Source organism: Diadema antillarum, unplaced genomic scaffold (assembly GCF_040938485.1).
Source record: "Diadema antillarum isolate AM-2024a unplaced genomic scaffold, OU_Dant_1.0 seq00001702_RagTag, whole genome shotgun sequence".
Taxonomy (NCBI): domain Eukaryota; kingdom Metazoa; phylum Echinodermata; class Echinoidea; order Diadematoida; family Diadematidae; genus Diadema; species Diadema antillarum.
In genome coordinates, this window is record NW_027272392.1 from 488,320 (window position 1) to 539,229 (window position 50,910).

The window sequence follows — 50,910 nt, forward strand, 5'->3', positions numbered from 1 at the left end:
GATCTGCGCTGTGCTGATTTTTGGAAAAATGACAGGAACCCAAACGACCCTCTTTCATCATTCCAGCCAAGAATGGTTTCAACACTCACTATTCCTTGCTTCCTTGGAGGGGCGACGCCCTTCCTATATCTTTGCATCAACCCCCCTCCCCCCCCCCCCCCCATCTCTCTCGATCTCCTCCCCCACCCCCTTCTCTCCTTCTATTGCAAAGAAAGATGTAAAGAGCACGGAGAGGAAATCGGTTTGATGGTTCCGCCAGACATGACGAAACAGCGCAGGCTTCTGGCATGATTCAGACTTGTTTGGGTTCTTTCGTCAGAGCAGTGAAGTAAAATGACCCCCTCCCTCCATCCCCCCACCCCACCTCAAGCACATTGCCAGCATAAAGCTCAATCAGCAACCCCACTGTATGTCGTCGGAGAAGGGTTTCATGTTGGTTTTTCGTCAGAACGTTTGCACATAATGTAAAAATAGCCGGCAATTACCTTTGCCATGAATGTCAGCATAATTATGTGGAAACTTGCACTGCCAGCTCTGGACAATAATTGCTTTAAATGGTCCCATCACTTTCAGTTTAATGATGGATGTAATTATGCCACTAAAAATGCATTACTCACCACGTGTCTAACTGAATTTGATAAATATAGAGCAAAATCTGATGAACAGAATCATAGAAGAACATCAAAATCCGGTGTAAGCAAGTAATTGAATTCTAAAGCTTCATACGTTTTCACCAAATTCTTGCACATTGGAAAAGACAATGATATCATCACTTCCCATTCTCCTATTGGTTTGTGCACACAAGTATTGTTGAAAGGTCATGCTTTTGTGGTCAGTGATTCATCGACTGCAATTTCCTTAAAACAAAAACAAAAACAAGGCATTGATCGTTGCTAGGTACTAGCAGCTAACAGTAATTTGATGTAAAGGATATGAAATCTTCTTATTGATTTTGTGTCAAAAGCAGAAATTCTATGAAGATTTGTACACAGGTCAATGGCCTGAGGCTTATCTATGACATATTCACTGCTGCCAATTTGAACATGCAGTTGCAGCAACATCACTGATTTCCAAATAAGATGTGGGAAACTTTAAGATTCGATAAATTTTCCCCAAATATATATGTGGATTGAGCACCTGCAGCAATATACCGAACACATCAGTGAAAGTTTGAAAAAAATTGGACAATCCGTTGAAAAGTTAAGAATCCGTTGAAAAGTTGAGAATGTGTAGTGTCAGTGCCCAATGTTTAATTTTTTTTATATCGTTGTCCATGCGTGTTGTCACAAAACGTTGCAGTCTTCTTATCCTACACTAAAACTTTAAAAAGATTCATAACTTTTTCTCCCCAGATTCTGCAGTTTTCCTCAAACTTCACTGATGTGCTTAATTGCTGCATTCCCTCAATCCACATATCATATATTTGAGTTTCATGCACTCTCCTTTAAAATGACGCATGAACGTGGTGTGGACTTGCTCTTTAACAAGCTTCTATGCCACTTCCATGTCTGTGGAGCTACTTCCGCAGTCAGTGGAAGTGGCTTTGATTAGAAGCGTCGCTGATTATAATTTACTTCCACCAGATGTTTTGCAAGTGGTTGCGCTTCATTGTGGCCAGTTCCTTCCCACAGGCTCAATTGTTTTTCACCTCTGGGAACAAAAGGGTTACTTTTTTTTTGCCAAGCAGGGTGCAGGGGAAAAAAAGAATTCCCCAAATAACAAACAAAACAAAACAGGAAAGGGAGACTATTAGGAAGTCAGGTATGAGTGTGTGGGGGAGACATGAACGCTGGTTTACTCATCAACCGTGTGCTCTTGTTGCCACGGTGACATTGTTGTTTCTGACATTGTCTGCAAACAAAGCTAGGCAAGCTAAGACTTGAAATATCCTCATTATACTTCACAGTGTGCCATGTCAGATATGTGCACATATCAATATATTCTATCCCTCTCTTTCCTCATTTTTCTATATATGTAGATATATACGTGTATATCTATGCACTTACACATTCAGTTGAATCATATGTGATACAAGAAATTGGAAAAACAAGTAGAGAACATGATGTAATATTCTCAATCTTTGTACATTTCACATTACACACAACAAACACACACATAGTTGCACACTATCATACACTTACGCATACACAGACACTCATCAGTAATTTGCATGGAAAACAAATTACACAAAGAGGTCTAAACTTTGCCATAATGTGATAGAGAAGCCCAAGCTAGGAAAATGGGTCCCTTTTCCTCAAAATTTTGTACGTAGATGACTTGTGCTGCGGGAGTGGGTGTGTGGTGCATTCCAATTTGGAAGTGACAAATTAATGTTTCACTTTCTTTAATTGTTTACAAGGTCCCTCCGCCAGCAGACGAGGAAATCTGCTAATTTCTCACGCTTCCATATGTGTCAACTTATGGCCATGACTAGAATGATGTACGGTGATGTACAGTGCTCCATGATATGTCACATTACATCAAAACTTTTTAATACATTCAAAAATAAAAATCCACCCACCTGTGAAACTGTGATACCTCCCTTTCAAAATCCTAAAATGGAAAGAGTGAATTAATGTCAATGGTTATTGGTCCATCGATCATACAAGATTCTCATCGAAAATTGATGAGAGGTAGACCAAAAATAGGCCCCAGAAAAAGAAAAGAAAAAAAAAAAGAACCCAACAGAAAGTTTCAAATTGATCACATGCTACAGAGTGTGTGGCATTCTTAATTTGCTTCGGGACTACCTACTTAACAAGCTTATCGCATTTTAACAGCAGTACACGCCAATCAATCAATCAACAGAGAAATAAGCAGTAAAAGGCTGTGACAAGCTGGGTCGTAGTATGTGTTGCCAAAGTGAAATAGAATGGTACGCAAGGCAGCTTGGTCTGCACTGTAACTCTCCTTATTCGGTTCAAGCTGTACACTGCTGGATTTTGGCATATTTTTTTTTCTTTTCTGTATACAATGTACAATAAAAAAGAGTCCTGGGGTCTGTTTTGTGAAGTCATCACATAAAAGTCTTTACATAAATCTGAGAATGGCCAAAGTCACTCATATGTAGCGATAGTCATGAGACTTTCAAATCATTTCATGAAGTCTCTCATAAGTGTGTCTTACAAGCAAAGAGTCTCTCATAAGACTTTCATGAAACGGACCCGGCCCTGCTGATCAAATTTAATCGGTAATCATGACAAAAGGCAGAACTGATGTAAATTACTAAAACTGCATGGAAGGTGATTTGTTCCCCCCCCCCCCTCCTTCTTTCATTCTTACATTTGCACAAAGTCACTCAGTGATCTGTCACACGTGAGGGGAAATCCACTGAGGAAGTGAACTGAATTAGCACATCCTTCATGTGTTCATATACCAGCTTTCATTCACGATACTTAACAGCGTTCAACTTCACCCCCCCCCCCCCTCCTTCTCTCTCTCTCTCTCTCTCTCTCCCCCCTTTTTCTTGTAGCAAGCTCATTTGCATAATCTGCAACAAATATGGTCAGAGGTGAGCCCGCAGGTGGCAATCTGGCAAGAGTGACTCGGGATTTTGCTTCGCAACGATGAGACACTAGTTTATAGGGGAGAACATAGCGGTTTGTGAATATATGTGACAATTTAGGTCTCATACTGTGTGACCAATTTTGGACATGGAGGTCATGTGGTAAGCTAGTTGTATCCCGTCTATCAAAGCTGAGTGTAATCATTTGCGTGGGTGCGTATGAGTGTGAGTGTAAGCAGGTATAAGAATCTGTTAATATCAGCTCAACAGTCGCCATGGCGATTTGTGTCCTTCGAAAGAGGAAGTTGTTTACTTCCCCCCACGCTGTATTCCAGTCACCGTGAGGACGAAGAATTTTCTCCAGTAGTCGTATGTCACCTTGCATGTGTGTGTGTGTGTGTGTGTTTGTGTGTGATGTTATATTCATAATTTGTCAACCTAACACATACACTGGCAAAATCCTGCTTTAGTGGAATGGAATACATGGGTGTACTATTTACGCTATAAAGCCCACTGTGTCAAGTTCACTTTCATTATTACTTGTCGTGAATAATGAAATAACTCATCAACAAATGTAACCACTGCAAAAGAAATCAAATAGACATTGAGATCAATTGGCACTCCTTTGCAATACATATCTTATAAAAACGTTCATTACCAGTACACTTTTATGATATGATCTACACGAATCTTCCCTATGTTAATATGGACACATTGTACAGTGAGGGTGTGCGTGTGTGCATGTGGTATGTGTCTGTCTGTCTGTCTGTATGCACTTTTCTACAAATACATATAGTACACAGATATCAACCAAATAAACTCTGCAGTAAGTAAATAATTGAATCATGAAGCATTTTGTAATCAAAGGGTACATACAGCATTTCCAATGATAGCACCATTCTGGTTCAAGATAAAAGTGTGCAATATCTTTCAGCACCTTTTTCCTCAAAACTTTTGATTATAATGTCTTAATATCAAAATGGAGAGGGGAAAAAAATAACAACTCTATGATGTGATACAGAGGGGCGTAACAGTGTAGCAATATCTTCTAAAATCACCCAAAATTCTCTTTAAGCCCTTCTGGCTCTTAACTGACGATACACGTATCTTCAAACATGACCGAATGGATGTGCACCACTATGGCTATTTCCCTTGTAAAGAGTCAATGACCCTTGTTTGTGTTCTAGCATCAAAAGAGGTGGTGGGCAAGCAGATATTTTCTAAAACTTTTCTACAAACAGGTAGAATACATTTTTGCCAAGACCAAACATGCACTTAACAGACTCATCAAATGACAAGGTCTGGTCAGGTCTGAGCAGTGGCGGCACACTAAGATAATCTCAAACACAACTAAACATATCTACACATTTTGGGGGTAATCATCGGTCATTACAGCAATCTTAAACATGTATTACGTCATCAAATGTACCTTTGTCACATCAAGAGCCCAACAAAGTGAAAAGCAACTCTATCCTCAAGTAGACTTCAATACGTACAGTGCACTGTACGGTGAACATGGTTATAACGAAATTCCGGTTACAACGAAGTAAAAATCCAGGCTCTAACATTATCCGCTCTATGTTTTTTTATTGTTTATTTGTTCGGATAAAACGAAGGTTCGATATAACGAAAGAAAACTGCTGGTCCCGAGGACTTCATTATAACGGGAGTCCACTGTACATATAGACTAAAATCAAACAAACAAAAGAGTGACATTTTCATCAGAATTGGATATAAAATATGTAAGCTAGGGGACAATTTCTTTTGCTCTTTGGGTTCCCCCACATACGCACACTGAACAGTAGATTGAAATGAAATCAGACACACTGACCACAAATCACTTGTGCTGACCACTTAAAATTACACACACACTTGGGTAGGCAAATAGAGTGCTTCTACAATCAAAACTCTTTAACATACACAGAAATAACAAGTTCCAAAGAGGCAAACTATAATTGCATTCAAATTGTTTATTTTACAAAGTCAAGCTTGCAGCTTTTTGTGCATCCAAAAATGCATAATACCGCAACACGGATCAAAACATGACAAAATTGCACTTAATAAGAAGTTTTTTAAACAAACTTTACATAAGTAACATATATGCAAGTCACTTGTGAAACACATTCAAAGGCAACAAATGGTAAAACTGAACGGTAATTTCAAGGTGAACAATATTTTTACGACATGGATTAGAAGTTACGGTACATACTGTATGCTGTATATTTCTCGAGGTTTTTATTTTTGTGAATTTGCGAGTCAGGTGCTATTCGCAAATCTAACAACACGCGAAATTACGAACTCTGATCTCAACATCAATGCCATGTGCGCGTGTACATTATTCTCTGTTCAAGATTGTACTCTACAATCGCAAATTTAACCACTCGCAAAGGTGTCAGGAAATCCGATTTGCAAAAAAAAAATAGACTGGCTAAATATATGGCGTATACAGTACTGGACATATCGTACACCAGATAGCAGTGTACAATAGTGTATGAATGAGTTTGCACTGCCATTTTCTGCAGTTTGATACAGCACAGGGTGACACACAGACCAGAAATCTACATCCATACCATGGTCATTGTGAAAACGACAGAAGATACACTGTGTTACTACATGCTGATATACACAAGTAACCTGCAAAATAACATTATTATTTCGTACATGTGGTAATGGTAAAAATATTCCATTCTGCATTGTTTGATACACTATGTCAGCTTCTGTACTCACACTTTTTTACCTTTGCGCAGCCACTGGCAAGTGGGTGCCTTTGTCTGTTGAATTACACAGTACGAGAAATATTCTCAATTAATTCCATTTTGATATGTACATCCAGTACGAAACATTTTGTCATGGAATATGCCTGGGTCATGCAATACCATGACATTACAGCTGGCCATGTATAATTACACATGCACTTGAATTGACTGCTGGATTCTTTGTACATTGATGTGTATAGGCAGCAGTGCTATGCACAATAAACAATATTAATAAACCATCCACTGAGAGGCTCTAGTTTATAGTAAGGATTGTGAGGTGGTAGGAATACGTAGCACTATTTGTTGAGGGGCACAGCCCCAAAGAAGATAGTGCAATATAAGTTACTGAGGAATTCATAATTTCACTAAATACATTTATTGATAGCATGGTATAGTGCACTATACCATGAATGATGTTACAGCATAGTACATTTTTTTTTTCCCGCTGGCATTTTGTTTTCACCTTCATCAACATCATAGCAATACTTATGCTCCGTCACATGTCGCTATGTAGACTAATCACTGAACAGGATTTCATTAATGAGGGATATGAAACCCACTATATTTTCACACATTCAAAGGTACATAAGTCAAGTAAACAAGAAAGCTAATACTAAGTAGGCAATTATTTGGACGTGTACATTGTACTTGGAAGTATTGCTGGGTTGACAAATAGTACCATATCAATCAATCTTTGGAGTGACTCATGAGTTGGAGAATTAAAATGGATTCTAATTTCATTTCAAACTTCCACACTGTTGTAATATTTTCTAATTTTTGTGGTTGATTACACTGCATTAACATACAGTTTGTCTGAAAAAGTCCTATGAATGTCTTAGCACCAATTCAAACATTTTGTGACCAAGTTTCTTTGCATAACCTTAACTGTGACAGAATGCTTTCACTGCTATCAAGAAAGTAATGATACAGGCATTCAAAGTCTCATGACATCCAATCAGTCATGGACCATGTAATTATGTTCATGTATCAGACTATACGTAAATGTGTCAAACTCTGGAACATTAAACTGTCATTGGCATACCAAACTATGTTCAGAATCAAACATTAATTCACAAAAAACTGAAGTCTAAATCAAACAGTACTGGTGTGTCTTGTACTGCACTCAATCTTCACATACGACTTTGGCCCAAACTTTCTCAATGATACTGCAACATTGGCCCTCATTCAGCAAAATGAGCCAGAAATATTCTGTGGTTGATTTCTTTTCACTTTCTTTGCACATCTACGGCATCTACATGCTCGCAAAAGTTTGAAAACTAACAACATTCATAATTTCACTTCACAACATGGAACCTCGTGGCAATCAACCCGTTGAAGACGAGTCCCGAGAATACTCGGGCAGGTGTCTATGAGAAATGCGTGTTATAGCAAAATCAGTGGATCCTCAACAGGTTAAAAGAAAGTAATGGTATGCAAACAAGATGCAATTTTCTATGCTGACAGGAACCCATTCTCCTTTGACAGACTTTCACTAATCATGCTTGGAACTGACTTAGTTTCCTCATCGTTAAGCACCAAAATCAAACTGGGGACACTTTCTCCTAGCATGTAATTATGTTAACAAAGAAACAACATTCTTGGTAAAAGTAAAGGATTTATGTAATTGGAAAAGGACGGAAGGATTGCTAATGTGCAAGATGGTGAGAAAGGCAAGAATAAAAACAAAAATTATGAAGACACGAAGGACACAACCAAAGAAAAGAAGGAACAAGACATGAGAAATAAAGAGGGGGGGGAAATAAATGTGCAGGTGGAAATATTTAAGGGAGTTCTTATCGTCAATGCAGCACCTCACCGAGGAGAAAAATTCAAAAATTAATTGAACTTTGTGTATCAGCCTCATATATGTCACCAGTGTAACTACATGGACATTTACACAGAAAAACAACTTGAATTGCTTAAGAAATCATACGCTTGAACAAAAAAAAAAAAAAAAAAAATGAGCTAAACGGTAGCAGCTGCCAGAATTGCCACAGAATTTCTTCTTACAGCAGCAATAGACGTTGACTTCAACTCGGGATCACAATGTCTCCCAGACTTAAAGGCAAAAATGAAGAAGAAAAATAAATATTACAAAAATTGATTTTCCCTTGTGACTGTCTTCATTGAATGTCTGTTGTGTCTGACAGTAAATTGGAGGTGATTGCTTTTAGACTGTTTCAAGTTGATGTCACATTCCACCGTAGCTCATCTATGAATCTAAAATTGTGAGATGTTCACGAAATATGTCAACATTTAAAGCTATACACTCATATTCCTAATTTGAGGCCCAACACGATATTTTGCAAACATGAGGCAATGCTCCTAGAAATCCTCATCGCTACTCAAGCCAGGAAGGCTTCCCTCTGATCCCTTGAACAAGTCTTCCTCGATCTCACTCTCTTCCTCATCTTCATCACCTCCTCCTTCAAAGTCTTCGGAGTAGTCCGGACTGGGGCTCCGGTCCCTTGAGGAACGTCCTGAACCTCTGGCTGAGTGGTCCGATTCTGTCGGTGATCCCATCCCTTTGGTTGGAGTGGCACTCCCAACCCTTGGACTGTCCCCATCAATGTCCTTGGGTGCCTCTGGAATCCTTGGTGTGGAGCCTGTGCTGTCGGCAAACTGCAGTTCTGTCATCTGCTTGACATTCCCAACATCAAAATCACTGGAGTCTGACACCTTGGGAAGGTCTGGTTCCAGTGCCTGTTCAGGAGCACCGTTTTCAACAGTGTCCAGAAGTGAGTGGTCATTCCTGGCATCAACATCTGCTTCATTTGAACTCTCTCTGGCAATCACAGTCGTGATGGATGTACCACTGCTGGTCTGTCCTGCTCTGGAGTCCGGATGTAAAGCAGCGGTCATCTGAACAGGGGCGGGAGTGAAGACACCCTCAGTGCTGGACGTGGCATTGGAGGGGACGTCTCTGGATGGAGCAGAACGTGACACGAGTGTGGAGTTTACCGGTACGCTGGAGACTCTGCTTGCATGGATACTTGATGCTTGATGTGGTGCAGTACTGATAGAGACTGGGTGGCTTCGGGGAACCTGTGGGGCTGGATGAATCCCAAGGGAAGGTGGCTGGTTGATGAGGGGCGGATTTATGATTACTGCTGGTTGCCCCGTCTGATGTGTGACAGGCACTTGCTGCATGGCACTTACACCTCCAGGAGGTCCTGCTAGTGTGGGACCGATACCTAGCTGGGTTTGCATTGTCTGGTAGTTTGTCGGTGTGTATGCATTTTGCGAGGACGGAATCCCCAGTGGCATGCTGACAGACGGTGGAGGCTGGACGTTTGTGATTCCTGCATAGGGCATCTGATTGGACAACTGCATTCCAGGTGGCATCTGATTGGCTCCCTGCAATCCCGATGCCATGGGGTATGGAATTCCCTGGGAACCAGAGGGAACAGTGAAGGCTGCACCTGTTACGGGGGCTTGGGCTGGCTGACTGGGGTAAACCACATTACCTGGCTGGAAGACAACGGGCGCGGCTGACAGCTCTGCAGCCCCTGTCCTGTTGGATGCGCTGGAAGGCTGGTGATTCTTCAAGATGGATTTGACGAGGGGATGGCCGATGTCCTCCGGGCTCATTCCAACAAGAGTGCACAGCTGCCCCAATCTGGAGAGAAGAAATGGAGCATACTTGATAATTCTACAATTTGATTTCAATGGCATGGTTAAAAAAAAAACAACCTCAAAACTTTGTGTAACACATTCACAGCAATGATCCAGTGTGTAACATAGGTCAAAGTGAATAGATAACATTGGTCAAGAGGAGCTGGTCATGGTATGTTTAATTAAATAGAGTGTAGTGAGAATCATTTTTACAGATGCCTTCATATCCTATGAGTAAGAAATATACTTGTGTTTGAGATTTATCACAGATTTCAAGATCTTAAATCTATATTGTAAACTTCTTTGATACTTACTACTGAATTTCTGTTGTTTAAGCCCCTGTTCCACTATCACGATTTGGACCCCGATCTGTCCCGATCCAGCAGATCGGGAGAGAGCGGCAAAAGCGTACGGGGATCGGAAGCATCGTAGCAGGAGCGTGTGGAGGTCGGGGTTGGAGCGGGCAGTTTTTCAGATCGGGAAGAAATTTTGAACCGGTTCAAAATTTCTTCCCGATCTCCCCGATCAAAATTGACATATTTTTAATCGTACGGCAAGCGGGGAGAGCGTAGTGACAGCGAAAACGCAGCGGGGAGAGCGTAATGACGGCGTAAACGCAGCGGGATGAGCGTAACAATGTCTTTCTGAGCGTAGTAACATCGGAACAAGAACGGTAGTAATTTTAGCTGTAATTTTCGAAGAAGAAGAAGAGATGAAGAAAAAGAAGAGAAGAAAGCAGCGAAGCAGCTACCCAAAAGGCGAAGAAAGAGAGACTGCACGTGATGCTGAAAGAGGAGGAAGAGGACATAGCAGAATTTTGAAGAATATGAAATCATCTACAACTGGAGGAAGACGGACTATAAAAGCAAGGACATCAAGAAAAATCCTTTGAAAATTCAGCACTAACAGCCTAGCTACATCGTTCTAAAGCGTACCGGCAGCGGCAGAGATCGCAATGTCTAATTCCCGATCATCGTAGTAAGAGCGTAGCAAGCACTTGGTAGTCGTAACTGCAGCGTACTTAGAGCGTTCTAACATCGTACTGTGTCCAGATCGGCTCAGGTTTTACCCGATCCTTCCCGACCTGAGAAAATTGTCAAATCGTAGCGAGAACGGCATAGTGGAACGGGGGCTTTACACAAACCATTTGTACAGTCTTGTATGTTTCAAACAAAAGAATATCACCACTACCAATTAACGGATCTATGGCTCTGAACTTCATTTTGCAGTTATACAAAGGCATAACATTCACTTACCGGTAAAAAATACAGAGCGCAAGTACAAAGTATTAAGTGTAACATACAGGAGTTGAATCAATCCACTGCCCTGCTGGTAAGCGAAGGAGAAGCAAGGACTGGATGAAACTCTGCACCTCAAGTACTTCTCCTCACTCACCCTGCATCTCGGAGGAGGTCCAGGAAGGCATGAAACTTCTGGAAGGATTCCTCGATGCTGTCCAGCAGTGCCTCATCCTCACCACTCGCCTCCGCCGCATCATCCTCGCCCCCTGCTGCACCCTTCTTCCGACCCTTCCTGAGGGGCGAGGTGGGTCCCCTCGCCTCCAGGAGCTGGATCTGGTGCTTCAGACGGCTGTTCTCCACCTCCAGTTCCACAATGCGGGCGTAAACCTCATGCTTGATAATGTGCTTGCCAGTAGATATTACGAGAAACGCTACAGGTATCATGTACACAGGTATGTAACTCTGTGTGGAATATGTGCAGCATCTTTTGAAAAGCATATCTGCAAATTTACATTTTTAGAGCAATTTACACAGGAATACTGAAATTTTCCACGGAGAAGATGTACATTAAACCTTGTGTAAGCCAACACGCATGGGAATGCAGAAAATCTATTGACTTTCATGATTAATCGACCTGTGTTATGTCAACCCACACAATGTTATTCTGCAACTAAATAGGTACAATCCTCATAAAGTACTGCATATGCCTAATATTAAAGGTTTCTATTTTTGCGAATTTTGCAAGTTAGGTGCTATTCACAAATTTTAAAATGTGAAAATATCAACTCTGATCCTGCCATGATAACTTCTTCTACCAAGTGACATGGATTTGTGCAAGTCTAACAAGGCCAACGTGAAATTTTTAAATTGACTGGTACAATCATACTGCAGGTTTGAATACACCCCACCATTAAGAACCAAGTGAAGGTAGACAAACCACAGGGTATTACAAAGATCAAGCCTGGCATACCTGGAGGTCCTTCATCTTGCGATTGATTCTGGCCTCAAATGTGGAATCGTCCACCACGGATGCTGACCCCTGCGTGGACAGCGTACCACAGTGTCCTTGACACTGGTGTCCGCCTCGCTAGACGTCAAGGAGCTGCCCACGTGGACATGGACAGAGGAGCCCCCAGGCTTGGAAGGGGTGGAGGATCCCGTGGGGCTCTCCATACCAATGGGGAGCATGCCTTGACTGTCAGGGATTCAGTAATACAAGAAAGGAGAGATTTGGAAATATCACTAAATACAAAGGGTATATAAATATAGAGATAGTCGACTGTAAAACATGATACATTCACGGCATGAAATTTTCGCGAATCGGAGCTGACAGCCTTTTTCGTGGCACGAAATTTTCGTGAAGTGCCACTGGCGTTCAATGCATATAGTGTAAACAAGAACTTTTGCATGCATTTTAATTTCGCGAATCTTGGCGCTCGCGAAATTCACGAAATTAAAGTGCACGCGAAAATTTCTCATTTTACAGTATATGAATACATGAATATATAGATATATAAATATATAAATATGTGAACATAAAAATATATCAATATATAGATATATGAATATATATGAATATAAAGATATATAAAGTTTAATGTACACAAACATAAAAATATATAAATATATACAGAAAGAGAGAGAGAGAGGTAGTGAAAGAGATAGCGACTGAGACAGACATGGAGAGAGAGAGATAAAAAGAGAGGAAGAGAGAGAACAAGCAAGGGTAGAAACCATCATTCCCAGCATGACTGCATTGCTATGTATTACAGGATGTTTGAGTTGTTTTGCTATGTACTGTATATCTACATCATTTTAAGCTAAGTAGACTATCTTTGATGACTCCATGAAGTCACTTTCAACTTCTTGTAAAAAGAAAAACTTCATGGTTTGCATAATGCAATATACTACACTTGTTATACCAGTGTTTTTGTAAGAAAACATTGTAATATTCATATTTGTGGCAGGAAAAGTCAATAGCTTTCCATATGCCAAAATATCAATAAGAGGCAACATCCATCCGAAATCCAAAACACGTGCAAGCACTACCTTTAATGCATCCCTGGCTCAATTTACCAAGGAAAGATCTAGAGCTCCATACCTTCGATGGCAGGCCCTCGCCGCAGTCCTCCATGGGACAAATCCAGGGCCTGGTCTAGTGACAGCCGGCTGGAACTCCCCCTGGGAATTGGAGGTGTGGATGAAGATATTGCTGGTGGATTTGGACCTGGACCGCTGCCCCGCTGCCGCCCGGTCTGAGGATGCAGACTTGCTGGGGCTACCGCTCCTGCTCCGGCCCGCGGACTTCCTGGTCTGGGCCGAGGCGGGCCTCCCTCGCCTCTTGAAGCGCAACTTTGAGGTGGAGTCCTTGGAACTTCTGGATACTGTAAGCTTTGATGTGCATCTTTCTTTTAAATACAAACAGCAGGCACCTTTCTTTCCAAGACAAAAACAGCCTTTACATATTAACAGGGAGCATTTCAATGTCTGGATGTCTAGAGCTAATCAGTTTATTGTTGCGATTTTACCACGGTCAACCATAAGCCACTGTCTCCCCTTATAGCCCTACTGGCAAAAATACACTAGAATTCTACATTTTCTACATGCTAAATGCTCTCAAATAAACTGTGCCAATCTTCCACCCCTCCTTTGCTATCACCAGAGCCATAAACATACACTCAACAAAATCAGGGAGAATTCAAAGACTTTTCAGGGAGATACTGGAGAGTAAAAATTTAATGAATCTCAAGCGATGCAAAAAAAAACTCCCAAATCATGAAGGCTTTCATGTTCTCTTGCCAGGTCATGAGAAAATATGTAATATTTTCAGGGAGACTCCCGAAGCATCAGGGAACCTTGAATGGCTCAGCATCAACCATGGAAGTCTGATGGTATCTACCTCAAGCTCCTGCCCACCGGAGTTGATCATCACCTGCTCAATCACTGCCTTCAGAAGATCTCGATCTGGGGAACACACAGAAAATAGTGCACAAAGAAATGGGTCATCTTGGACACTCTCTAATTTATGAATCTTCTCTAACATTTTTCAAAAAAGTGTAATCATAGCCATCATCTGACCATGATATAGAGCTAGATAAAATAGTAAAGCCTACCTTATGTTTCCCATTGCAGCAACTATCCTCTAATTTGACATCCTCTAATTTGACATGTGTGTGCTACTCATAATATGCTTTCAACACACAAACCCTATTTCGACAACAAATAAATACTCTGCTATTTGCTGTACCAAGATATATTCGTTATAATGAAATCTATAAATGAAAAAACAACTTTCTGCTCTGTGCTTGGAAATATAAATGTTAAGTGTGTCTGAAAGTTCTTCATGCTAAAAAAAGGAGCTTGTTAGTGAAATGAAATATGAAAAATGAAAAATGAATATGAAAATCATGGCAGGGATTTGCCTTTGTTTTGCAAATAGTAATCAAGTTGATTGGAATTGACATACAAAGAAACTGATTTTGTTTTTCAAATGTAACCACATATCCCCCCCCCCCCCCCCCACACCAGTGCACACATCATTCCCCCCTTTTTTTTCATTTCTTTTTTTAATTGGGGAGAGGAGGGTGCAGGTTGCTGTTTTGCCCTAAATGTTTTCAGATTCCAAACAACCATCTGGCAGATATCTTGACAACCTGAAGTCATTTCATGGGGAAAGCAGAAAAAATGACCATTGATACAAATCATTATACTTATTACCAAGTGTAATAAAAATCATCCAGTCAGACTCATCCAGGAAGTGATGTAAGTACCTGGCTAAAGTGGCTATTGGACAAGCAAGACAACAAGTAAACACAGGATATAGTCTGACCCCTTTGTGTTGATGGTACAGTGCTGTACGTTGACACTAAATCCATATATAAATCAAATCGCTGCATTGTCTTAAAATCAAACTGGTCTGTTTGCTTGAGTTTGCTTTGAAATCTTTCAAGCCTGGAGGTTGCTATGGGATTCCTCATTGCAACCACTCTTGGCAGATGGTGCTCTACGACAAAAATTCAAGGAGCATTTTCCCATAGCAGACTTACCAATTAAAGGATTTTTCCTGAGATCCAAGACAACGATGCTGGTGTTTTGATGTAAGGCATCCAAGAAGGCTTTGGCACCCAGGTTGGACAGGCCACAGTGCTGCATATCTAGGGCTATGGAAATATATGAAGGTATTGAGAGATGTTAGCAACCGAGTACTTTCATTTGTCTTCAGATTCACTGATAAACATCATGAGTTATCATGAAACAGGATCAAACTTTGATTCTATCTTCCTGTCTATTGTCAAAATGTATTTGCCACCGATGACTGCATCTGAAAGTCTTCCCATCTTCTTCCATAATGCCATTTAGGAAGACAATGTAATAATGTACCGCGAAGGCAGTAATGATATGAATTCGTCAGCTGTTGAGTATGATATTTCTATTAAGTGTGACTGCTTTGATAACGCTTAGAAATATGATAACAAGCACCATATCAATGTCATACATTATTACCATTATCATTACCATCACATGCATTGCATGAGGCTGACCTCAGTACATCAGACCTTATCATCATTATTACCATCATCATCATCATCATCATCATCATCATCATCATCATTCCAATTAATTCTTGTCTGAGTTGTTTTTAGTGCGACTGACTGATAAATTGCATGCCCGTATGTAAGCCCATGATTCTTTATCATGGCTACTACAAAAACACTGGAAATCAGTGCTCATTTACATCAATGAAGGGCAATTAGTCAATCACATACAATAAAAACAACTTGATGCAAGAATTAATTGATTTGAATAAATATGCAGTACCTGCTGGTATAAGGGATAAGAACCAGCACTGGCTGTCAGGCATAACGTTGGTAGTCTAGTGGAAACGACGCCTGTCTAATAATCTGGAGATCGTTGGTTCAAGTCCAACCTGAGTACTTATGCCCATAATTTTTTATTATGGCTATTACTCAAACCTTACTAATCGATGTTTATTATCGTTGATGAAGGGCAGTTTGTCAATCAGCTGCAAATCATCTTTATCATGCCTACTATCATCCTTCTATCATGATGTTAATTGGGAAAGCAATCAGCCAAAATGTCCCGTCTGATTAAAAGCACGGTAAAAAATCACCTTTCAACCACAGATCATCCTTGAGCGCCTCCGCCAGGACCAGTGCTCCCCTGTCGTTGATCAGGGAGTTGTTGTTGACTGTGATGCGACGAATGCCAGGCATCCTGTCCAGGTCGGGTCTGCGGTATCGTAGACTATCCTTCCAGGCCTCTGTGTGTCTTCTTGTGGCTTGGTGCTATGGAGTGTGAGGTTGATATCGCTGAAAATGAGTACCTGTTATTTACTTTCTCTACTACCCCGATTGCAAAATATACAGTCAAATATGTCTGCACCCGCTCAAAAGAAACAAAAAATGTGGTTATCATGGACAAGTGATCCTTGTAGTGAGATTTGATGCAGTAGCCATCGTGAGAGACATTTCCAATATGTCCCATATGATTACATGCCCACCATGATACAACTACAGTTATATAATATTACACGGTTGCACACTAACCCGTTTTTCTACTGGTCCAACCTGTCTGTCGGACAAGTAGGTACCCAGTTTTTCCTGTTTTTTTGACTGGTCCATTCCAGAAAAAGCTATAGGTCCGACAGTGATTTTTACCAGTCTGGACCATTGGACCAGTGCCAGGGTGCAGCGTTGACTACTATATACTACTGTATACTATATATATACAGTCAAACCTGCCATACTGGCCACCTGTCGAATATAGCCACTAAAAAAAAAATCTCTCTGAGAGAAAAGCCATATCAAAGACCCTGTCTACAATGGCCTCCCTGTCCGTTTCCCTTGGGTGGCTGCTACAGACAGGTTTGACTGTACCCTGTATAAAGTAATTTTGTTAGCTAATGTCACTGCCCCTTCAACTGATCACTCTTGCTTTCGCCATAAACAAGTTTCAGCAGCATTTGTTTGATGCAACAGCTTTAAACGTAAAGCAAGCAGGTCGGCATTTGGCGGGTGTTCGCTGTATGCAGTTTCTTAGTTATGTCTTTAGTGGGGGGGGGGGGGGGGGCTGGGGGTGGTGAAGATTTCCATACAATGTTTGGTCGCTATGGACAAGTGGTGGTTTTAGACATGTGGTCACTAGAGCAGATTTGAGAGTATAAGAAGTACTTGTTACTTTTTGGGATGATATTGCAGTGCATGCTAATCTTCAACATCTCACAAAACGATGGGAAATACCTTGATTAGCTTTGCTAAGAGTTCAGCACTCTTCCACGTGAGGCCGGTGGCCGTGAGGTTCAGGGAGACCAGCGTGGGAGCGTTGCGGATGCACTGGTAGAGGCTCTCTACCCCAGCATCACCGATACGACAGGATTCCAGGGACAGATGCTGCAGGCATCTTGTCTTGGCTAGACCCTGTTACCAGTCACAGGAATGAAGACACCTGTTATTACTTTTGTTTCTTGTTTATACATTACAGTAGGTATGATTTATTTCAATACTGATATGGCAGTTGCTGCTAGACAAGGTTTGCCATGCCATTACAACATTTGCGGCATGAACCAGTGAACTCTACGACAATGAAAAACAAAGACAGAAAGAAGCTATCATTCTGGAAGAGGATTTCATAAATTAATGAAGATTTCAGTGCAAAATTCTAAAGATGATTTCATTGGAAAAGGAAAGATTCTGTATTTCAGAGAATATTTCACCAGAAAATACATGCTCAATCACTTGACACTTCCTCGCAGAGTTCCCAGTCCCAGAGTCTGGGTCTTTGTAGATGGTGACATTCCTGCATTTCCCATGTATGTGCTACAAAGCTTCAATGGAATTCTGAGGCATCAGAAGTAACCATCAACTAGAGTGCAATGTGGAGTCAAAATACACCATCTCTCAATGCATTTTCTCTCAACACTGTCAGAGGCGAGAACTACATTTTATCCAGGGATTCCATCCCTGTAAACAGCATTGCAGCATTTTGAGGGTTGAAAAGTGTATTTTGGTGGAAAAGCAGTATCTTTTTGTATCTTGCTATAGACACTGAGTAGTAATACAATTTGAGACTAGATATATCGCTATGGCTACTGATATGCCTCCGCCATAATGCATGGTTCTACTAATAGGTCTATAGTACAATGTCTTGACAATGTGTGATGACAGTTTCACACAATTGGCAAAATATTAAAATGACAGGTTTGACACAAATGAGCTGAATGTTCACTTTCCCAGAACTAGGTTCAATTGGATGAATGATTAAAATGTCAGAGTGCAGGTATTTGGGGAACTGATGATTTTTACTTGACTTTTGACCCTTTTATAAGTTTATGCATTGAGTAATTTTCAAGGTATTGAGAAAAAGTATAATTTCAGTATCAAATGGGAAAATAGCATTATCTAAACCTGGCCTTTGACCTTTGACCTCACAGTTCCAAAGAGAATCACTGTTAGGTTGAACATGCATAAATATGTAAGTTTCAAGATGATACCTTGAGTTACTTTAGAGATATGGAGGAAAAAGTGCAATTTAGCACTTTCACTTGACCTTTTACCTTTTGACCTTTGACCTTTTGGCAAGAAACTTCCCCAAAAATATATATTGGGTAATACATGCCATACATCAAGTTAAAAAAAAAACACCTTAGGCATATTGCATTTTAAGGAAAGTAGTGGTATTTTGAAGAGTTGACCTTGACCTTTGACCCCCTGACCTTTGACCCATGACCCCCAACTTCCCTAGATAATCACTGCCCATCGGTACAAGCATATACACTAAGTTCCATGAAGATACCTTGAACCATTTGCGAGATATGGAGAAAAACATGAAAAATTTCAATTTTTTTTTTCACAAAATAACCTGTGACCTTTGACCTTTGACCCTGTGACCCTAAAATCCACACAAAGTATTATCCCCCAAGGATATACCCTCATACCAAGTTTGATGTAAAACCACCACACGGTTCTTGAGATATCGACAAAAACAAAACGGGACGGACGGACGTACGGACGGACGGACGGACGGACGGACGGACGGACGACCCGAAAACATAATGCCTCCGGCCACTTCGTTGCGGAGGCATAAAAACAGTATTTTCCAAGAAACCTGAAGTACTTTCTGGCATAAAACACTATAAATTACTGCAAAAAAAAGTAACAGTTGGCATCTCTGCTTAATATCATGTAACTCAGGCAGGCTTCTGTGAATGGGGCACTTAGGGTAGATTGGTGCTATCTACTCCATGGACAATGGTGCAACACCTTAAAGGGATGGTATGGTATTGCGAGATACTAAGAGACCACTCATGGAATATTACAAAGCATACAATTCTAAGAGGAATTCAAAGTTTATTTGATAAAAACCAGTCTTGACATGACTGAGATATTCAAAATCAAAGTAAAACAAAGTGATCCTAATAAATTGTGGGTCCCACCTTTTATCAGGATCCCTTTGTTTTGGATTATCAGCCATTTCAAAATCAAGTTACATCAAATAAACTTTGAATCCCTCTTAGAATTACATGCTCTTTCATATTTCATAAGAGGTTTCACATTATCTCACAAAAAAAAAAAGCTGGAAACCTGAAGCTCCATCTCAACCAAAGCTATACCATCCCTTTAAGTTGCCAATCTTCCATTTCTTACTTTACATAGCGCAGCAATGTTCTTCTCACGGAGTAGGAGCCCCTGTAGCTCAACGTGTTGCAGCTGCTCGCTGGAAGAGATACACTCCCTCAGGGCCAGGCTCAGTCGATGGGTCACATCCCTGGAGCGAATCGGCGGAGGGCGCTTGAGCTGGGGCTGATGCGACCTGCCTCTCACGTCGACTCCTGCTCAGAGAGACGATAACTAAGTGTCAGCATACACAAAGGAGATGATACACATTAATTTTCATCATCTTGGGACAAGAAATGGTTAAATAGGAAGTCCACCCTTAAAATAAGTTTGTTTGGAAGGTGATCTATCACTTGGTCTACTCCCACTTTGTCTAATAGCCATTTAGTCTCAACCCACATGTTGTCATCCCGTTTCGTCTACAACCAGTTCTTCTAATGACCATTTAGTCTGATTGCCACTTAGCCTCATTACCAGGTGGTCTACTTCCAGATGGGCTATGCCCATTTCGTCTAATACCCACAGTTTATTAGACATAATGGGAAAAAAAATCCAAGGAGACAAAATTGCAATTTGACCATCTGGTCATTAGACGAAAAGATAATTAGCCAAACTGGGCATTAGACAAAGTGAGGATTAGACCAAACGGGCATCAGATGAAATTTATAGTAGACCAAATGAGTTGGCCGTAGTGTTGTTAGACGAACTGGGAAGTAGGCCACCTGATATTAGACCAAGTGGCAATAAACCTTTTGGAACAGAACCGGTGAAAAACATGAGAGGAACAGGATTGTGAATCAGTTTTGTGAAAAAATTTTGATTGAAGATAAGAAAATGACATTTTGAAGGCGTGACCAATCAAACTAGAAATTGATAGACTCCTCACCTTCCATTTGCCTTGTGCACAAAACTCCATAAAATCTCTCTTTTTTTCATTAACTGATGACTGAACATTTCTTTCCATGCAGGGGTTACATAGTAAAATATGATTGTCTGAATACATAAAGATAGCCTGCTTTTGAGGATTTTTTTTCTGACACTACACAGAGATGTGAATCTTTTATATAAATCTTGAGAAAGATCCCCCTACTGACCATCTAGTTTGCCACTCTGTTGGTAGAAGCTTCGGATCCCAATGAACTGCAGGCTCCTGTTGATGCGTAGGGCATTCAGGATCGGCATCCAGTCGTGCTGCCGGATCCTGTCTGCGTTGAGGTCCAGCACGCCGTCCGCCAGGTGGGCCCGCACCGCAGAGAGCGGGCACGAGTCCTGCAGGGCACACAGCTGGCTGTAGTAGCCCTCAAAGTCCTGGGCGCCTCGTCTCCGGGCTTTCACACTCTCTATCATGCTCCTGCAATGCAACAAGATCATATTACAGGCCACCGACTCTCCCTGACAAAGAGACACGAAAGGCATCACAGGAAGAAGCTACTGTAAAAGCTGTTATTTTAACGAAGGTATTCTGTTCAAAAATTTCGTGATCACTGTTGGGCTGCAAATCTAAAAGGGGAATTCCGGACAATTTTTTGAATTTAACATCATGCAGAACATAAATCAATAGTGCCATGTATATAAATTTGTGTAATTCTATTGTGGTCCTTGAGCAGATAAACCATTACTCTGAAAACCCAACAATTTACACTGAACATGGATGATGCCATACATTATTTGTGGGAGACTCACATATTTGAGTAGCTCAATGTAATCCCATTACAGCAGACCTCCCAACCTTTCTGACTGAAAAATAGGGATGATATGGCTCAAAAGTAGGAAAGAAAAAACAGTTCCCATAGAAGTGTGCAGTAAAATTTTCCAGAAAAATAGGAAATTCCTCTTGAAGCAAGAGCTACGAATGGTCAAAATTCAGATTCTTTCCTCCAAATTCAGTATGGTTGGGAGGTCTGATTGCAGTACCACTTGCTTAAGAACTTCACCTAGTAAAATTTATGCAGGCTTTCTCCTTTTGTTCTGCTTCATGAGCACCCAATCCTGCATTCTTATGTGAAGCTGCTGTCATCATCCTTGTTCATCGTGATTTGTTATGACATTCTTATTCCTTTTCCCAATCATAAACTCTGTATCTCTGTACATCCAGTATAATCAATTTATAGATGTTCAAATGCCAAAAGTCTGTAAATCATCCGGAGTTCTCTTTTAACAACACGCAAAAATAGTGCTGCCTGATCTTAATGGTATAAAGTGATGGAGCAAAAGGACAGGCATTAGTGCACTTACAATAGCCTCCGTGTCAAATTGCAAAAACATCTTGCAAAAATGTCTGTGATCTCCTCATTCACGAACACATTCAAAGATTAGATTAATACAATTTGGAAATAAGATTTGGACTCTACCACTTGTATACAGAACCTTGCAGTCAAACTTGTCTACACTGACTGTTCAAGGGAAACATGAAATGTAGTCAATGTGGCAGGTTCAATGTGGTAGCCATGGTACTAATAACTGATATTTTCAGTTGCCCATATAACTCCATGTACACCCCCTAGACTACATAATGTATACACTTAATGTTAAATAAAATCAGTAAGGCCTACCCTGGGTATATGAACAAAATTACATGAACACAAAGATATCTCAAAATGATCGCTTTACTTTCTGTAGTTATCATTTAAGATATCATATTACATATACAGCTGAACCGGGAATAGTGCTTTATTTGCCATAGATTTTTGTAACAGATAACCACTGACACACATATTGTAGACATTTCATTTGCTCTGTCATCATCCTTTCACTTTCGTTTCATTCATTTGTGTGTGTGTGTGTGTGTGTGTGTTGTTGTTTTTTTCACACACAAATGAATTTTTAAATTGTACCAGCTGCCAAGCAAACAAACTGCACATAGCTAAAGTTTCTGTGCTACTTAGGCCTAGAAAGTCTACATTCTATTAATTTCTACACTATGCAGCACAGTAATAACAGTTACTTGGGATCTAGTACCTACCTACAGCCTATGGTCAATGTAAACCAGTACGTTACAAATCTAATTAACGAGTTACTCTCCTCACATGAAACTCACATATCGGCACCTGCACAAAGGTTTAACAGTGTGCAAAAGGGTATAGGTTTCTACATGTAGCAGGTGATCGAATTTTGGATGGCATTGTAGTCGAATCATATGGGTGACTAGCGACCCTTGCATGGCTGACAGATCAAGGAAAATGACGGGTTAACAGCAGTTATGTTGTGATGTAACTACACGCAGCCGCTGTCACTTCGCGACAGCGGCTGCACGTCTACTCCTTCGCAGACATTATTTTTCAGCGGTGGGTGTACGTTTCCTTCATGAATATCTTTATTAATCGTGGAAAACTAAAATATAAGGAATCCCCGTAATCTATGATAATCATTCACTAATCGGTATGCATATTTTTTTTTTAATTACGTCAAAAACCCACCGAAATCCGTCCTTGAAATCAGGTCTGTAAGCGTCCGTATTGCTTCACTCCTCATCTTCTGCGTGTTATTGAATGGCAATCACTCTCCTATACTACAACGTAGCGAGTCGGAGCGGAAGTGATGAGCTAGTCGGAGCGGAAGTGACCCATGTAAAGGTCAAATCATGAGAGCAGCACGCGCGGAAATACATGTACGTAGAAGACGACAAGCTTTACGTAACACACGAAACGCACGGGCGTATGTAAAATGCTACCACGATACCTCGGATTGAGCGTTTGTGGTAGTTCGTTGATTTTGTGAATCATCGCACAATCTACTCCGAAAAATTCAACAATAAGGTTTGGATACCAACAAAACACCAAATTCAACTCAACCATCAGCAAAATACGATATAGGTGGGTGGTATTACTGTTAAAATCAAACAAAATAAAAGACATTTTTTGTGGTCTTGCCGTCAAAAGCGACGGTCGTTTACAACGTTTAAACACTAGTACATGTCAGACTGCTGTGCTTTGCACAGCGGTCTGGTCAGGCTAGTTGTGATGATGATGTGTAAAATTAATTTATTGAGTCTACTAGTTCTACAGGTAGGTAGCACTATCACACTACAACTCTACAAGTTACAGTGACATTTGTATGCAGGGTAATAACCACAGTATGATACAACTACAAGACGACAACCTTGAAGTGGTGGCCAACAATCACAATAAAAAGCAGGTCATGTCATGTCACACTCACACTCATCACAGATGTAGAAACAGTCAGTTATTGAAATTCGGTTAGCTAGATAGAATTAAAAAAGAGTGAAACTACACTCATTCAGCTCATCCTGTAAACAAAAAGTTTTATAGACCCCCTGGCTGGGCTGGGCCTCTGCTATGACTACACTAGTTCAATAACAACGACCGAGAGATGTCATGACTAGAGACTAGAGTTGACCGAAAGATCGGTCTGTATCTGTCCGTCGGGGAATGTTCCGCACTGCGTCTGGCTTCACGGACCGGAGGACAGCGTTAATGGCAAAATATAAAAGAGTCCTCCGGACAGACGGATCTTTCTGTCTAGACTAGAGTAGAGACATGATCATGATGATGTTGGCATTGTTGCTGTGCTGTGATAAAAAGGTGATCGTCACTATCATGTCTGTGACTGTGTGGGACTAATCAGTCATCAAACAACCCACGCACAACCACGATCGATCAGTCATCAATCATTCCGACAGACGACAGTCCGAATATTTAGTACTATAATACGAATGTATACCACCCTCCCTTGAAATTAATTGATACTCACGCCATTTAGCTTCTCCGATGTATTGACATGTGTCATGCGTAAGAAATAAACTTCAAGTTAGCCATCTATTTGCGCGGCTCTTGTTTTGAACTGGACGTCATTTTGTTTATCCCTTAGTAAACCGTAGATGGCGCTGCTATTAGACCAGTCACAGTGCCGTATATCACACACAATCACTGGCAGTTGACTGGGGAAAATCTCGTTGCGTTTCCCATTAGTCAAAAATCTCCGTGCATTCAACGTGTTCAATCAGGGAGGACCGATGAGTCTCACCTCCCTGAATGAAACCCTGATTCAATTGAGCTTTCAGAGTGATTAGACCAAATCACTGCAAATGGATGGATGGGCACGGAAGCAGTTGCGCAATCTCTTTGGCTACAAACTGAGCGACATAACACTGTTAGTGTACTATTATGATTTTAGCGTCTAAAGTTTTACCACCATTTCCTTGCTATTTCAATTCAATTCAATTCAATTCAATTCAATTCAAGTTTATTTCAATTCGACATGAACCATCAAACAATTCATACAATGAAACACATACTAGTAGATACACTTTACCAAAAGAAATACACACACATGCACATACACAAAACAACAACATGAACAAAAACCGATGCGTAAATTGACGTGAATGGGGGGTCAGCAGAGAAGAGCAATAAGCCTTGTAAGATCGCTGACCCCTAGAAAACATATATACTGTGTACAATATATCGGGAGTACAGAAAAGAACTAAAAGAGGAAAAGAAAAAGACAGAACAAAAAACAAATCAAAAGACATATCTAGGTGCAATTAAAATAATCATTCTAAATGAGAATATGAATTCAGGAGTAAAAATTATAGTTCCATGACGATTTCGTTACTTTCTGTACAATTAATGTACAGAAAGTAACGAAATCGTCATTGAATAGTTTTAAAAGGAATTATAATTTTTACTCCTGAATTCATATTCTCAAGCTAATTGTTCAGTCACAGCTATTTTATTCATTTCAAGAACATCGTATGACCTAAAAATGACATCTGCATGCCGATCGGCTGTTGATTTGATGGGCGCGCCACAAGGATAATCAGTGGCGGATCCAGGGGAAGCTAACCGGCCGCGGGGGCCCCTTTATTTATTTGCCGAAACAAAAGAAATAAAAAGAAAAAATGGGGGGGGGGGAGGGGGCGCGTGCGCCCCCTTTAATTTCGTAAAGGCCCCCCTCTTTATCATGGAATTCCTGGATCCGCCCCTGATAATGGTCTGAAAAAAACTTATTTCGGTACTTGTAATAAAAACGAAATTGTGTTAAATATCACAGTTAATTCAGGAACGGCGCAGTGTTTTCAAAAGTGTGGAGGCCCACTTCCGGGTTTCATGAGCTAACAAAGTGATGACACCTTATGTATTCCTTTGTATGGTGCACAAAAAGTGTGGGGGCCCGAGCCCCCACGGCCCCCACGGCTGCGCCGGCCCTGAATTCATGCCTTGTAATGAACTTGAAAAAAAAAATCAACAGACATTGACCTTTTAGGAGACTCTGGCAAGCGCAAGGACTATAATATACACTTGTATACAATGATTAACTGACGAATGTTTATACTTGACGTGAGCTAAATGGCAGACACAAGCGGCAGACATGTTACTTTTATCCACAAAATGTGGAATAACATCTTCTTCTTTTTTTGCGGTAAACCTTAAGGTACTGGGTGGATGGACTGTGCTAAATATATCACACTACAAGATAAGATAAGATAAGATAAGATAAGATAAGATAAGATAAGATAAGATAAGATAAGATAAGATAAGATAAGATAAGATAAGATGAGACAAGATGTTTAGTAAGTGTGGCTGTTCAATAATCTGTCATAGATGTGTTCGCGGAAATTCGCAATATTGACGGTCATAGAAATCAAGTCGTATATATCTACAAGATGCATGGATACAGATGGATGGAAAGATTATGATCACAGAAGGAGTAGAACAAACTGCATGAATATTTTGTCATGAGAATATGAATGATAGTCAATATTTAGCCATCAAAAACCTCAAATAACTTTTGTCACAAATCTGAAATGATACAAACAAAATGACTATCTAAAAATAAGTAGAAGTATATGTTTCGTGCAAGTACGGGCCCAAAGAAAAATAATGCATTGTCTCTGCTAAATAACACAAACTATGATTTAGCACAGATTACACTGATGACAATATATTGTGATTTAATGATTCTGCATAATGGTATATATCCCCGGCATGATCAAAATAATGAGTCAGTCGAATACTCAACTCTCGATCAATCTGCCCATCTTTTGGTCTGCTATATATAACATAATAAAGTAGAATATATCATAAATAAATGAGGTAGATAATTGTGTTTCAAAATTCAGGACACAAACGATAACAAACACGCGAAGAGGGAGAAAGATAAAGAGTGAGATAGGTAAATAAATAGACAGAGATAGACAGATAAATAGATAGATACAGATAGATATAGACAGACAGATAGATAGATAGATAGATAGATAGATAGATAGATAGATAGATAGATAGATAGATATAGAGACAGATAGATAAAGACAGACAGACAGATAGATAGATAGATAGATAGATAGATAGATAGATAGATAGATAGATAGATAGATATAGGTAGGTAGATAGATATAGACAGACAGATAGATAGATAGATAGATAGATAGATAGATAGATAGATAGATAGATAGATAGATAGATAGATACCAATATAGATAGGCAGAAGTAGATTATCCACATAGGTAAAGATAGAGAGAAAGGTATACAAAAACGGAGGCATGAGACTGCTCAGAGTTTTCTCGGGGTCAAACCAGAGCGAACCCTTCTGAGTACACTGTTCCTCTTGAAGAATAGATCATCGATTGTTCCTAGTTTCCCTTTGCATTGTTCTCGAGTACCTTGCTCGCAGAGCTTGAGCTCACCACAACTAAAGCCATCTCAACTCGCAGAACACAAACGCCATCTTTATTCTCGTTGGTTGAAAAAAGAATCCTCTAATGCCACCATCACATGAATAGCCTTGTTCTCTGAGTGACAATAGTTAAGATCCCCTCTCTTTCTTGCCAAATTGGTTCCTGAGAGACCTTTCTACAAAACTTGAGGCCCGATCACTCTCAGGGGCAAAAAAAAAATACGTGACAATTTGCAGTCCATGGGGTTATTTTCATCGCGTTCACGGTTGTGATTTCACGTTTTGCAATAGATCGAACACTATGCAAAAACTAAAATACTCAGATGATTGTTCATGCGTTGGCTCACCCGTAGTTTCGAGGAAAAAAAAGTGTCACCTTTATCGGCACATGAAGAAGAAGAAGAAAAAAAAAGATACTGTCGGTTTTTGCTTCGTCTCGCAATTTCTTTGTATATAGTTGATATATTATTTCCTCTTCCCATAATTAAGGCATTAAGCACTTATGTACATGGTGATTTAAAAAAAAAAAATCATAATTCTACGTGATGTGGTGATAAGAGGAACGATAATAAAACCAGTAGAAAATACTGCTAACAATGCTCATATGAGAATCGTTATTACGATAAATAGTTAACACGATCACAACATGACTTCAAGCAGATAAAATACATTCCATCCTGTTTCAGTTTGATTTATCTTGTACGTATGGTTGAAAAATACGCCATCCTTTCAAAGGATGGTTCTATATCATTGTTGAAACAGCTAGCGTTTTTGTTTCTATGCAAATGAATGTTGCAACTGCCGTGTTCTGTCAGAACTCATACTCACAACCTTGCGGAAAAACAGAAGTTGGTGCACAAAACAACAAAACAAACAATGTATAAACAAACATTCAAGTGGCGATCATATCCTTTAACTTTCCCTCCAACTCGCTCGACACCATGATATATATTCTTTACTGTTCCTTGAGCAGGCATACAAAAATACGTGCCGTTGGAACCGGAACTGGAATCTTGATTGGTGGGCGTATACGACAGCACAAGTTGATGATAAAATAAATGTCTATTTCAAAGAGAATTAAGTTTATGATGTGAAATGGCGTGTCCTGCATCGTGAAACTTTTGTATAAATGCTCATCATTGTCCCTTTCATACAATCTCAACGCTAATCTGCATCACTTTTTTTTTTAATGAACACTGAAGAAAACCAATTGGTGAATTCGTTTGAAATAACCACAAAGTGCGACTGTTAGCTAGATGCGAATATACACGACAAACAAGACACAGTGTTTCTGTGTCTTACTTATCTTTACCTATTTCGTTCTTTCTGTTTTTTTCTTCCTGTCTTTATAATCCTGTTTTTATGTTGTTTTTGCCGCCAAAAAAGGTAGAATCAATACCCGTTTATGATACATGAAAATTTATCCTGAACCCAATGTCTTCGACATATGCTTAAAAATATGCCGTATGCATTTTAATCTAGAAATATTGAAAGCATCAAAACTATGAAAATTGTTAGGGATGAATCGCGATTAGCCCATCAGCTCAATAAGAAACAAAAGACAAATTTCGTGAAGAAAGCTGAATGTTTCGCAAAACGCTGTGGTGATTTTGTATCGAAGTCTATGTCCATATAACTTGTGCGGGATTCAGTTCAGTTCAGTTCGATTTTATTTCTGCATTTTTTTCAAGGAAATAAAATATTGAAAAAAAATGACAACACGTGTATCTCACAACAAAAAAGGGAAAAATGCATTCATAGTGTCATAGTCACAGTCTTTAAGGTATAAACATAACAATAAGATCAAAGGAATCGAGGATACACTTGTTTCAGAATAAAGAGGAAGAAAAAAACATGTAGGAGCCTGCCGTCTTAAAGCACATGCTTGATAGTGATGGCAGCCTCAGAATCTCCAAAAAAAAAAGGAAATAAGAAACATACAAATATATGTATACAATTTATGATTGGACTCGATGATGGCAACGATGTAAAACTCTTGCACAGGGTTAATTAAATGGATTAAAAATGGTAAAGAACTTCGGACCATATCTGAATAATACCACACCATACCGAGTGGTACTCAAAAACGTGTAAATAAGCACTTGTCCTCAAAGAAATCGTGTTCGATGGAATGAAAAGTAAAATCATGTTATATTTTGATCATTTTATCAAATCTGAGAAATGTTTGTTTTCACATTACTTTATATCCCCACCAGTGAAAAGTCCGTCGATATGTATCTGTTTTCTTTTCTTATTACTTCTTCAAAAGGATTTCACAAGTGCAATATGTTTTAAACATGTCTTCGAATATACTTGTCAAAAATTAGAGTTAACCATATTATGTCACCAAAAAAAAAAAAACCGCCAGAGGTAATGTTAATTGGTAAAATGGCGGTCATAAATTTGTGTCACATATCAAAGAGCAAAGTTATACTCCCATGTTCATCGTCAAGTGCAGTGCAAATGAAATTCTCTGCTGGATCCTTGGTAGTGACAGGTAAATATACAAACTAATGAATCTAAACTGGTATTTTATACAAACCAATAAATCTAAAATAAATCTAAACTAATATTTCTGCTCAATTTTCTATATGAATTTTTCCATCTTACTTAAATCTCTGGCGTTTTTATCCTGACACTCTTACCTTTGACCTTTTTTTTTTCAACTTTGCCATTTCACATTTGACATTATCCCTCTAGCATCATTCAGTCAATTATGTTTTGTCTGCGATATGTCAATCTGCGACCTTGCAATTTTAGGCATTTTTACATTTGACACTTCACCTTTGGCATTTTTACATTTGACCCTTCACCTTTGGCATTTGTACTAAAACGTTTTAATCTCTGATGTTTTTAACTGGCACCATGTGGACAACAACATGTTGATAGTTTTTTGTTTTTTGTTTTTTGTTTTTTTTTTTTTTTGGGGGGGGGTGTTGTTGGCATGATTACATGTAAATGTTTGTTCGCGTTGGTGGGTATACATGATGAATGGATTCCCTGTCACAGGACTTATAGAGCGAACTATTTTTGTTTTTAATGCTTATATGCTTCTTAAGATACTGTATAGTTACATCACACACATTTAACCTGAGAGTGAGTCAACCAATTCATAAGGTCTCTTATTATTTACTTTCTCATTCGCTCCGAGTGGCATGCATCCACTCATGACCGAGGGTATATACCGAAAACAAAACAAGGAATCATTTTTTCTTCTATTTATCTATCGACGAACACGCTGTTCCGTCGTGCTCTCATTATCGTTAGCTAAACATCGAGTTGTCATTGTAAATGATCATTGCAAACTCTCATCGAGAGAAGCCCGTCACTTTCTGAGGTAACGAAACCGAATCTGTCGGCTGCATGCAGTCTCGCTGTGGTCTATTTTTGGCTTGCGATTACGCACGACCGTGTCAATTCCGTAACGCCGAGTCGCCTAACACTTATCGCTATAGAGTATCATTATTTTGATGGATGTTTTTCATTCCCTCCGTATTGATTGCAGTTTCTTTCAATGGAATTACTCAATGAATGATTTTTCTCGAAGTATCTCGAGGTGTGTACGACATTGATGCACGTGCTGTCAAAGCATGCTGTCGATATTCTTGCCCGGAGGAGCAATCTCGAGCGCAAGTGAAGTGTAGCAAAGCTTGAAATGATGAAAAAGGATTCCAGGCTGGTTGTAATAGTGGCCGACACCTAATTGACAACGCTACCTGTGTGGGTAGACTTGTTTTTCTCTCCCTTTATCTATCGATTGGCCGCGAGTGGTTGGGAGAGCCCACTGTATTCACGCTGCATCAGTAGTCACGATACCACATTTTCTTCGGTCTCGGACTCGTTAGCATGGCCTTAAGAGGACCACTCGGGCGTGGCCGGTGGTGGCATTGAATAGTGCAAACTTGCTCGGAGATGGGTGAACAAAAGACGCAAGCATTGAACGGTGACACTTCGCACCCGGTAGGATTCCAGGTCGACCCGTTTTCCCACGGACCAGTCGCGCAGAGTGGCGCTTTCGACAAGAAACGCGCTCGCCATCAGAGGAGATAAACAGTGCAGGACAAGATCCAATCACTATAACCTACATCCTGGATGCATCTTCCCTCTATTATAGCTGCGAATCGGACTGGTATCTTCCCTCCTTGTCTTGTTTGGCGTAAAAAAATAACGGAAGGATTACTCCCAACACGCTGAAGTTGTTTTCGCCCCTGTTTCTTCCCACACCTGCCAAAGGAGTTCCTAGGGAATTATCGATTGGAAGTGTGCAATACGTGTCTGGCCAGAGTCTGTGGTGTATGGTTACACTGCTGCAGAAGACAATGTGTTTGGTTCGTGATTCTTACCATGTAAAGTCACACAGACGGTTGAAGAACAGTTGATGGGCAAGATTGATCTAACACATACATGTATTTCGACGAAGTTTTCAGCAATATATTCACTTTCCTGTTACCAGGCGGTTCGACGGACAAATTTGACTTCAGCTGAAGAACATCTTTTAAAACACCTACGACTTGATCATCTTCGCGAATCTAGCTACCCATGTATGTGCTGCGTTGAACGATTGCAACAACTGGAGTAGCATCAATATCTCGACGATTTGAAGCAATGTTTACAGAAGCATACTTATGATATCGTCTTTACAGGTGCTCCTGGATTTTCTTTCGAGATTGCCATCACTTTTTGACATTTGACATCTTCCTATACATTTTGTACTAACAGATTTATGACAAGCAATAATACGCATTCCGTTGCCTTCTGAACACTCCAGGAGATATCTTGTGGAGACAGCGATTGAAACGGAACCCGTGTCGAGAGAGAAAGGAAGAAAAACGGCGTCCAAAATGGCAAGAGATAAATCAAGCAAAGCGTCTTCGCGCGCTAAGGCACCCGCCCCGCCTTCTACACGCGCTGATCGTCCGGGTCACGACGTCGGTAATCCGCAAAACCCATCCAAATCAAGAAGGGGGTTCTTCGGTCTTCTGAGGGGCGACAAATCGAAGTCTAAGAAGATCACACTCGTCACTGTGGAGCCCCCGACAGCGACAACACACACCGACGCAGACGACGACCGCGGGACGTCCAATTCGGTCGGGCCTAACAACAACAACACGATCACGAGATCGGCATCGTTCAGCGAAGTCGGCGAAGCCGATTCCAAGCAAGAGCAGTCGACGAGAAAGGTGAAGCGACACCTGAGCGTGTCGAGATCGGGGAAGATGAAAGAAGTGCGAAAGAGAACCAGCCTGGCCGAACTGGCCCAGAGGTTCGAGACCCAAGCCAAAGTATGACAATATGGCTTCCAAGCAACCCGGGCTCAGTGTCCTGAGGGGTAGAACACGCGTGAATGTTAATTGAGAACGATTCCTTAATGAAGAAAAATTACATGTACTGTTGTAATTCTTTTGTCGGAACGGACAGGACCAGGACAATTTGCTTTATTCATTTCGCCAGGATTATGGACTTATCATGGCAATATAGAGGAGATATTACACTCTAACTATTTGTATTCTTTTCGTCTGTAGTCGTGAGATGCAGCTTTTGCAGTGTGAACAAGAAACAGCGGCGCAAGCCGGCAAAACTATGCCAGGGTCAGTTCGCGTCGCTGCGTTTGACCGCTCGCAAAGCGAAGGTCAAGAGGAGCAGACGTACGACAATGCGTCCATCCTGTCATTGTGAATTTAAGAAACAAAATGAACTCTAACCTTGTAACTGAGATATTATTGATCCTTGCTATTTTGCTTTTTGGAAACGCCCTGCTGAGCAGGGTCAGTTGTGATTTGTTGCTTAGTCTAGACGTTGTTTTAAGTTTTGCTCAATATGATTATTATGTACAAGAATTTATTGTGTCTAAGTATGCATAGGTATGATTCAAAGCTCAGTTTGAGACTGTTCAAATATTATGTTTTCTCTGCGGGAAACGACCGTAATGCAGGGTTTTCAGGTAGCTTGTATTTCTTCGCAAAATAATCTCTGGTAATCTTTGAATGTTTGTTTATGTTTCCAGTCTTTTTAAATATCCTCTTTGAGACATAAGGCCTGCACTTTGTCACAGAATCAGGAAAATGTTTCACGTTCTATCGTCAGCTTTTGCTCGTTATTGTTTGAAAAGAGAATCAAAGGGTCGTCAAAGGTATTGCAAAACGAAACTCTTACCTTTTGTTTGTTCGTTTGTTTGTTTGTTTGTTTCGATTCTAAAACCGAAACTGATACAAACTTGAATTGCTGTAATTTTGATTTGAGTTGGTCCTTTTGCTTTTTATTTTTTGATGAGTATATGCATACTACTGAGTTTCCCATATTTGTCCGGGTGAAAGGGGCCCTTTATTTTCCCAAAACGTGAACTCGTTTAATTATGGCAGTTGGATCTTTGTTTGGATCGAGAAAAAGGGCATGAAGTCACGTTGGAAGCACGGACGTGTTTAATTGATACGGCTTCAAAGCGAGCGCATACAAAGCCATCGTGTCTGGCTGTTCCGTGATACGACACTGCACTCTCACTTTTCTGACGTCACAGCGGTTAAGTTTATGAGAGGTTTTGATGATTAAAGGAGTACTCAGCAGTGACTGTTGTAGATGGAAACAAAGCAGTGAAAACTGAGCCAAACAAGACGTGTGGGGGGGGGGGGGGTAAAAACGCACACAATGTATAGTTCTTACAACATTTTTTTTTTTAATAGATCGGGTTCATGTATTGGGGCATGGGGATGGGTTGAAAAGAGTGGTCTTGTTCACCTGACAGTGTCACAATCATTTTCTTTGCTGATAAAGAAAACGAAATATTGACGATGATCTGCGTAAAAGAATACTTGCGCTTTAGTGATCAATGTAGCCTTGTTAGTTTTGTCGAGATGAAAATTGGCTTCTTGAGTTACTGACAATCCAACAGTCATATGAACTAACATTAATTTGACTGATTTTACTCAAATTTTCTCCGAGTTGCATTTCTTTTTCACTTATACTGTCAATAGAGAAAAATTACTGTTTAGAACGAATATTTCTCTTCAGAAGACTTCCAAAAATTCTCACAGCGTTCATGCATTCTTTAGACGCGATGACGTCATTCCTATGATCCTGCGCATGCGCGTCTCTTCCTGTTCGGCAATGTTCGATTGTCATGCCTCGGGGCTTTCCGATATTTACCATTCTGATAGAGCGATGTACGAGTTCTGTGACCTTGATCACGACACAACGACTTGAATCATCAAAGGTAGTTTAAAATTAGTCCACGTATTGTGCAAACTGCAAACACTAGAATGTTATAAATATATGAGGAAGGCAAATTATGGTCATACCAATATGGATTTGCATGGACAATTATAGACTTTGAAATTTCAGGACTTACAGACAAAGAGTATTTTGTTATTTTTGTCACCAACTGCGTGAAAGTGCGCATTTCTCGTCAGTTGTAATATCAAAAATTTTGCGTAATGTTGAATGTTTAATTGAGACACAATTTGATCAGAGTGGTTCCGCAAATTTGTTCTAGAAGAGAAACCGAACTGTTCTTACCGCATCCCTATCTTGGAAGTTACACACAGTGTAGCTGTAGCTGTAGCTGTAGCATGCCTTCATTTTGTTACGCCCTGATCCGGACATGCTTATAGGTGAGAGATTTTGCTGAGCACTGTTCGCTTCATGAGTATTCAATTTACTGTAGCCAGCAGTAATGTTGAAAATATTGTTGATTCATTCTTCTAATGAGTAGCTTGGCTATAAATGTCTTCAGTGATTGTATGATTGATAACGAGATTGTCTCGATCAGGATAAGATCAAATGAATGTTGCTAAAAATTGTTTCACTTATGATAAATATTCTTATGAAAAAAAGTAACCAGAGAAATCTCTTTATATTGAACAACATGGCAAACGAAATTTGAACATAATTCTGATGCATGGGACAACAAAAGCAAAGAGATCGGGAGCCACACGTAATCTACCAAGAACCTTTCGTAAAAGACAATGATATCATATTTCATATTCCAACTTCTTGACCAGCTTCCTTTATACTTCCGAGAAGCTCACAATTATAATGGCGATCGACGCAGTGATTTAAAAGCTCGCGTTTATAGAACAAGAGTATCAGAGTAATATTCCCGTGGCATTTACTTGGAAGTGTTATAATATAGAACAGATGATGCGACATTACGAAAAAATGTATTGATACACTGATGTATGATACCATCGCAGGGGCCTTCATGGTTCTTTTACAGTCAGTGCTACGAATGCGGAGCTCGATACTAGTGAGCCCGGTTATTTTGTGCCAACTGGGGCTTTTCTGCTTTCTTTATCATGCACCCTCTTCAAGAAGGATCATTACATTATTTTTTTTCAGGATTTTGAAGAATAAAGCGTTCTATATTCTTATTTAGGAAATGAGGGTGACAGTCCATTTCTGTCAGAATGATAGAGAAGAAAAGAACTAACAATGAAATAAAAATCTTTTCATCGATACAATGATAAATTGTGTAAGGGGTCCCATTGTGGTTATAGATACAGATAGCTGAGTGATATTGCTACACCTGTACGATAATTTTGGGAGCGTTTTTGTTGTTTCTTCTGCCATTTAGGGCCCATCAAAATCAATGTGCTTGCAGAGTCTGTGAAAACGAATCTTAAACTATATAACAATCCCTGAACTCTATGATTCCTTTTTGAAGTCAATTTCCAATACGTCTGAGAACTGCAGTTTTTGCTAATGACTCGTGCAAATGCTTGCTGTGATGTAATCGAATTCTGTCGCACTTTCCTTACTTCAAGGTGTGATGTGCCAACTGGAGAAAAAAAACTAACTTTCTAGGCAATATGAATTCTTGAAGGCTTCTTTTAAAGGCGCGGGTTATGAGAATCACGTTTAATTCTTTCATGATCTACATTCAAACTCGAGTATATACCAAAAGAGTAGTGCTGCTGTAGTACTTATGAATCTATAAGTTTCATTTGCTTCCTGGTTGAATTACGCTGTGAACCTCGATTCGATTTGTAGTGAATACTATGCAAAATAGTTTCTGATGAATTTGTGTATGTTCGATTTGATATTGGCACCAAATTTTGAGAGGTATGACCGCAATAATATATGTCATCCAATGCTTCACAATGCTATCTATCGATGTGTGTTTGTGTTTTTGTTCCCTTGTCAAAACCCCGCTTTATTGGCTCATAATTTTATAGTTATGTATTTATCGATCAGTTTATCAATTTACAATGTTTATTCATCTCTACAGTTTCTTCAGACATTATTCTATAAAGTATAGTGTATGAACCATGATTATGGAGAGTATAAGAAATGATAAAAAAAGAACGCTTTTGAAGACAAAATAGATCTTAGCCCTATACTGTTCGCAAGTGTAACATTTTTTTAATAGAGGAGGGGGGGGGGTGAAATGTATTGGATAATCAGTGGATGAACCAGGGCCCTGTTTTATGAAGAGTTATAATTGATTACATAGTTGATTTCTATTATGGCAGCCAGTGAAGTAAGAAAATTTATTATCGATTGTTATTCTTTTGATAAAACGGGGCCCAGGTGAGGATGTTTGCAACCATTTCGAGTAACTGCCATATCCTCCAATAAATGGCAAAAGGCTGAGAGGTAAAAAGGAGTTTAGAGGTAATATAATCTATCACACAAGAATTGGAACATCATGGAGGAGAAATATACCGCATTTTGTCCAAATATGCATTAATGAACGACAAGAACAAGAGCTAGCTCAATACAGGGACGGGGAAATAAGAGAGGGCATTTTCCTTCTCCAAAAGAATTAGTTGTGAAGTGTGTAACAGTAACACTTATAACAATTAGTGATAATATCATTGTGAGATATTCGCAAAACTGCAGTAAATTAATATTACATTATAAAACAGTACACTGTCCGAAAAGAACCACACACAAGCAAACAGACGGACACACACGGACACAGACACACACACACAAACACACACGCACACAGCGATTTATAGTTGCTGTGATTCAGGTAATGCTCCGTGAGTGGGTTTTGGTTTAGGTGAATTGGGTATTCACGTCTGTAAAGAACAAAATAAAACCACACATAATAATGGCACGACTGTGAAGGAACAAAGACTTTGCAATACATGCAGAATGAGGGGATTTTACAGCTCTGCTTATTTTGTTTTGCAGGGCTTCTACACCCATACAATAATCATGACGTGGCCCATACACTATGCTCTTATTATTTAGAAGAACTGAGGTCACTAGAAAAAGATTTTCCTTTCCGCGTTTCTTCCTATTGTTTATTTCTGTCATTAATTCTAAGACTCGTCTTTTTCAACACGAAGGAGGCAATATGTGTGATAAAGGTGTATTGCTGTCTTTGTTTAGTACAATGTGCACGTGTCTCTAGACAAGGCTTCGTGACTTGGTATTTCATAAAGAAACGACTGCAACAAGACTATCAGCTGGGGCGCCACTCCAGTGTGGGGCACAAAACTCTGTATAGTGTTCTAAGGTGTGGTAAGCCCTATGGTATCAGCAGCTGATCGTCTTTTTTGCTGCAGTCATTTCTTTTTTTGAACAGTGCTCAGCCTTGGAGCCTTGTCAAAACTCTGGTAAAACACGTATATGCATTACACAAGCGCACATAATATACTAGTGAATAATCAATGAAGTTTATTACACATACACACACACACACACACACACACACACACACACACACACATATATATATATATATATATATATATATATATATATATATATATGCTTCCATAAGTTTTGTGCGAGAGACATAGAACAATGATAATGTGTGCTTTATTGTAACAGTAATGTGAACACATGCAGTATGACCTTACATGTTGTTGGTGTTACTTGTATATGTATTTGTAATGATGATGTAATTTTGTATAAATAGACAGATAGATAGATATAGATAGAGACAGATAGGTGGAGAGAGAGAGAGAGGGGGGGGGGGGGGATATATACTCTGCGGTAGGCCCAGAGTGTCCTTCGAAGGGTAGACAAACGTGTCTGTCTCTCAGAGCGCCACTGTGTACCTAACTCAACAAGTGAAACGCGCAGTAAAATGCCTCCATTGTTCTGTGATCGGCGGGGACAAAGAATGACGAGAAAAGTAGGTCTCGACAATATTTCCCCTCTTGTTTTTTTTTTCTTTCTCCCTCTCTCTCTTTCTCTCTCTCTCACATTATATGTTTCTTTCTCTCCGTCTTTCTCTATCTACCTCTCTCTCTCTCTGTCAAGCTGAGAATATTTGCTCTGTGGATGAATACACAATGGTGCTATGCGAAGTTAAATATCTCTTTTGTTGTTGGGAAAGTTTTATCGATTGCTAGACTGAAAGCGTGTATTCTTTCAGCACTGGTGAAGAAAATTACCCGACAAAACACAGCCATTTTAGAGAGACCATGCAGGATAATAGAGACATTTATGTCATCCACAACGAGACGTGTCACATAATTAAATGTCAATTATATTTTGAAAGGCGGCAAGCTTAGCACGTACATAATAACATAGTAGTCGATGAGTTTCTAAATCACCTGAATGACCTTTTTGCTTTCGGCTTCCATATAGGATATGCCACATACAAAGACAATGCATTACAAATTAAATTAGTTACTATATTATGTTTGACCATAATACTCTTCAAGAGACCATAATTGTGATTTCTTTTCTTTTTGATACAGTATTATTTGTTGATACACAAGAAAAGATTACTCTATCTTTGATCAAAATACTAAGAGCACCTGTCAGTGTTATCGAGCAGACTGGTGATTATAAATGTTGTTTTCCTAAATGTCGTTATGATTATAATGCATTAGAGTTAATTTAACAAGGCCAGTTTCTTTGAGACCCTATAGTTGGGCTCATTCTGGTTCCACTCTTCAGCCCCACGCTGAGCATGTTTACATGTACGAGAAGAAAAGTGTGTTGACTTAGCGTGCAATAATTAGCATTTTTGTCAAAGGCTGAACGGGTGACCAGAAGGATTACCCGCCCATAATTGTTAGCTTACGTCGAGTGGAAAGTCGATTGAGAGTTTGATCACAAGGTCTGCTTCACTGAAAAAAAAAATCCTTCATTACATTAACGCTCCTCTGTTGATAATACTGTTGTTTTCACTTTGAATACGTTGTGATTACAGAATCCATCAGCATGCAGAGTCAGGACGCATTTGGTCATGATCCGCTGCCTCATTCAGTTCGGTTAAAACATAACAATATATATATATATATATATATATATATATATATATATATATATATTCATTCATTTATTTATTCATACATGTATAACTTGTAAAATAAAACCACCACATCTGTAGCGAAGTTTATGACACGAACTCATCATCAAAAGGATGCCAGGTTTGAAGCAAACCTGGTTGGTTTACTCGCGTATGGGATATGAAAGCTTTGATGTTTCATACGCGAGCTGAAAGCTTGTTGATATTTCTTGTGTTTTGCGTTTCTGTCAACAATTAAAAAAAAGGGGGGGGGGCTCTATAGTGTGATATGGAATGGGCAAAGATTGAGACATCGAAATGGCTATCAAAATGACGTCATGACAGTGTTGGTCCATATTTAGGACATCGTCCAGTAAGGGAATGATATAATTGGTGTAAAATGGTGTCTACATATCGATGTCTTGAAAGTTGCAGGTTCTTGTCGAGCTGTAATATACAGTTTCTATTTTTATGCGTTTGCTTCATACAGCGATGTTATCATCAGTACGGAGTAGGCGATTTGTGTGGGTTTATCTGATTTACATTACCGCAAAATATTTGCACGGGTAAACATTAAATCAGTCTCGACTGGATCTGTTTGTTGGTATTTTTTCCTATGTCGTTTAAAGCACTGATATACTCCTTGCACCAAACCCCCGGATTTCAACACGACATGGTGTCGTGTCTGCACATGAACGGTTTCTGTATTTGTTTTTGTTTTCCAAGAAAGTGATTAAGCATACATAGGTAAATAATGAACTCAAAGTCGTTTAAACGGAACCCTGTTTTGTGTTGCAGGAAATGAAGCAGTTACCGAATGAAATGGAAATATGATTTTGTTGTTCTCGGTCGCAACGTCTTTCACAGCGAGGGATCCGCAAACATTGTTAAGCTGTCGATATTCCTGTCGCCAGTCTTTGTTATATTGGGTATGTCTGGGCCGCAGGCAGAAGGGCGAGAGACCAACCCCTGATAATACATTTTGTATAAGGGGATTTCCACATCTTGTGTATGTAACCATGACTAATCAACGAAGCAACAAGCAGGAGAAAAGGGGATGATAGCTTCTCCTATTTTTCCCGTTCATCTCTATAAATGCGTTAATATCCCATTTTATACAGATACAATTATGCACCAACAATATCTATCTATCTATCTATATATATATATATATATATATATATATATATATATATATGTGTATGTAGTATGTCAACACAGAGACATTATATGCACTTAACACATGGACACATGCATAAACACAAGAACTCACACATCATCATTACATACTCACAATGCCTAATTTGTAAAGAACATTGTATACGGAAGGGCAAGACATTTTAAGACCCATTACAGCGACGCCATTTACAGAGGGAAACTTTGACGGAAACGGTGAAGAATAAGAAGGACTGGGAGAAGGGGAACCCTAGAAGGAACACGGTGTCCCACAGTGTGAAACACAAAGTGAAACACAATGTGAACGCATTATGAGCACAGTATGAAGTCCATATTGTTAGATTCGAGCGTTTTAACATTGTGAACACAATCATTGAGAATCATCAATTCACAGTTATAGAACATTACAACGTACTTGACTATGTGAACACTGTGAAAAATCATCTTCACACCGTTAAATTCAGGCGTTTTCACATAGTCGACTATGTGAAAACATTGTGAACACACTGTGGGACGCTGTGTTCTCCCAGCAGGAAGAACGAGGAGGAGATAAGAGGAGGAAGAGGAGGAGGAGGAAGAGGAGGAGGAAGAAGAGGAGGAGGAAGAGGAGGACAAGCATATGACATTATTTACCAAATAAAAAAAGTAATGAGCATTTAAATTTTTATTCTTAGGCCAAGTAAAAAAAGAAAGCAGTTTCTCGTCCGGGTTTTTTGAGCAAGGCGATGAGGGAGGTCTTTACTATTTGATATCTTACTATTTTGTCGAGGATTGTCAAAATGTAAGTAATATGTGTTTCTCGTCCGGTAATTCTGAGAAAGGTAACGAGAGAGGGGTTTACTATTTTCTATATCCAATTTATGAAATGAAATATCACTCTGGTAGCTGTGTTATGAGAGACCAGGTCCCAAGTGTATGTCTTGCCTGCACTCTGTGCATTTTCAAACAAATAGATATATTATGTAGGCCTACCATACTTGAAACGAAACTTCATGCATGCAGAAATACATTTGCTTTTTCTTTCCACTACAGATGTCAAGGGAAAATGACCATCTTAATGCTGGCATTTCTGATACCAGTGTACTTGCAATTCTGATGTATTGTGCTATTAATTGAAACAGGTATAAAACATGTCTTTCAACAAATGTACGACTGAAATTAATTCCATGATATTCAAAACACTGCTTTATTTATCATTTGTGTTTGTGACCTTTTGAGTCCACACAGCTGGTATGTATAGTTCTTCACAGTACAATTGTAGCACATTCAACTGGAAACTGGCTTGTACAATTGCAGATGGATGTCAAAATGATACTGATATGGCATTATAGCATTAAACATTTAAAGATGTTTCTTCATGTTCTAAAAAGACATTTGATAATCACTCATCATTTGGATGATGAATGATTGTATACCAAAACTACATAAATGTAGTAAAACATGTACCTGCGCAGGTAAGTCACATTCTCCCTTCATTTCTTCCATGGCCATCATTACAGTGCTACCAAGAAGCAGCAGTGATATAAACAGCAAAACTCAACGTGTAATGACAATTTCAGTTCACGCTCATCAAAACTGCTTATTACTTTTCAAAGTTTTGGCTATCAACATTCGTTTGTGGGTGTATTTTGTTTGTTTGTTTGTTTTGTGTGTTTTTCCCTCGTGAAAGACGTAATGATTTCTTCGTATCGAACGTAAACTGCATGTTTACCGTAATAAGCCATTCAGCTCAGCTCAGCTACGGCGCATTCGATTCATCGAACTTGCAGTAACCTCTTATAGGCAGGAGCACATGGCGCATTCCTTTAAACTTGAAAGTGAAGCCACGTGTTTGCACATCGGCGCTTCCACACACAGCGCGGCATTTTGCGATCATCGTTATAGCAGACTTTCCGATTCCAGTCAGGGGAAAAGGAATTGGAATACTTCGGAAAAGACTGATGTTTAAAATCCAATAAAATGAAAAAAGCCTGAAAACAACGCGTGATTATGTTTTCATAGTAAACGATAATTGGAAACACGGAACAGAGTACCGGTATCGCATCCGCTCACAAAGAAGCTCTCTTGAGAAGATGAAAGCATTCCACGTCCCCTGCTAGATAGTGGAAGCTTCCATAATCATCCCAGCAAGTTTTAGGAGGTACATACTTGCACTTGTACACATTCATTGCGAGAAAGCAATCAATCAACGCTGAACATTGCGTAGTTTGGCATCTTTATCGTGCTGGTGACCAGCTCGATGCTTCGGCATGTGTCATAACGTTATGTTTAGAGCCTGTAGGCCTCATAAGTCGACGAGTTTAATTCAAAATAGCAAAAAGAGGGAGATTGAAAAAATACGAATTCTGGTGGAAAAATACGAATTTTGGAGCTGCTGAGTACTAATTTGTGCTTCCAAAGGTTGGCAGCTCTGGGCCCCGTTTTATGAAGAGTTAGAATTGATTATGAAGTCGATTTCACCTGTAAGTCTATGGCAGACTGTGTAGTAAGGAAAATTAAAATTGATTTTATCTTTTGATAAAACGGGGCCCTGGTATTAAAGCCGTTCGCTGTGCACACGTGCGCTTGAGATCGGTTCTCTCCATCACTGCACTCCACGATTTTTTTTCCAGCTCCAGAACGCGCGCATGCTATGCTGGCTGGCTGGTCTCCTCTATGACTAGTATGTGGTTACATTGCGCAATCAATCTAGCAGCACATGAAGCGGGCAACAGCACGAGAAAAATGTACAGAAGGTGCTCAACGTCCTGTCTACACCACGACGTACCGAGTGCGCTGTACATCACAGCCCAGGCCGCGCCCGCCCGCGCCCATCCAATTACAGTTCAACTGCTTTGTGGGTCATTCCTTCTTTCCGAGCTCGCAGTGTGAAATGCATGCGTTATTACATACGCACTACAGAAGCTACAGCTGTACTACAGCTATAAAGTAGAGGACGCAAGGCGTAATTAGAAATGAGACATCACGATTGGTAGGTGAATTGTCGATTTTTTTTTCGGCGGCCGAAAAAATAGTAAAATATCAAAAAAGTCGATGCGGCAACTGAAAATCGATGCGGGCGGGGAGCGGGCTGAGACGAGAATTATGAATTTCTTGGTATTTTCAGCGCCATTTTGAAAATAGTAAATAGTAAAAAAATCCGACGCGGCGGCCAAAATCGATGCGCGCGAGGACGAGAAACTGGTTTCTTTTTTTACTTGGCCTTATTTGCTGCAAAATTATGTTCATCGTAACTTCCCACACAGAGATATGTTCCTTCTCGTTAAATCAGTAGAATGTGATGTCACACTGTACGTCGATGTACTAAATACCGACCTTAGAGTAATTTCATGATTCAGGTATACATCAGTAAAGAGGATTATGCCGAGTCTCAATAGTCTGAAGTAACTGATGAAAAAAGAACTTGACTATGAGCGAGTAGATAATACATAAGACAGAATATGGGCATAAAAACAATACAGTAAAACAGAAAACTTTCATTTCTTATTTGTTGTATTCAGATAATCTATGCAAATACACGAATGAGGCCACCCCACACACAATCATAACAGTTAGCTATTGCTACACAATGTGTAACGGTTTAAATTCATGATCCGTTCACGACAGTCACTTTCGTTTACAATTAGACCAGGAGCTGGCTGCTGGTCAATTTACCCCATCAAGCCCAAAAGGTTTGACCCCTCAGAGTTGTTGGGACCACCCTCCTCATTAAAAAAATGGGCGTCAGCCTGGTCCCTGAGGGCGGGTTCGGCCCCCAGGGACCCCCCAAAAAGGCCCTCCGGCGGGTGTAATTTACCCCATGGAGCCCATGGACCAAACTTGGCCTAAATGAATGTCCTATGGGTGTACATAATCAAAATATAAAAACTGACAAAATATCTGGTTGGGAAAGGGGTTGCCAGACCGCTTGTTTGCAGGTACAAAACCTCGTTTTTGGCAAGGAGTCTGCGCCAAGACTACACTGTCCCATAGGCCCTGTACTGTAGCATCTCCCAACAGCCTGAGGGACAGTGCCAGTTAGTGCATGTAGTAGTCTTGGCGCAGACCCCTTATCGCTCAACACGGGTTTGTGCCTGCAAACTACCCGTTAAACCCTGGGACCCAGGGTAGTTTGCATCCAGAAATTCACCACACACACACACACACACACACACACACACACACACACACACACACACACACACACACACACACACACACACACACACACACACACACACACACACACACACACACACACATACACACACACACACACGCACGAACACACATACACTACGTTCACACATGACTCCATGTATACTAATTACATATATATATACCATAACACAAAACATGTTCACTGGTTTCTCCATACAGCCATGATACAAACAAGAGGTCTGGCAACCCCTTTCCCAACCAGATATCTTGTCAGTTTTTATATTTTGATTATGTACACCCATAGGACATTCATTTAGGCCAAGTTTGGTCCATGGGCTCCATGGGGTAAATTACACCCGCCGGAGGGCCTTTTTGGGGGGTCCCTGGGGGCCGAACCCGCCCTCAGGGACCAGGCTGACGCCCATATTTTTAATGAGGAGGGTGGTCCCAACACCTCTGAGGGGTCAAACCTTTTGGGCTTGGTGGGGTAAATTGACCAGCAGCCAGCTCCTGGTCTAAATGATATGTCACGCGCAATCAGTATCTGTCTCCTCAACCGTAGAACATTTTATGTATACTATGCGTCACTCTCCCACCAAATAACCCGCTGCGTTGTTCTCCCTTCATTTCTTTTTAGAAGTTTCGTCTTTTTACGTTATTATTGTCACCGTATTTTCCGGCGCTTATCAGGATTTCCGACTCATTACAGCAGCTAGCATTTGTACATATTGAAATGTAATCCCTCCACTTTCACGGACCCCAACTGAAATAAATCATAAACCTCAATGGGGAATAGATACGCCTCATTTGATCGTGTGAAGGGGCAGGTCATTGTATTCTCCTATAAACGCTGAGCCGAAAAGTTCCCCTCAACCCACAACCTTTTTCGTTTTCCCACGTATAACAGGAGAGATGGGGATGGAGAAGATAAGGAAGGAAAGAGAGAGAGAGGGAGAGAGAGAGAGAGAGAGAGAGAGAGAGAGAGAGAGAGGGGGGGGGGGAGATAACAACCAATGGTTTGTAAAAGTGATAAATTGGTATCCCCTTTCCATGTTCGACTCTCAGCAAGAACAAAGTTAGAAAAAAAAAACAAAACAAAAAGTAAACGTCACGTGGCTTGAGGCACAGAAAATTTGAAGAGTTTGATCGCAAAAAGGTTTAAGCGCCATCTTAGACATTTTAGAGTAAATTAATCATCAGATAACTAGAGAAAAATGAAAACCTTCCCAATGACACTTCATTTGCTGCGTAACGATTGTTTTTAAAGTTATATGACTGAAAATATCCCATGAATTTCTTGTATTCTTTGTTTTTTACCTGGTAGAATCGCAAATATCTCAAATTTGGAAGCCTTAGAGTGGAGTTAACTCATTTTGCAATGAAACCCTGCATTTAACATCCTAAGAAACAGAATGGGCGTAGTTTACTCTATGGTAACGACTACGTCTACTTGTGAAGTAGAATCTACAAGTAGAGTTAACTTCTGTAGTACTATTGAAACGCAACTCCGCTCTTTTTATTTTAAGGTTCTTCATGATATCGGTTTAAATGCATTCTTATTTAAGATTAAAAATATAGAACACCTAGAGTGTATGTTTTGTAGTCAAGAACGGGAAAGTGCTTTTGATTTATTTATACAATGTCCTAAAACACAGCCTTTATGGGCAAAATTATTTGATTTTACAGCGGAAAAAAAAAAGGTATACACCTTTTCGCTATTTGATATGATGTTTGGTGTAGATAATGACATAAAATTTTGTACATGCATAGATTTTTTATTTCTTTGTCTGAAGTTTTATATCATAGCAGTAGATTTCAGGGTTCAACTCTGAATTTTGAAGCATTCATGTCTTAAGTAAAGTATAAACCCAAAAGTGAATATGTTATAGCACAAAAGAAAGGTAAATTGCAATGTCACTTGAGGAAGTGGTCCATGTTTTTGTAATGGTTGATCCTCTACTTTTATATATTTCACAGACATCCATCGTCGTTTTGTTATTTCATTATGGCAGATAGTTTAAGGTGACTTGTTTTAACTAAACCCTTTTTATTGCTATAGGCCGGTCATTCGTGCATTGTTTATATTGTTTGTTTTGTTTGTTTGTGTTTTGGTTGCATTAAAAAATAAAAAGGAAAAAAAATTCTGAAGCTAAAGCCAATGGAGGTGGCGTTATGCAGTTCCCTCCGCATCAGAGCTAGGATAGCAAACTATATTATAAGCGCATAATCTCCTTCCATTTCATATTCCTCAGTATTTTTTTTTTACTACTCCGTGATGGAAAAATATGCCATGCCCAGACCCTAGACCTGGTTAATCCATGTTTACTGGACAATATGAAATTAGGATATCGAAATTGTACCTTACTCACAAATTTCGAAGGAAGGGGGAATGTTGATTACAGACCACCACTGAGATGATCGATGGAAAGCCCCCAAGGTGATTCCAAGAAACCCTGCTTTGCTCCCTACATCCGCAATAATGAAGAAACCATGCGCATAGTATGTTGATTTGATTTATTTCCTTTCCATCATGCTATTCACCTCTTTCCTTTTCTTATACAATTTAAGTTCTTTCTAGCTCCAACAACTCAAATTTCTTTCCAGTGTGTACATGAAGAGTTTTATCACAAAACGAGCTAGTTCCATTCTTGTTAGGTTGAGATATTTGTGATTAAAGCTGTTAAACAACAGAGAAAATGATAAGAAAATACAGGATATTTTTTAACCATAACTTCCAGAATATTACTTGTTATGTCACAAGTCAGGTATAACCAGAAAAGTTTAATTTTGCTCTATCTGATTGATGATGGACTTACTTTGGAAAAGTTTCAAAATGGCGCTTAGTTCACTTTGCAATAAAACTCTTCAAGAAATGTCAATCACTACCTTGACATTAAACGAGCTTAGTATTGTACATAAATTTCAGAGACAATTTTAGTCATGGACTTCAGATGGGACAAAAGTCATGCATTGAAACAAGAAGTTAGAGGATGCTATACTTCCATCTTAGAAGTGTTTATGAGGTCATTGGCATGATTTGAGTTTAATCTAAAAGTTTTTCTTAAATTTATTTATCTATGTTTTTTTTTTTTTTTTGGGGGGGGGGGAGGGTGTAGAATGGCCCCTCAGGCCTCATGCTGGTCCTGATGGAATATGACCTTGAAGATCTGATTTACCTTTCGTTATTTTGATTGTGTTTGTGTGAGTTCATCACACAGGGAAGATGTCAGGAGATGGACATTTCACAACATCATATACAGGCGACTCCCATTATGAATTAAGTCCTCCGGAAGGGTAGTTTTCTTTCATTACACCAACATTTCATAATAACCAAAGGCCGGGGAATTTTGCACCATAGACATTAGTGAATATGATATGGGGACCTGAATTTTTACTTCGTTGTAATGAAATTTCCTCGTTTGCTGTAAACGGGAGCCCCCTATAGTTGTAACCCAGCAGTACTTGCAACACTATTCTGGCAGAGTAATGTCCTCCTGACTTGCATGGTTTGTGGTTCAGGACAGTACATCCCACACCTAGGTTTGTTTGTTTGTTGTCAACTTTTGATAGAAATTGTGTACAGTTAAATGCAGTGCATTGACTACAACTTCTGGTGTGCATGTTCATTCATTCGAGTATCAGAGTCCACAAGATTGTCACACACTGTTTACATCTACACCATACCAACCTGTCTCACAACATTTATTAAATGAATGTAATGTATGGCAGTAATTAATTTCAGTGCACTCTGCTGTACTGACAACATCATGCAACCTGGGGTACAAATCAAAGTCTGGGAATTACTGAAGAATAAAAGGCTAGAAAGGTCTTTAAATTGTGTTTATGCTGTGAAATGCTTTTACTAAACACGGATTTATCCAACACAGTACTGTAAAACTACTGATAGAATATAATCTATGCATTTTTGGCATTATTGCGTATAGAATACAGAACTTGTACAATTGAAATAACTGACGGACAGGTGTAGAATACTCAAAGTATGTTTATACATTTACACAAATGTTCCTCAAACATAAGAACATACATTTCACCAATATATGAGTGTAGGTAGATATATACTGTGTGTGTGTGTGTTTATATATATATATATATATATATATATATATATATATATATATATATATATATATATATATGCATATTAGAAAATCAATATCCAATCATGTAGTAATATAATACCCAATCGACCAGAATTTACCTGCAGCTGTCAGAGTTCAATACGCATATCAGTACGTGTACATGTATTAATAATATACTTTGTTATACATTGAAAATAATGATATAATAACAATTTCTCAAAAACATACTTCTATATCTTGTACTCTACATAAGCACCGTCATTGAATGATGGCTTTATCAAAACTTGCTGGCAATCATCTTGAGTAGAGATAAGAATTTACTGAACCTCTAATTATTCTTGACAATACTAAAACAAATACTCAAAGTGTGTTCCACAATTACACAAATATTCCTCAAACATATGAACATATATTTCACCAATATATGAGTACAATGTATATAGGTAAATATATATATATGTGTGTACTAGAAAATCAATATCTAATCATGTAGTAATATAATGCCCACATAACCAGAATTTACCTGCAGCTGTAAGCAATCAATATATGCATATATCAGTACATGTATTAATATTACACAATGTTATACAGTGAAAATAATGATATGACAATTTCTCAAAAACATACTTCTATATCTTGTACTCTACATAAGCACCGTCATTGAATGATGGCTTTCTCAAAACTTGCTGGCAATCATCTTGAATAGAGATAAGAATTCTTCACAATACTAAAATAACTTTCACATTCAATGCACATTGAGTGTACTTCTGCTACAATGAAGTTGTCAAGACCGGCAAACCGACAAACCAAACAAAGAGATATACATGATGTTTTGGGAACCTGAAATGTTCCTTCACTCCTTCACTTCAAATTCACTCCTGACCTCATAAACTATATGTAACCCTGCACCTCAAAACGAACATAAAGTCGCACACACTGATTTTGCGTGAGGATTGAAAATAAGTGAAATGGGTCAACCTAGCCGAACTTGACTTATTCATATTTTCTGAAAGAGCGGGTCATCTTTCACATCATGCTAAAATTTGGTATCATAAAACGGGCAGGAAAGTGTGTTTTTTTAAGCAGTTTATCTCGAACATTTTTGGTAGAATAGTGTGATTAGGTGTGTCTTTAGAGTCCCTTTTTCATTTCTGAAAAACCTTGTCCACACTCTTTACTTTCAACTCTAATAACTTTTGAAAGGATAGTGCTACTGCTTTGAAAGTTGGCATTAATTATAGACAGAATGTGTTAATGAGGCATGCTTAATTTCAGTTTAATCTGATAATCCCTTCATTGTTGTTACTCTGGTGGTTTACTTGATGTTTTTTGTCCCATTCATCACACAGCCAGCACGGTTTGGTAAAGATTAAGTGCTTGAATAGACACTGTACTTCAGAGCCTCTTTTCTCAGTTCACACTTTTCCTGAGTTTATGCTTTCTTTCCAATATTTAGATAGGTTAGGAGAGTCCATTTGATTTGAGTTATACATCATTTCAAAGCTTAAAGTCTGCTCTTTCAGAATATGGTATTAACTAAAAATTCATATCTAGCGACTTTTTGTTTGTTTTGAGGTGCAGGGTCACAAATGGTCTTTGCTCATTTGTGCACTTCATATGATTTTCTTTATGACAGACACTTGCTGAAATAAAGAGAGCCCTGAGTCAGTAAGTACAAGTATTCGTGGGCCTGCCCGTATTAGTATAAGTACATTTGTACTGTGTTTCTTAAAGGCCTACTTTGAACACATACTAATTGAATCACCGACCACAAATGCTCTCCTGGTCAACAGTGTAAACCATCATCATCACTGCTATTGGTGAGTTGTTGACTTCAATGTCGACTTCTACAAAGTTTACTGATGAGAAGTTTACTGCCTGCGTACATAATCCTGACACAACTATACTACAGTTGT

At 39.5% G+C, this 50,910-nt stretch overlaps 1 protein-coding gene across 1 annotated transcript; it reads right to left on the minus strand.

Moving 5' to 3' along the window:
• Positions 1–8,245: 8,245 nt before the first annotated feature.
• LOC139711774 (centrosomal protein of 78 kDa-like) lies at positions 8,246–24,564 on the minus strand. The gene is given in 12 exon segments (XM_071623627.1): positions 8,246–9,880; positions 11,272–11,522; positions 12,079–12,173; positions 12,176–12,312; positions 13,219–13,491; positions 13,994–14,081; positions 15,164–15,277; positions 16,249–16,423; positions 17,378–17,554; positions 19,781–19,950; positions 20,845–21,101; positions 24,461–24,564. Coding segments are annotated over 12 exon segments (3,036 nt in total). The 5' UTR covers positions 24,466–24,564; the 3' UTR covers positions 8,246–8,586.
• Positions 24,565–50,910: the final 26,346 nt, after the last annotated feature.